This window comes from Pangasianodon hypophthalmus, chromosome 5 (genome assembly GCF_027358585.1).
Source record: "Pangasianodon hypophthalmus isolate fPanHyp1 chromosome 5, fPanHyp1.pri, whole genome shotgun sequence".
NCBI classification, from domain to species: domain Eukaryota; kingdom Metazoa; phylum Chordata; class Actinopteri; order Siluriformes; family Pangasiidae; genus Pangasianodon; species Pangasianodon hypophthalmus.
Genome location: NC_069714.1, coordinates 7950101 through 8021999, shown reverse-complemented (window position 1 = coordinate 8021999; position 71899 = coordinate 7950101). Strand labels below are relative to the sequence as shown.

Genomic DNA, 71899 nt, shown 5'->3' with positions numbered 1-71899 from the left:
CCAATGTGGTCCCTTTGCCAACCTCCCGTCCACTAGTTCGTCCCAAGGCCCTGCCTCTATTCACCCAGCACTGTGCTGATGTGCTGAAAGTAGGCCTCTTGTACCAACTCAGTGACCTCAACAACTGGAGCGCCTTCACCTTTGTGCTCAGCCGCACCCAACTGCAGGCCTTCCAAACCGAGGGCCGAGGGCCGGTGTGCGAGCCCGTGCTGCGGTACTCTCTTGCCTCCTGCTTGGCTGTGCAGCGGGATGAGGCTGACGGAGGAGTCTGCGCCCACTTCCAGGCCATCTTCTCGGATGAAGTGTTGCGTCTGCGTGCTGAGAGTGAACCCCAGGCCCAGGACTGGGTGGAGGCCCTGCGCACAGCTGTGGCTGCCCAGAGACCTCAAGGGGAGAGCAGCCGTATAGCGCCATCTGGAGTGCTAATGAGGAGCAGACCAGCACGGGAACGTCGCCAAAGGGAGGCCCAGAGAGCCAAGCGCCAATCTGTTACAACAAGCTTTCTGAGCATTCTCACTTGTTTGGCTGTAGAAAAAGGCCTGACTGCTCAAAGCTTCAGATGTGCAGGTAAGTACCATATTTTCACACCGTTAAAAAAATTCTCTCTGCTCTTATATATTTTTTTAAAATCCCAAATACCCCTGAATGAATATATTTGTCTTGCTTGTCAACCAGTTCTAAATGAATAGTATAAGTTATGTTTGCATATTATTGTCTCTTTGAGTCCTCATGTTGACCACCATAGTTCTATGGTGAGTTTACACCATAGAAATGTCACATAGAAACCATAGATTGGTGTCTGTGTGACATTTCTATGACCATGACCTGGGCATTTGTAATTTTCCTAACTAAAAAAATGCAGTTTGGTGTCAGCTATTCATTTGCCCCATTAAGTGTTATAGCGACTTGTTGTGATTTTACTTCTACTTCTAAGTGGTAATGTGCTCCAGAGATTTTCCATTGTTTCACCCAATGAGATCACCAAGCATCCTGCTCCTCAACTTTGGTTAACCAAGACCACACAAAATCATTTTCTGTTACTCAAACAAACAAGCATCCGTCTCACAAAAAGCCAGTGGTGAATCCTCAGCACTGGTCTGTAATTTGGAAATGGGCACTATCCCCTGACTCCATGTGCTCTTTGTTTTTGTTTATGTTTTGCTTCATGACAACATGGTATTATTCATAGTCATATGCAGTATGTCTGTGGTGGTGGTGGTTTGCTTTGTTGTGGCAGCTTCAGAAGTTTAGGTAGACAACATGGTTTACAGGCAGGTTTTTTTGAACTTGGTATTTTTGTTTCAAAGTAGTAATTTATAGATATTGAGATTGAAATGTTGAGTAGTGAGACTTTTTCAGTATCAGTCATTTTCAATGTATGGTTTGTGTAAGTTAGTATCTTGAACTGTATCTTGAGCTAAAATTCCACCTTGAGAAAAAACTGTGAATGAGTTTCCTTCCTCCTTGATTGGTACAACCAGTGGATCTGAAAGCATTATTATTATGGGGCCAAGCACTGAAGGTTATTCAAGGTGTTATTCTACCTTTTCTTCTTCTTCTTCTTATTATTTTTTTCCACTTCTTCTAACTTCTTCTGGCTAGGGTGTCTATGGCAGCCCTTAGAACGGCCTGGTACAAAGTTGTGTAATTTGGCACACTGGTTGGGGAGGGTCTAAGTAACATTCTGACCAAATATGACCAAGTGCTGCCAGCTCTCTAGCACCATCATTGGGTCAAATTTTGGCCTAATTTGGAAGTACGTTTATGGTCATAACTTATGAACTGTGAGTTCAAAATTTTTAAAGCCAGGCATCCCTTGGTTTCATGGGTCGAGACGAGTTCAACACACCCTATGACGTCAATTTCCGCCTTATTTTTCCACCATCTTGGATATTGTCAAAAACTGTTTTTTTTTTTTTTTTTTTTTTTTTTTTTTTTGGCTACTCCTCCTACAACTGTTGTCCAATCATCACCAAATTTGGAATACGTCATCTTCAGAGTAAGCCTCTCAAAAGTTACCAGAAGAATTTTGATTATTCCAAACGGTTTGCCTGTAATGGGCCAACGAATGTGATGGCGACGCTGCCAAACAACAAGTGAGGCTGTATCTCAGCAATGAATTTGCACACTGACACAAACCTTGGTAGGCATCTTCAGGACCATGACCTGAGGTTATGCAACACATTTCGTAATAGTGCCACCTACTGGTCAAAAGTTACAATAACATGCTAAAAAATGCTTACATCTAACTACCATTTTTGATACTCCTCCTCCAAAATTTGTCCAATCTTCACCAAATTTGGCTCACATTATATTGAGACCTGTATAAACTTGCACAAAGTGGGGGCCCAGACTGATGAGAACAAACATCAATACCATTTGTGCAACTAGACCTTTACTCCTACAGTCAGAGAATTCCACCACTGTCTGTGGTCAAAACATACATATCATGAGTGAAACTACACATCACTCTTGAATCCCTTTGCCTAAATTTATGGCTCTGCTTTCCTGTAATTGCTTAGGCAACAATTGTAGTGTGTCTGTGAATGTGTGGCTCACCGAGTCTGGGTACTTGGCCCCCGAAAATGCTGCTTGCAGCTTTTATTTTTATTATTATTTTTATTATTATTATTATTATTATTACACATGGGAAGCAGACACTTAAAAGTAACTGGATAAAATCAGTTAACAATTGAGTTGTTTCATTCAGACCAAGCAAACTGATTTTTACAGTTAGAGGTGTTTATTCCGGATCAGAGGAACTGGATAAAATTCTATTCTTTCACTGATATTCCCTCTTATGAATGTTTTCTCCTCAAAGGTCCTTTGCTTCTCCTTTGCCTTGTACCTTTCGTTGTTTCATCATCATTCATTCATTTTCAGTAACTTCTTTATCCTACTCAGGGTCATGGTGAGTCCAGAGCTTATCCCGGGAACACTGGGCACAAAGGTGGGAACAAACCCAGGGTTGCATGCCAGTCCATCGCTTGGCATGATGCACACACATTCACATGCTCATTCACAACTTGGGGCAATTTAGTTTAGCCAACATGCAAGCAGGGTCATTTTTAGATCTTGTGTTTTCTCTTTTCTGTTTTGGAATGTGTGATAACTATTATCATTCTTTCACTTTGAAAAAGGTTTTGCAGATGAAGGTGCCAGCTTTGCTTACAAAATCTATTTTCTTACTTCTCCCTCTCACCAAACCTTCACTGCCCATTTTCCACCACTGCATACAATTTTCATTTTTCTTTTTCCACCTCCACCCATTGTCTTTCTTTGACTGTCTCCATCTCGCCTGCTTTCTTTCTTTCAAATGGGAACCAGTTTCCTTTGACTTTTTTTTTCAGTCACTCTGGAAGGGCAGTCAGGGGACCTGCAGTTGTTTTACACTTTAATCACTTTTCCCTAAACAAATATCCCCAGCCTCCCAGGACATGTCAGAAGGATTAGCTGGGGAGTTGCCTTTGGAGGGTTGAGAGGAAGGAGGCTGCAGTGGGAGAGCATGGGGAAGCTGCTGTTTCAGCTTGGGCATGCAGGACAATGGACCCAGTGAGGGGTTGGGGGAGGGAATAAAAGGTAGTGATGGTGTTTCTCTAATAGGAGGAGGGTCTTGAGTTTCGTCTTATTACTGTTGCATTCTATGTGCTGTCTTTGGCTTTGATTGAGCACCATTTTCCCCCTTTGGCCTCTCTTTCCCTGGCTAACCCTCCCTGCCCCCAATTTGTTAGCACCCACAAAAGGTTGCTCTCACTGTCTCTGTTGCCACAGACTGGGGGTTCTTTATTTGCTTCAGTGGGACTTAAGGGTTTGAAAATACAATGGCAAAAATGCAACAAAACAAAACCTTCTCTGCCAAAGTGCTAGCAGGTCCTGTTGATAGAAAATAATGAGGCAAGGTGGTGCTTTTTATTCTACTCCCTGTCATATTTATTTCTGTGAAGATTAAAACATATTTAAAACTACACAAATCCTGTATTAGTAAATCACAGTAATTCACAGACATCAGCCAAGCTCGAATTGGTGGGAGTTTTTAAAATGCATGCCTCATACACCAAGTACATTCTGTTATCCCGCCTGAAAGAAGTACAGCCAAAGACTCATCCCCAAATTTACATTGCAGCCACAGGTATCAAGAAGAAACCTTCTCTCTTGTCTTGGAGTTAGATATCAACATGACTCCACAAGCCTGCGCAAGCAGCACATTGACCAATCATAACACAGAGAAGGTTTTCCCATTCACCAATGCTTTGTGTTTTAGTTGGATGTCCAGTGTTGGCCCACTAGCTCACTACAAGCTCTTGTTTTGCTCTTTCACCCAGTACACTCAGTAACCTTAAACAGTCACATTGATGTGCACAGTGGTTTTTATTCTCGTAACGCTTTGTAATGCTGAAGAGATGATGATAACATTGGCAGATAATTGCATCCTCAGGTTTGGGCTGTGTCCTAAACCATATACTACTGTCAGTACACCAGTGGTGTCATTGTTATATAGGCATCATATTTAGTGCATAGAATGTGGTCTAGAGTGCAGAGTAAAAAATAAATATGTATTCCTTGCCTCTTTTAGCCATCATACTAATCTGTATGGTTGAGAACAGCGCAACACAACACACACAACACACTCAACCCACTTTTTCTACCAGAGAGGCTGAATTTTTCCAGCAGCTTTAAGATGCATGTCTTTGTCCACATTATCACTATACTCAACTATTTACTTGGCATCTTAAAATGTAGTCTATCCATCCATCCATCAGACAAAATGGCTTGAATTCTGGAAGTCTCTTTAGTGTAGTGTAATCAAGGCACGTGTGTGGATTTGGCGCATTAGGATCTTCAAAAAAAAAAAAAAAAAGACAGCACCTTTCAAGTTCACTTTAAATGCATTAGCATAACACAGTGGTCACGGTTCTAACACATTAGGCTTGATACTCCAAGATGTTTCTAAATATGTTATGCTGGTATGAATTCCGACTCAAACAGGCTGACCATTAGGTGATGTCATGATTCTTTATTTATAGTAAATATTGGTGGTGTCTACAGTGTATTAGGGTGTTTACAGCCGCGAAGCCTGTCTTGGGTCGCCAAACAGACCAGTTCAATCCCACATCTAGTAACAAGCTGTGTATGTGTTGGACGATCTATATTCAATCTATATTCAAATCTTTATGAAAGAATAGTAACAGAACTTTGAAGCACACTCTCACCTCCACACATTTCCCTTCCTCCAGTTTGCTTGAACCCTATCTTTCTGTTCGAGCTTTTCACACAACCCCGAAGAAGGACCCTGTAGAGGGATACAAGGCCGGCAGATCAAATGGGAAGGTTACAGCTGTTGATGGGACAATAGAAGCGAGCCTCGGAGCTGGAGTGAGGCGCAGGGTCAGGTGGGGGCTTAGCGACTACTGTTTACATCAAAAAGATGGTCAGCGCATCTCTCTTAGCCACACACACACTCGCAGAGATGCAAACACACCACACACGCACAACCTCATGCTCACCCCATCATGCACATCTTTTTTTGGAGTGGGTGTCAGCTTGAATAAAGGACATCAAAGCAGCAGCTCGGGTGTCTTTACTCTTGTGTTGCGGCAAAGCACCACCCCCACCTGACTGCTTCTTCGGCATGCTCCCATAGAGCTTGCTTAAAAGCGTCAAAAGCGGGAAACTTGGTGGAAAAGGGGAACAGAGTGACCCTCTCTCCACCAAGCACTGTGCACCTCCTGTAGAACAGACATGCCTATTCCACCAGAAACTTCACAAGCCATTGTGAAGGAGGCACCTAGAAGTGCCCTTGATTTTTTTTTTTTTTTTTCCCTGCCCAAACAGCCGCCATTTCAGGGTTGTGCTGTATAGTCGTGAAGTAAGCACATCAAACACATCACTTTCCCACACTCCTAGATTTGCCCTAGCTATTTTGCATGTGTCTTTTCTCTGTTTGTCTGAGGAACATTTTTGAAGGTGGCATCAGGGCTGTTTGATGATTTTGCTCATAATTCCACTTAAAAAAAGATGTGCTGTGCTGTACATACAAAGTTGTATTTTGTTGGTTATGCATTTATATGATTTATATGCAAGCTCATGAAGGACTGTACTTTGTATACGTTGCGCTTACGCTAGGATGCTGAGGTTGTGGTACCTCCGTGGCCAGTTTCTTCCCAGAAGTGACACAGATTCTGGGCACCAAATCTCCCTTCTTGGACTCATGTCCATAATGGACATTGGGGAAGCTGAAAAACATTTGAGAACACAATCTGCAGCACTGTGTCTGTTCTGGGATACGGGCGAAAACACTGGCTTAATAAACTGTACTCACTGACAGTTGGGATTGAGGATGTTTAATTAAAGAAGCCAAACTCATGTGATTTGTAGCCTGTGAAGCTTCCTGAAGCCCCATGATTTGCTTTTATGGCTGTCCATTTGAGTTTGGAAGAGCAGTCCTGTCATTACTGTTTTACTCTCCTCTGTGACACACTGTCAGTTTTGGATTTGTTTTTGCCTGTTGCATAAAAGCACAACTGAACATTCTTAAAGCGTATGCCTTACGCAAAAGCTTTCTTAATAATAGTTTTCCCAACAAGTGAATGTGAAGTGAGTGGTACAGTGATTTGCTATTTTCAGAGTAGGGTGGTATTTGCGGGTTCATGCTGCACATGTACACTGATTACAGGGCAGCCATGACACACGACACCCTGCTGCGTGGTCTGTGGCTCAGTGCTACGATCAGGCTCCCATCAGCGGTGAAGCAAAAGGAGGGGGACACCAGCTCGGCCTTTTTATAGTCTGGGGTCCCTGCCCCTGAAAACCTCAGGTTTACATTGGCAGCAAAGGTCCGTACATGATGCCTGATTTCAAGCCCAGCTAGAACAACCCATTACATATTGGTTTAGGGACGGGTAGGAATGGAAGATCTTTCAGCGGGGAACAGTAGAGGAAAGTACATTTTCAAGTGAGCTGTTTGAGCTCAGGCTATTTTTGATGGAATGTGTATGTTTAAAATAACAGTCTACTTACTGGAAATGGTTTGTAGTTATAGAGTGTTATGTGTGTTTATGTATAAGTTTGTGTGTGTGTGTGTGTGTGTGTGTATAATGAAGAAACAAATTGTGTGGGCTGAACTTGCACCAAAATATGACAACATGAACAATTGCTGAACTGTTGTCCAGTCAGTGTTAATACTTTAGGACTGATTTTAGTAGAGATTTAAAACAGAATATATGCATAATATTATCTGTAGAGTGTAGTGGAATTTCAACATTTGTAAGGAAATTAGGTAAAGCATGACAGGGTTGGAGTTATAGGGAAATAATTTAATAATTAACAGCAGGGTGGTGCCGTTACTACCCAGAATATTTTCCAATAACAGCGAGTGTTTTATTTTTTATACCACAACAATTTGTTGAGATTATATTTTCTTGTTAATTATAGAACAAAATGTTCTTTTTATCTATTTATATTTACATTTGTGGGACGTCTACAAAACAAGTGCATTCTTGTCATCACTTACATTCTAACACCTACAAACAGTAGTTCCCTCAGCAGTCATGTTTTTTTTTCCCTCTTGAAGTTAATAAGACAAAAAATTAAGCTTGTCCTCTTCCTGAGAAACAGCCAAGCCCTCCTTCCTCAAAACTACCTCTGACTGCTACAAAGACTCTTTCCAAAACTGCTAATTGAATGTCTCCTAACAGAAAGCTCCACCATTTCAATGATTTTTTACATATGTTTTTATGTTCATCTAAACCTGTAAATTGCCTTGAAGATGGAATTACTGTCTGAGCCTTGCTGTTGAAAAAAAAAAAAATAAATTAACACCTGACCACTCAGAACTGAGACTTCAGTAGTGCCCTTGTATGATGCAAAAATATTTCGAGATATGTTAAACGAACAAGGTTCCCGTCTTGCAGTAAAGTGTGTCTTACTGCTGCATCATACCCCTTTTTCTTACACAACAACCTACATGTGACGATCATAACAATAACACACTAATCAGTGAATTGTTTTCTCTTTGTTCACTGGCTCCTCCTTGGGAAGATTCAGGAGTCCTTCCCTTTTCGGAGACTGTTTTCCACCTTGTTTTTGTTCCTCCATATCTTATCTACCATCTCTCTCTCTTTCCCTGTCTGTGAAGTAGGCTAACGACACCATGCTTCATTGAGAATAGTGCTCTTCCATGTTCGTCTGCATACCCTGACTGTCCATTCTTTTCATTCTCTCTTCCTTTCTTCTTCCACGCTGTCCCAAAGTCGTATCTCCCAGATGGATTGGATAAGGGACACCTGCCAAGCTTACAATGACCTATTTTGGTTTTTCATGATAAATCTCTTACTTGAAGGTCCCAAATGTTTGAAAAAAACATGGGCAAGAAAGAAGTGTGAAAGACAAAGCATCACATACTTTGGCTGATATCAGTTTTATTGAATAGGACTTCAGTCTTCATGGTGGTTGTATTTGACACTGTTTGGCATTCAGTTAGCTTTTATTGTGGCTATACAATTTGTGGGTTTTGCTTTTTATCAGTGATGAAGTGATTTTGAAAGACTCAAAGCTCGTTTTATCTTTGGTTTTTCGGAAACACAGTACAATTGCTAACCTCTGTCTGACCAAGGTACACACTATAAACTTGGACATATTAACAGAAAAACTCCTAATCTGTCTAATATTAACCATGGTCAACCATGGTCAATGATTATCAGGAGGAGACATGCTCATTAGTGGTCTTTATCTCGTTTGACAACTTTGGCCTCTGTGCAATGTTGCAATAGCTAATAAGCTAGTTAATCTCTTGTATTTGTGTATCTGTATATCTCTGTGTTGTGGGTTACCCTCAGTGCTGTTTTTTCCCCCTACAGGATGTCAGAGACCAGTGGGTTTGTCACGAGGCAAGGCCAAGGTTTGCTGCTACAGTGGATGGTACTATTGCCAGAGCTGCCACCAGGACAACCTCTTCCTTATTCCTGCTCGACTGCTGCATAACTGGGACACAAGCAAACACAAGGTGCCTGCAGTTCTGAAATTACACACTCGGGTAAATTATAATGCAGTGACGCATTATATGCCGAGAGGATTTCAGTCCATTCTTTGCAGAATACTACAGTTAGTATCCCTGTGTGGTTTTGTTTTCACCAAGTGCTGCACAGAGGAAGGTTCAGAGAGATTAACTTGACAAGGTCTGCATAACTTCTGAAGAAGCATGTGCAGACTTTCTTGTCCCAGACTGTTGTCAGAGCTGTATAATATGGTTACAAGCCTTGGAGACAACTGAATTGGTTGAAAAAAATCAAATAAATTCATTAAAACAAAAAAAGTAGGTGTACACAAGGGATACATCTATACCATTCTTTTCAGACAGAGTACATGTATGACTGAGTACATGTTTTTGGTACTTTGATACAGATGCTGATTGAGTAACCTAATTAGTATTAATCAGAGACATCACATTTTATTTAGTTCTGTTTATGTTTCCCTGGTTGACATAGTGTTCATGAGAAGTGCACATGCATGTTCATGCATTTAGAGTACTATGTGAAAAGCACTTGTGTTTGTTTTCACTGCATCCGAAATGCTTTTTCTGTGTTTTCTGCAGCAGTAATTGTTGCCCTGTGCTGCAAGCAATGAATTCGTCATGCTGAGTTTTATGTTTAAGATCTTTTATTAGGTTCCTTTATATTGTAGGAAGATGCTGTATTTCCTCCTCTTTGATTGCTATCATTAATCGTGAAGTGCATCAAGATTGCTATAATTTTGTGTCCTCTGTTCATTAGCGTGACAGTGTATGCTAGGCTTACGTCTCACACACACCGCATTATTTACAAATACGAGTAAATGAACACGGTATCAGACTGGTCCCTGACACCAGTATAGGTATTGATGCAGGTAAAGTGTAAACTCAAACCAGTATCTTCACAGTACTTATTGTATATTATGTCATTTTGCAGTCGTTTTAGTAAACATAGATCAAATATTTCCTCTTTTCGATCAGGTATCCAAACAAGCTAAGGAGTTCTTGGAGTTTATATATGAGGAGCCCTTGCTGGATGTGCAGCAGTTGAACCCAGGCCTCTACGAACACTCTGAACCTCTAGCTGTTGTGCTAAAGTTGCGGCAGCAGCTCAAGTCTCTCAGGGCTTACTTATTCAGCTGCCGTGCCACAGTAGCCGAGGACCTACGCCGCAGGTGAGTGCACAGCAGAAAGTGTGTATTTCAGAAGGGCAGGGGAATGAGGTAGAATTTCCTTAGTGAAAGGATAAAATGTAGTGCCAGTGGGATACCAACATCACCACAGCTTGTCTCTACAGACACAAAACAATATGAGACATCATTCAAATTAGCATGCATGCACAAGTACGGACCATTAGTATCAGCACGGCGTGAAACACAGAAGGTACATGTGAGGAAGAGAGAGCTGGAATTATTGAGCCTAAGTGGATTCCTAAGGTTGAGTGGAAATATAAAGGGACTATGTTTATGTGAAGGGCTCCTCACTAAAAGGCTTGTCTCTATGACAAATACGCTTTGCCCTCTTCAAGGTCATCCTCATGTATAGAGTACATGTGGTTGCACTTATCCATACACATATTCATGCTATGAAAGGCAAAACCTTGCACAACTCTATGATAAAATGTTACACAAGGCAGTGCTGCTGCTTCAGATTTAAATAATGAATGCAAGCAGCTCTTACTTAAAGAAGAAGGAATAGAAAGAACGGTGCTTGAAGCATTTAAAGCAAGGTTGTGGAAAAGAAGACTCGATGATGGTTGAATGTTTACCACTTTCAAAGACTTTTCAAAGAAAATTGTCCATTTTAGAGTCGGGACTTCCAAACCGGAGTCACAGCTTCTCTCTCTTCTTGTTGAGCAAATATGTCGGCTTGAATCATTGAATTATTGAACGAGCCTGTCCGCTTTTCGCATTCGGTCTTTTGAACTCCATGGTGGTGACCTAGGCTGTGGGCGCCTGTTTGAAGTACAGACGAGGTGCTCAACAAAGGGGGAGCTTGGTTTGGTCAAGCTAAGCATCTGTTGGAGGTCCACCTCTGCATCATCCCTCAGTTCTGGAGCTATCCCAGCTGTACCAGCAGGAGGTGACTTTATCTGGCCGGGGTGTTTACAGGCCACACTGGTGATGACCAAGGCTAGAGGCAGCGTTGAGGTCCAGTGTTTATGGCCAGGCTGTGCGCCGGCAACGGCTAATGCTCTGCATTTCTAAACAGTGTAGGATTGATGAAGGCAGTGGCACTAAAATATTACCCCCGCCATCCATCGCCTAGCCCAGACTCCCATCATGGCTCTGAAGAGGATGGAGAGTGTTTACACTGAGTAGTAGAGAGAGCGGAGAGAGCCGTCAGAGCGCACACCACAGAGTCTGATATAATGCACCTCCATGAGCATACGGGCACCCACACACAGGCATGTAGCATACTCTATACTATAAGAACACCAATTCCAGCTCACATATTAACTCTGATGCTTTTTATACATTTAGTTTATTTTATAAAATGAATGTAAATGCATACAAATGTTATTCATTTATCCTCTCATCTGTATACAGGGGTTGACAAATCCTAAATTCATTAGCTAGCCCACAAGTCAAAGCTACAATGTGCTTGCGTAGTCCTAGCCTAGCTAGCTAACTGTGGAACATACTATGGAAAATAGGGGAGTACTTGAATCACTGGGAGAAGCAGCTTTATGAAGCCATAGTCTCTTTATCCAGTTTTTCTCTATGAAATGTTTCACTGATAGAGATACAGTTTGTGTGCTGCACTGTATTGTACTGTATTTTGCTCAGTTTAGCTTTCATATTCCTTCATATTACTTATTCTGGTAGCATTGACTAGCATTATTTGTGTAATATGCCTAGTAAAAATTGTTCCTACCAACAGCTAAACTGCGTCCTCATGTTGCATGTGTAGTGCTGCTGGTTACAGGATTCAGAAAATAACATGTACACAGCATTGACATACTGAGAAATACATAAACCAGTGGTGGCATGTTACATTTAAACAAATATATAAAATGAAATGTTTTATTTGGACAAAATCAGTAGGAAGTAGAGTTTTTAGTTCTCATGGTTGTTGGATGAATGAGGTCTACTTACTACACACAACTGTGAATGAAAAACTGATACACACTTGGGCTAGTGATTTTTCCACCACTGATGGGCGCATGTTTTTAAGAGTGTGATCTTTTTCAGTATAGAGTCATTACGCTGGTCAAACACTGAGCATGTAGCAAATACCTTACCCAGAATCCCTCAGGCTTAGTGCTTTCTGACTAATAGTGATAGCAGCTCCTGCATTTGGACTCCTTCTGATCGCCAACAAGCCCTGTATCACCTGGATACCAATCACCAACAAACACTATAGCCCAGAGAATATATTTACTCTGTGGGTGAGAGAAAGAGAGATTGACTGGTGCCATGAGAGCACATATTTACACCCAAATAGAGATAGAGAGAATGAGAGACCCATTGGTGCTATGACTGACTGGTACGATTGTGGAGAACTATAAAGAACAAGAATAGCCTGTAATGATCCGAGTTTTTTGCATGCCTCATACTTTGTTTAAATAAAGTGATCCAGCCTAATCAGGGAAACAGTACTTGTCTGGGGATTAAGTTAGGATTTCATGTCTCATGTTGGATAATGGGACAGCTCATGCATTCTGTCAGTGTAGTATATTTCCTTTTTTTTAGTCTAGCTAGAAGAAGAATGAAGAATGTAATATCGTTCACCGTATCTCTTTTTTTTTTTTTTTTAATGTATCTTAGGCTTCCACTGATACCATCCTCATTGCTTGCTCATTATGCTACTGAATTAAGAGTATGTGTACAATCCATCATTCCTCAGCAAAGTAAAGTGCTAATATTCCATACTCACACATTCACACTCCCCATCCAAGAACCCTCCCCCCCTCCACCCCCCAGTGTGTGTCTTTTTGTGACTCCAGGTTAATTTCATGAACTTTATATCAAGTGTCTTTACTTCAGATATGCCTTCACTGCATATTATCTCACAGTAACAAACCGGCTTTCAGCCTCTCCATTTATCTTAGTAGTATTGCTCAGACTGCTGCCTTTCTCTCTTATGACCATTACACCTCCCCAAAACATAAAAGAGAAAATTCATCCTCATCTAAACAAACACTCCTTTCCTCCCTGTCTCAGTTTAGGCTGAGATTAGTTCAGTAATAGCAGCTGAGTCTAATGAGAACCGGACCAGAGCTCTGAATAAAGGCAAATGGACTGCTGCTTTGCTCCATTCCCATTAGCCATTAATTTACTGCTGCTTTTGTTACTAATGTCAGTCAGACATTATAGTCATAATAACCAGAACTTAAATGTGGACGTCCTCTCTTTATGGTGTATAATATACTCAGAGAGCAGTGATGGCATCCCACTGTAAGAAATGTGTGTAATTACCTAATGATTTATGGTCGGTTATATGATACCAAAGTTCAGTGTTATGTTGCAAAAACCCAGCAAAAGATATGTTACAATACCACTTAAACTCCAGCTGAATTGTCTGATTAGACTGATCTGAGAACTTTCCAGATGTTGTCATAATATTTGAATAGTAAGCTTTATTGCTCTACTACTTAAGCAGAACAATGCATAATATCACAAACCTGTGAAATCAGGATTGTTGAGTCCTGTATTTACCAACCTGCTGTTACTGGACTACCAACTTTACATTAAGAGGAGAGAAAATCTGGTGAAGTATGTGTAAACATGGGAAAATCATCTATTAATCAACTATTTATACTTTGTATTAGATATTATACCCATAAGTTCAGCATTAACCTAATGAGTAAGCAGTAACAAATTAAGGTTAATTGCTTAAAAAAAAAAAGTGTATAGAAGCCCATCAAATCTCTCTGTCTCTGAACACTCTCATACCTTTAACCACATGTATGCGCTCACTCTTGTTTCTGTATATGCATCCTCAGCTATTCCAACTTCCTCTCCCCACCATTTACACTAAATTACTCCCTTGCTGCTCGCATTTTGTCAGCCAGTCCCCTCTCTCATCCCATCCGTGTCATTAGGAGCCCTTTCGCGCGCGGCCAGCCAGCCCCTCCTCCACACACACACACACACACACAGTTTCTGCCATGAGTCCTCTCTTTTCCCCAACATCTGTACAGCAGCTTTGCTAATGACAGAGCTCAGCCGCAGAGTGGAAGCGGGGAGCTATTTACTGAGAGAAGCTTGAGATGCACCGAAAGGGCCTTACCGTCTCCCAGAGGACCCATGCTTAATCAGTCCAGTTACCCCGCCTCTTGAAGCAGAGAAGACCAGTATGCTCTGTTCTAGTAGACAGCTCTATAGCAGGAATACGCGTCTCCAAGGTGGGGGTGTGCTGCTAGATTACAGTCCTGAGTTCCCATCAGTGGCCAGTGCCACTTCATACAGGTGTGAGGGGATTGTCTGCACTGTTGGATGGATTCAGCTGAAAAAAGTCTTTTTTTTTTTTTTTTAAATTAAAAAAAAGAATAAATTGTCATCGTAGTGGGACCAAGAGTATAGTCATTGGTTAGCATGGATTTCCTTAACCTTATTTATTTAGTAGCCTACAGGATAAAAAAAAAGAATGGTCTACAGTGACATAGCTATATTACACCATAATTTTAAAAATTAAATATCAGAAGTTATCTTTGCAAGCATAGGGAGAGAATTTTAACAAGATTAGACAGTGAAAACCTTTTTAAAGAAATCCTATTTACAAAAATCCTTTATTTTGTGCTTCCCATAAAATGCACTCTGGTCTTTGTGTTCATAAATTCATTTCAAATATTACAAATGTTTTTCTTTTTCCAGCTGAGTGGTTAGCAGTGCGTAGCAGTGACAAGGTGCCAGGTTTTTCTGCTCATGCTTAATAGCTGTGTTCCTGATTAATACAGTCGAATACATGACAAAAAAGGATGCATGCAAGTTGGATCAAAATGCATTATAAGGGATGTGAGACGTTTGTGACTCACTGTAAATCATGATATGAACGCTTTAGTTGGTTGGCTGCCATTGAGCAATTTTTTTTTTTTGTTTGTTTGTTTGTTTTTTCCTCACACAGTGCCCATCCGCTTTCTCTCTTCCACCCAGTTGAACCTGCTCACTCACTTTACATGGCCCTGTCATTCACTCCCATCTCTCCATCCATCCATGTCTGTCTCATTTCATTTCTCCCTCTCATTCACCCATCATCTCTATTGACTGCCTTTATTCATCTCTCCCTCTCCTCCTCGCCCTCTCCCATCCCCTCTTTTTCCGGATGCCACTGTGGGCTCTTGATTTGTAATGTGAGCAGGCGTAGGCGAGTGATGGAGAGAGCGAACGAGGAGAGCAGAGTACGCTCAAGGGAGGAGAGGGGTGAAGAGGGCCATAACAGCCAACCAGACGGAGAAAGAGATAGAGGCTGACATTGAGAGAGAGAAAGAGAGAGAGGAGTGAGCTGCCCCACTTCACCTGTAATAAGAGAGAGTGCTTTTAAATGGCTATTCCACAGGCTTTTTCCAATTCAATTAAATTAACCCCTATTTCCCCAGTAATTTGGACTCATGTCGTCATGGATACAGGAGCATAATGATGGGATAGAGTTTGTTCTGGGATGGGGAAGGGTGTATGTGTCCATCTTGGTGCAGTGTGATGTGACAGTGTAAGTGCAGTATAATAGTACAATATAATACTGCGCTTATAATACACTTTGGTGTTAGTGATGTACTGTGTGAAAATTTGTCTGATTCATTTCGGTTGCTGTTTCTGCAGGATTTTTCCAAGGGAATACCTGTTACAGCACATCCACCTGTACTCTCTGGCTGACCTCCAGCAGGTGAGAATGTATTACACACACACACACACACACACAAACACACACACACACACACACACACACACACACACACACGGTATCTGTTAATTGCCATAAGCTCTCTGTTTATATTGTCAGCTCGCCTGTCCTTATAGTGCTTATAGTGCAGAAAGGTGCGCTCACGCCTCCAAGGCTACAAATCTGTAGTAAACCACCGTGTCAGTGTTTCAGGGGTTTAAAAGCTACCTCAACCCAAAATTTTTTTGACCTGTAAACACATTCATGCAAAAACATTAGTTTGACAAAAATGTATTTTTAAAGGTCAAATCAGTTTGTCTGAATTACCACTCTGCCTCAATTTGTGATAAAATGGCGGCCTTTCAACTGTCGATGCCCCCAAAGGCAGAAGCAGCTGCCTGCCTCAGCTCTGAGCTACAAATACAGCAATGGCTCTGTGCTCTGAGTGTAAAAACACATCTAAAACTTTACAAAGCGGCTAACGAATATTGCCTCTTTTTTTTTGGCTAGATTTAGTATTAGGTAGCTAGTTAGTGTTAGCCATCTAGTATAATATTTGTGCTCTATTTGCACCCTTTCGTTTTATAAGATTAGTTTAGATCATAATTACAGCACTATGGTTAAATCTTGTGCTGTTTGGGGATGTGATCGCTCTCTGTGACCCTGACTAGCAGAAATCGAAGGTGGGTATACTTTTTATACATTTTAAGCTGGCCAAGTAGAATGATGAGATGGAGAGTTAGCTAGCTAGCTAGCTAGCTGCAGAACAACAGGGATAAACTCCTCTGGCCATTGGTGATTCTTGAAGGCAGGACTTTGTGGAAACGGAAATGGAAATGGATGGGAGATGGGGTCAAGCAGTAAACAAACAATTCCAGTGTTCTTATTGTTCACCTTGTAACTGCTAGAGGCCAAATTCTCCCGAGTGCACCATTATGCATTATAACCACAGAACTCTTCGCTGTCAAATACAAACATGACTGTTAGAAGAACTCATCCTTGCACATGCACTGAATTTGTGTTATATGATTAACATACACTCTATGGCCAAAAGTTTGTGGATACCTGACCATCACACCCATATGTGGTTCTTCCCCGAACTGTTGCCACAATGTTGGACGCACACAATTGTCTAGAATGTCTGTATGCTGTAGCATAAGGGGCTCAAACCTGTTCCAGCATGGCAATGCCCCTGTGCGCAAAGCGAGATATGCTTTGCCAAGTGTGGAGTAGAAGAACTCGAGTGCCCTGCACAGAGCCCTGATCTCAACCCCACTGAACACCTTTGGGATGAACTGGAACACCGACTGAACCCCAGACCTCCTCACCAACATCAGTGCCTGACCTCATTAATGCTCTTGTGGCTGAATGAACACAAATCCCCACAGCCACGCTCCAAAATCTAGTGGAAAGCCTTCCCAGAAGAGTGGAGATTATAATAATAGCAAAGGGAGACTCTGGAATGGGATGTTCAACAAGCACATATGGGTGTGTTGGTCAGGTGTCCACATACTTTTTGCCATATTTGAAGTGTATGCATCCATACAATTTGTATGTGAAGGTGGCAGACTGGGCGTGGGAGAGGTGGGGGGGTTGCTTGGGGGTTGGGCTGGTTGTTACTGTTTGTGTTGTGGACTGTTTTGAGGGCCTACATCTTTACTCCCTCCAGGTGCACTATCCTCTACCTGTGTCAAGTCTTCACTTTCAAACCTTCCAGACCTTATCTTAGTAACATGAGTTGTGAGCAAGCTTGAACACAGTCTAAAGCCTGATCTTACGTCGGGAGTTGTTACCGTTAAGACTTGGTGATTTTATTTCTGTATAGATTACCAGTGTTTTTCTCCATCTTCTCCTGAGAAAATTCCTGATTTTGCAGGTAGATATTCCCTTTTGTTTTGGAAAAAAATGTAACATCACTGCTTCTAGCTGTGTTGAAAATTAATGGTGTGTCTTGAACCCAACCCCCCCCCCCAATATGATGATGATGGTGAATCAGTGATGATGCATTGTGCTGATTACAATAGATCCACATCACGACAATGGAGTGATTCTGGTATTACAGTCATCTTATAGAATTCCCTTGAACAGGACATCACTGAACATAACCAGTGTGTATTACCGTGCTCACACCGGGAGCTGGCACACAACTTGGAAACAGCACCTGCGTTAAATTCTCTATGAAGGAAATCCATTGTATAACACTTCGCATGTTATAACATACATTGTCTGTCTAAAAAAAAAAAATGAATTGATGAGCTGCTCCTCTTTCTGTATCACTCTCTATCCACTATGTTTCAAAAGTTTGGAATCAGATTCAGACTCCATTTTGTTTGAGATGTACCTAAAAAAAAAAGATTGTAATATGAGTTATGGGCTTAGGTCCAGAATGATGACTATGTTAATTTGAAAATATGCAATTATCAAATCTTAAAGGAGGAATTACTATACATAAATAATTCCAGTGAATTGTTTCTCATTTAATTAATTTCAGTGTTTTTCAAATAACTTATTTTTTCCCTCAAAATACTTCAGATACCAAACAAATCCTCTAAAAAATATATATATTTTGCTGTCAGTACCATATTGAACGTATTAGATCTACTACATTATATAGGAGTTTAGTGACTGTTCGTAAAATTTTACAGGTGATTCCAAATTTGTGAGCGGTAGCATAGATACTGGAATTGCATATGAATTTTTGTCACACTCTTAACTGTTACTTTGACTGTGTTCATTCCCTCTTTTTCTTTTCTCACTCCCTCCTAGCAGGAGGGTAGAGTCCCTTTGCCTGCTCCTTCTTCACCCTGTCTTCCCTCCCACCCAGCTAACTAATTAGTGGCATTCAGAAGCAACAGGCAGAAAAACAAAGTGTGACAGGCCTTCATTCTTCCCAAATATCCCGCTCCCTGACACTACCACACTCAGTATTTTTTTTCTCCCCTACATCTCTTTCACCCTCTGTTTCTCCCCCGTTGAATTTGTCTTTCATTCCCGTTCATCTTGAACATGTGAAGAAGAGACAAATTTAACAAATAGTACACTTTTAAATGGTCTAATAGCAGATTTGTAACATTCTTTCACTGAAGAACGTAAGAGGAAGTAGTAGTTGTAAAGCAAGTGGTGTTTTTCTTAATGATTGTTGTAAAGTATAGTGGAAAAAAGGGAAAGAACAAAAGTTGTTTTACTACTTTACAACAACGTTTTGCCAGTATAAATTTTTTTTATTCCAAGAGTTTTTTGGAAGTTGTTATTTTCTGTCCTCACTGACTTCATCAGACTTCGAGGACATTTCTCATTCTTGTCACATCGCTCTCTCTTTCAGCATGCTAATTGGCTTACCTTATTAAGGAGCCATTTTCTTTTAGCATGGCTGCCTAATGCCAGGTCCTTCGTGGCCCGGGAATGTTCTCCCTGCGTGTCGAGGTCACTGAATGCTGAATAAGTAGACACCAGAAACTCTATAGGCCTAAAGCACATGCACTTGCCTATTCAGTTCCCGCAAACAACTACCAGTTTAGTGCTGTCTTTATTTTAAAAAATCAAGTCCATTGGCCATACGTGTTTGCCTAAGGCTTGCCCAGATACAGGTCTTGTTTAGGCACTGGCTTTTGTTGAGCTTTACAACTAAAAGAGTTTAAAGAGTGGCCAAAGATGGCCCACATGAAGAGTGCCATATAAATGCTAATTGTTTTGTATGCATTATACTAGCTGTAACAGTGTTAGCCGTGCCAATGACCTATAAACAACTGGAGAGGCACAAAGGGGCATTCAGTGGTTTTGGGGCGTCATTGACAGAGTTGCAGAATCTCTCATGGACTTCTGGGTGTGCCTCCTGGCATACTTTTCATTCTCTCAGCACTCAGCATTTTCCCTGATTTGAATTTACTTGTGACTATCCATTGAGATGACACTTTATCTCCTGCACCTACATTCATTCATTCATTCATTCATTTACTATATAAAGGCACTGAGTAGGTATACAGTTACTGAACATAGCCCATTTGTCGCTATGCACAACGAGCCAGCCCTTCTCTATAGCAGTGCTGGTGTGACTGATGTACTGTGTAATGCTGCAGTGCATCCAAATGGGCAACCACTAAAAAATTTCTGCTCAGTGGTGGTCCTTTTCCATTATTAGATGGAGGACATTGTGGGCTGAAATAGATGAGCTGCAGTCGGTAATTGTATACCTACAAAGTGATCTATATTGTAGGTGTACCTGGCACTATGGCCAATGAGTTCAGGTACAAAGTAGATATACTTAATAAACCGGCACTATATTGTATCAGAAACCTGGTGGTCCCATGGCAGCTCTAGCATGAAGGCCAAATTGTGCTGTTTTTGACAAGGCTCATTAGCAGTAGGGTCTTGGATCTCTTCTATTGTGATATATTGTGACACATGCCTTGCGTGGTTGACTGTGATCAAATGTTTCGCATATAGTAGGTGCAGTCATCCATCCATGCTTTCATTCATTTTTTTTTTCCCCCAGTTACATGAACTTTCAAGTTTGTCTTGTGTACCCACATGTACACTTCCTCCTTTCCCCCCTTCCTTTCTCTCTTCTTCCCTCCTTGCCCAGACTTACTAACATGCTGGCTCGCTGGTGATAATCCTGTTTTGCCAGGGCCTGGCAGGGAGGGTGTTATCCAAACAGAACTCACCCTCTTTTTATCTGTCTAATCCTGGCCCTTTCTCTGCCGGTTAATGGAGCAGGCGAGGACATTAGGGCCCAGGATGAGGAGGGGATAAAGTAGAGCGCGTTAAACAGCAGTTTTTAAGGGATTAGGCACTGGACAAAAAAGCACACGTGGGACAGAGCTGAAGGGTGGGGGGTCGCAAGACTGGAACAGCAGCCAGCACCTGTGCTGGCAGTTAATTTTCATTGCATTAATGTGACAAACCTGAAATATTTGGCCATGTTTGGAAGTATAAATCATTGAGTTACATATTTTTTTGCAGTCTCTTGATATTCAGGAACACTTTGGGGACATTTTCTTGGCCTCAGGACTCTATCAGTAAGTTATATTGAGAGTATTAACAGCTCCCTTGTTTCTCTTCACTAGTGCTGGCCCAGGTGCAGAGCTCCCTGAGAGGACTCGCCCCGCTCCTCAGCCCTCGCTAAATTATTGAGATGTTTAATTACTTCTTCTGTCAGCACTGATTAGGGGCCATATATATCATTGTTACTTGGGTGACTGTGAGTGTGCTAGTCTTCGCCTCTTTGATTACTGGGCCGCAGCAGTCCCCTGACACATGGCAGTGTAATTCTCTGCTCGTGTCCAATAGAGAAAGACTGTCTTGGGAGTACAGTGACATTGCTACCTCTGGGCAATGGAGAGAACTGGGTATGGAATGAAAGCTGCTTGATTAATAGATGGTTAGGCACACTCCTGTTGCTCGTAAGAATGTGGCTTGCTAGTGGTATTTCCCCTCTATACTGTTTGACTTTTTATGTATTAATAATTCCAGATAATGCCTTTCAGCTACCAAGATGCAGCAGTTCATCTGAAAATAGATTAATTGTATAATGGATTGAAGAAATGATTGACGGTTACATTTGTGGTGCTTTTTTCCCTTATTTTTGTTTAAATTAACAATACACTTTTTAAATTACAGTTCAGCTATCTAGTTTCTTTCTTTCATTTTTTCCCTCTTTTTTACACCATTGGTGGCCAGAAGAGTCAAATGACACATACAGCATTTAATTAGTCCCACTGGATAGGAACAAGGCACTAACACAGTGAATCACTTTGTTCAGTAAAGAACTGCCCGAGCACTTGCTGTGCTTTCCCTTGGTTCCTGTCTCATACCCACAACTGCAATGCCCAACCTCCCCCTCGCCCACACAAACCCTTTTTAACATCGCTCACCTCACTTAGGGTGTGTGTATGAGTGTGTGTGCATGTGTGCGCGCATGCTCGTGCTTCGTGGGAGACTGCGGTGGTCCCTCCTTTTATTCTCTTTCCTTCCTCTCTCCCCACCTCCCCAACTTTCTAGCCCCTCATCCCCCCTCCCCCCTCCCCCCCTCCGTTCTCATCTCTGTCCCGCCATTCTTTGGCCGGCTTCTTGTGTAAGGGCCGAAGAATGCTGGCAGGCCCTTTAATTGGTGTGCCACAGCGCTGCCAGGTGTAGCCACTTGTCTCTTCCCCCTTGGTGAATATGCACTGGAGGTCCGGGCCCCTTCCCCTGGCCCATTCAACAGCCTACAATACACCTTCTTCAGACCTACGCTTTCAAAGCCCAATGCCGATTTTTAACTACTCCGGCCGGTAAATGGCATTCACATATTATTTTTTGCAAACGGTCTTCCAAAAGGAATTACCCCACTCTCCCACCCACCCTCGAGCCCTGGTTAACCCCCTCGTCCACCCCTCCAGCCTCACAAGCATTCATTAGTTTTGATCTGGATTCCTGATGTGAACTCTGGCTGCTTTGTCTTGATTCCCATTGGGCTCTGTTTTTAAGAAGTGTTTGTCTTTCCACTAATATCCATATAATCACACATGACTGGTATTTCCAGTAAATTGGTCTTCTGTTTCTGGTGGATATATCATCATTGTAGTTTTGTACATACTGTGACAGAATTCTGGTCCCATTTCTGGTTTGTTTCTTTCTGTCGCATGTTCCCTTGGTCTATTCCATGCTCCTTCACTCAGTTTTTGTCTTTTTCTCCATCCATATAGGTAATAGATGGGAAACTGGCTCCCTTCCTCTCCAAAGTAATTAAGTTCGCCAGTTCCCACGTGTACAGCTGCAGTCTGTGTCGAGAGAAGGGCTTCATCTGTGAGCTCTGCCACAACGGCCAGATCCTCTACCCTTTCCAGGAGAATGCCACCAAGAGGTCAGTTCTTCCTCTTTTCCTCTCATGACAAATGTTTCCAGCAACATAAATAGTAATAAATGGATTTGTGGATGCCATCTAGATAATACAGGAATGTTATAGTAACTATAAGAATTTTGATAAATGTCAAATGCAGAATCCCTGCTCAGGAGTTAATATCATATAATCTCATTATTGGCAGTTTATTAGTGGCAATAAATTTGTAACATCTACCACAACACTGGAGTGGAATGTTCCTCATATGCTCTTCTGAGAGCTCCTAACAGCCAAGCTGCTTCTGTCATGTGTTAGTCACACCCAGGGGACAGTGGTATGAAGGTGTGATCAGTCTCCAGAGCAATGATGGGACACCCAATGCTAAGGCACAGTTAATCCCCACAGCGCCTATACCCTCAGCCCACTTAATGGCTAACTACTGATAAGATACATGCTGCACTTCACACCATTGGTGTGACATTCTTCACTCATTTGGCACGACTGTAGTTTCTTGTCTTGTGAATGTAAATGTGCTGTGAAGTTTGATAAGTTATTTGTTAATTGTGCACTGATATAAAAAATAGTCATAGAAATTGCTAGTTTATTTGGTACATCAGCATTGTATCTACACTTACTGTCCATTTTTTCCCCAGGTGTATCTACTATAGTATATAGGTGCACTTTATAGGTATGCACAATTACTGAATGGAGACACATCTAGTGTCATGCACACCCATTTACTCCATCCATCAAGGAAAAGGACCATTATGGACTCAGAGATATTATTTGAGTGGTGAAAATTTAGTGTATTATGCTTTACTTGGGTCAACATCATTTTCAACAGTGACTGAGCTCATGGTCCTAGACCCACACCATGAACAAATCTGCATCACTCACTGTAGTAAAGCTTAAATGTCAGCTACATGTCATGACCAACTATAACTGATAGCACCACTACTATCTCCAAGTGTATGCGTTGTCTGCTTACAGACCTGTTTGGTTCTGTTTGTGTGTGCAATAAGTTTGACGTTAACTGTGGCTTTATGGGTGTGTTTATAACAGGTAGATGCTCGATAGCAGGCTGTCATGATACGAAGATGGTGTTAAGGCACTATTGCATGATTGCAGCAGAAGGTGTCTGCACACCCTGTTGTAAACCCATAAACACCTGCTTCTCCTGTACACCATGTTGATGAACCACACATCCACCTGCTATTTGAATACTTTATGGCCTCTGGTCAAGGGGCTTTACAGTAAACTGTGGTGTATTATCACACTGATCAGATTTTTAATAGACTTTGACCTGTTTGGGCTGTATAACAACCCTGAGAAGCATTTTTTAAATTCCTTATTACCAGAAAACACACCTGAATGTGTCTCTTGAGCACTGGGATGGTCTTTGTGGTTGCTGAAATGGACAGTTATATTAATATCCCTTATACCTGCCATGACAGCAGTGTTTAATTACTATACAGTAGTATTGTGGCCAGTCAGGTGTTCATGGCTCTCTGTGTGTATGTCTCGTCAGGTGCGAGGGATGTGGAGCGGTGTTCCACACTGAGTGCCGGATGCGTGCCCAGCCTTGTCCTCGCTGCGTTCGTCGAGAGCTGCACAAGAAACCATCTTCATTCTGGAAGAAGCACAACCACAGCGAGAGCCCCGACGACGACTGCTGCTTCGAGCTGGACACCTGAGCCAAAGCACTGAGAGCAAGGGAGCCTCCCTCCCAGCTAGGCTGCTCCAGCAAGCTTGTTTTACTGACCACCAGCCAACTGCTGCTGAGTCTCTGCATGTGTGCATCCACGAGTGACCACACTCTGTGGGCCCTGTGGAAGAGCTCTGTGTTTGTCGACAAGGAACAGAAGGGTCTTATTGTTTTGGTTTTTCAATCGACTCTCTCTCTCTCTCTCTCTCTCTCTCTCTCTTTACTTCTCTCCTCCTCTCACCTGAGATAGGATACACGCAGACAATACTTCAGTCCCTGAAGAGGAGAGGTTTCATAATGATACCAATTTGCCCTCTCCTTTCATCTACCAAATGACAGCCGGGCCAACCGGCAAATGCGGAACCGAGTGGAGTACTCTCTCATACTAGCGTGTAAACACACTCTAGCAGTCTGATACAAAATAATGCAGTCTCTGGAAATCCAAGGCCAAATCATTGTCTCTGCACAACAGAGCATCTAATCCATTAATGGCCACGCTACAATCGGATGTTGAAAATCACATGTAGGAGAAAAGTCTTAGAAGTTATTATTCAACCTATAGACTCAACATGAACATCCACATTACACTTGACTGTCTTCCTCACTGCATTCCTGCACAACCTCTGTGAGCAGTCTATTTAGTAAAGGCAAAGAATTTAACGTGTTTTTTGCACTGTTTAGCTGACTACAGTGGGGAAAGCTTGGTGCCATAATTACCACTGGACAAAGGACTAAGCCTTGGGGAAGCCCCTGTTTTTTTTAGAGCAGTTTAAGGAAAATAATCTCACGCACCCAAAACATGCACAATGGTTTGGACTCCTGTGAAGTTCTTGGATTATTCTAGTCAAAATCAATGCTCAGAGAGGTTGGCATCTCATCCTGTACAGCTGGAACTGAAGTTTATCACTGCTCAATGCCACTGCCTATATGCAGCTGAGCCACGGTCCCTTTGCCAACCGCTGGCTTTTTGATTACAAACTACCCTCGGCCACAAGGTCCCAAATTATAGTCCAGAGCGCTGGGGCTTTGTTTAGCACTGGTAGACCCAGTTCAACAAGCATCGCAGAGAAAACCCGCCCGCTGACGGGCTCGTTACTCACGTTGTCCACCCCTACCGCAGGTTTGGATCCATATCAGTCGCTCAACTCACTGGGTGTGCGTTCACACTCCATTTTCCGGCTACTTGAACTAAGCACTGGCAATAATATCACTCATTTTGCTTTTTGCTGCCTTATTTGACCTCTTGGTTCTCATCGTCTTTTCCAAAGGGACAATGCTTTGACAATGCACAATGACACATGCTTTTGCCTGAATTTCATTTTTCCCCCTATGCAAATTAGATAGGCTAAGTGACCTTTTTCTTGTGCTAAAAAAAATTACCCAAACTTCTTATTCTCACTATTTACCACATTTGTTTCCTTCTGCAAACATGGAGGCGAGGTCAGGATCAGCTTTCAGCTCCTCTCCAGACACCGTACCAGCAACACAGAAGCTCTCAGTGTAATTTTTTTTTCAGATTCTGTAAATGTTGAAGGATAAAATTATTTATTGTTCTGGCTTGTGCGCAGTGATAATGGATAGATGAAGTCTAGAGGAATTAGGGAATTAGGAAGCAGCTAGGTCAACCTGGAAGTACACATTTGTTTTTTTTTTAATCGTATTATGTTTATTTGTTTACTATTTTGTAAGAAGGTTTACATCATGTATTTCACAGAGAGCAGCTTCTTCTCTTTTGTCTTTACTTTTTAATTTTTTTTCTTTTTTTTTAATTTTATTTATTTATTTTTTTTTATTTTGACATTTGCACCAAGAGTACATTGTGTTTACTTTTAATAGAGGTGAAGGAATGGGGTGGATGTATGTGTGGTTACTAGATGTACACTGAAAACTGAAGAATTACCGTGCCACTTGTTAATAATTGCTATAAATTTGACTGTATTAATTAAACCTCTTTTCTTGTACACACTTTGCCTGCCTTAAACTAAAAGCCAGTACATCTGCCTGTTGATAATTGTCTCTTATTGTACATTAGTAATACAGTAATGCAGTTTGTTTGAGACTAATGGGTTCTCATTGTCTATTCGGTAGTTCAGACAAAAACTTACTTAACTGTTGATTGTACAGTGCTTTCGATTATTAGACCCATGTCTTTTGCTGAAATAGGTGAGTTTCTCAGCAAGTTTGCACAAAACACTGGCAGTTTGAATATCTGCTGTACCACAAAACCTGTCCCGGTACTTTTACAGCATCCCAATTAATGTGCTTAGATTGAAAGATTGTTGTGAATATATTGATTAGCAGAGTTGCACTAGTTGGTCAAAGTGAAGCTTCCTTAATTATCTTGATGGGTGACACATTGCACGAAAAACCAATATGAAGTGTTTTGGTAAGCTGTTAGAGCCAGCAGAACAGCTTCATTGCACCTTGGCACCTTGGTGATTAGCGCCATTTAAAACAAAAGATATTCCCTCAGCTGATTTTTTAATGATGATGATGATGATGATGATGATGTCGTCGCGTCTAACACGCCACTCCAAAATCTCTCATAGGTGTTCAATTGGGTTGGTGATCTGGTGAGTGTGAGGGACGTAGCATATGATTTACATCATTTACATCCTCAGTAAACCATTCAGTGAGTCCTCGTGACCTGTACATGAAGGCAGAGACATCCTGGAAGAGACCACTCCCATCAGGATGGAAGTGTTCATGATAGGAAAAAGATGATCAGCCAGAAGAACTTTGCCACTGGTTTTTCCTTTGTCACCCATCTGTATGTTAGCTCCTGAATTCCATTTGAAGTATTTTGTTTGTTTTTTGTTTCATTTCTAATCATAAATGCTTGATCTTAGCCTGACTTGAAGATGTTCCACAAATAGTTTCCTAGACTGACCCGAGATATCTGGTTGAACCGTACACGTACAACCTGTAGTATTATTGGTTAGTCTGGAATTGAACTTATTAGCACTGTTGTAAAGTTATCTTCAGGGATTTTAAACACACTGAAAAACAAGGGAACTGAGATTAGTAGATGTGCTTTCCTTCCTTTTTGTACAACAAAACATTTTTTACACCATTATTACAGGTGAAACATGATCTCCTAATGGTTTAACCCACCCTGCTGTGCTCTGTTGTATATAATTCAATGATCCATATCAGTATTTATTGTATTTATGTTCTATTTATGTTCAGCTGGGTCTGGGACTGATTCTGCTTTTTCTTCCTGTTCTGTCATCCAAAAATTCTACACCACAGACAACCTCTTATGCAAATATAAGATGTAGTGTTTCTGTATTGATGCCTTTTGTTTTCTTTTGTCACTGATACCAATAAAGTAAGTTACCTAACACGTCACATATTGTTTTTATGTGAAGAGTTTTAAGTGTAACCTGGCTCAAATCTAGGTTCAATCGAATAACTACAACTGGGTCTGATTTTAGCTCCTTTCTTGATCTGGGTCCAAGGTGAGTTTAGTATCTGGATGGAACAAATGCATCACTGCCTATGTCCGGGGTTTATAAACTAGTCCAAATACTGACTCATTCACTAATCCCAAATTAAAAACCACAAGCTTGTATTGGGCTTTTGACTTGTCAGAGACCACAGCATGAGGCTTGTAATTTTTTTTTGTAAGCCGATGCATTGTGGGACAGATGCAGTTCCACCGTGTAGTTTTTTTTTTTTTTTTTTTTAAATTCATGGATATATTCGTCCTGAGAAATAAGCATGCCTTCCAAATCCTGTTTTCTTCACATATTTATGTTGGATATTTCCTAACAATTGAGAATGTTCTTTTAGTTTTTGAAATCTTGCTAGAAAGTGACAAGAGGAACTACTGTTACACATCCTGAAGTGTTTTATTTCACTTATACCACAGCAATATGCCTTGGTCAATGGAGGTCTGTGGAGAATGGCCAGACTGGTTCGAGCTGACAGAAAGGCTACAGTAACTCAGAAAACCACCCTGTACAATTTTGGTGAGCAGAAAAGCATCTCAGAATGCACAACACATCGAACCTTGAGGTGGATGAGCTACAACAGCATGTCGAGTTCCACTACTCTCAGCCAAGAACAGAAAGCTGAGGCTGCAATGGGCACAGGCTCACCAAACCTGGACAGCTGAAGACTGGAAAAACGTAGCCTGTTCTGATGAATCTCAATTTCCACTGAGGCTCACAGATGGTAGGGTCAGAATTTAGCGCCAACAGCATGAATCCATGGACCACGCACCCTGCACATGAGTTCAGTGTTCTTCAGTGGCCTTCCAAGTCAACGTGATACAATCGTCAACGTGGACCAGAATCTCAAAGGAATGTTTCTAACATCTTGTGGAATCCATGCCACAAAGAATTGAGGCTGTTTTGAGAGCAAAGGGAGGCCCTACCCATTATTAGTAAAGTGTTCCTAATAAAGTGCTCCATGAGTGTATATAGCAGTTATAAACAGCAGTCATTCCTTCACCAGCCTTTCTTTTTTCCTTTTGTTCATGTTACAGAGAAACCACAAACCACAAAGGTCTTTGCCTTGAAATATCACATTTTTTTCTCTTTCTTTCTTTCTTTTAAAAAAAAATTAAAAAGAAAACCTTGCTTATTATTAGTTTTCGGTTTATGTGCTCAGTCATTCAAGTCCCTGTAAATGAGTTGTTACTATAGAAACTATAACGTATTAGAACATGTACATTAATATAAACCTGTAATTTGAATTACAACTGGAACTGGAACTTCTATAACTGTACTGCTGTTATAGAAAAGAAATCACAATTTTTGACCAATCAGATTTAAGAATTTAACAATGCTGAGATGGAAGCCAAATTATTGGCTTGTATTATGAATTTACAGTAACACTGAGGTACAGCACAAACTCCGCTCCATATATCCATGCCTTGTTTGTTAACAGAAAACCAGTGTTTGACCACCCAGGCGCTTCTCCTCTCAGGTTTATTTTAACTTTGCCCCCACCACCTTCTCCCTTTTTCTTCCCCTCAAGCAGCAATTTGTCCCAGCCTTAGAGAGCTCTAAAGCCCTGACTCTGACACACAATAATCCACCAGGATCTAGCCTCCGCCGATGGGCCGGAACATGCCTAGCCCTCCACCTGTGTGTGTGTGTGTGTGTGTGTGTGTGTGTGTAGTCTCCATAAGGCAAAGCTGTTGGCTGTTTTCGGTGTCTCCTTAGAAAGGAGGCACGCTGCTGATCCCAGACTCCATTAAGTTCTTAATGTTTGACAGGCTGAGGTTGAAGATACACCAGCTCATCTCCTCTTAAATGCTTCCCTTCACACATATCTGTACCTGCTGTTTGTTTTTGGCTGTTGTGGTGAGGCGTCTTCATGCCAAGAGGTTGACACAGTTGCCTTTTGTCTAAGTACAATAGGTTCCTTCTTATGTGGATTTGTTTTTGCTCCAGATTTACATTAAAAAAATTTGTTGAGGGGGTTTTTTGGTAATCAGTGACTTCAAATGGACATGATAATTGAAAAGTGAGCTTAGATACATTCTGCTGTTTCCAGTGAAGCTTCTATAATGTCTTTCTTCACCTCAAAAAATACACAAAGGTGAGGAATGACGTGTATCCAAGTTGCAGTATTCATATGAGAGTGTCTTTTATTTTAGTGTGAAGGATGTGTGTGTGTGTGTGTGTGTGTGTGTGTTGGGCCTGACTCATTTAGCTGTGATTTGTATTGAAGAGAGGCTAAATTGAACCTGAGTGTCGGCCTCGCTTAATTGTCGTCACCAATTAGTGCATTGTCGGCGACCACAATGGCTCCAGTGTAGCGAGGGAAACATTGTGCTTTGTGCTTCTCCAGTGGCCCACAGGCCAGTCAAGACTCATTTAGGGCCCTGACAACATGGGGCCCGAAATGCCAGAGCGGGGTGAGACACACAACAAAAGAGCGGTTTGAGGAGGAAAAGATGACGCAGGGGTGGAGGGGAAACAATGAGGACGTGAGACAGAACGCGAAGGTCGAGCTCCAGGGAAACAAGCAGCTGAACATAGGCTAAAACCCCCACCTCATACTCACGGACATAGACAGTGTCCCCTCTGACGTCCACCTGCTAGTAACACTGACCTACATCAACACCGAGTAACACGGCAGCAGCAGCCATCCGTATGAGAGCAGATGTCATGCACTGTGAATTCCCTCCGGTTTGTGCTTTCTGCTTGTTTAGGATTTGGTCACATATCACCAAATTTCATTTTTACTTTCAGACATTCAGTATTCGAGAGTTTATTGTCGTAGTCTTGGACAACAAAATTACAGTACTGTGCCACCTTAACATATAAATGTAGAATATATACATATTCGTATATAAAGAAAAGAAAAGACACGTAATTATCTTCTTAACAGCCAGACTGGAATGGTCATGCTGATTAGTCTACACATTAACATTAGCTGTCTAATCTGTTTCACTTTGTCAGCAGATGTTATCTTGATGACTGTCTGTCTTTAAACAACATTAAGACATAATAGCCTGCCTTAAAACCTTCACACATGCCAGCTCAAACATTAAGAATGTAAAGTAAAGAAAAACAGAGGCAGAAAGCTCTTAAGTACTTGCACTTCATTACTATACTTAAGCATAATTTTTAAGGGATTTGTACTTTACTTGAGTATATTTGATAATTGATACTCATTACATGGCAGGAAAAAATGGCAGATCTTTATCCAGATCTTCCAACTACTCACAATACTTCATCGCTTAAATATATTTCCCTTTTGCCCTGATACAAATTGCATTTCAGCTTTTTTTTAAAAACTTTATTATCTTTAATTAAAACCTCCTAAACAAATCCAAAGCAATTTGTATGAATGCCACAACCAGTCATCTTTTTCGGAAGACTGCATATTAGTCTCTCTTGTTATCTTTTTTACATTGTAGGTATTTTTTTTAAATGAACTTATTAAATATTTTAATGTAATTTCATGAAAGATGTTTTACAAATTCAAACAAACAGTGCTTGAGTTTCAGTAAACGAGGTGGTAAGAAAAGGTACAAACACAAATCCCACCCTTTCCTTACCTAAAAGAACAAAACATGCTTTTGTCTTTTTTTCTTTTAAATGCTTGAATATCTTCAGGTGTTAACACTTTGTTAACTTTCATTAACGGTTAAAATAACTGCTACTCTCATTTTTAATTGAGAGAGTTTTTCACACAGTACTGATACTTTCATTTCAATATAATTATTTTGTTTTTTTTCCCACACCTTTGGATAATTTCACACAGGAATTTTTAGCACAAAAAGTCATGTGACCAGTGACAATATTAGCAATACAATATTACTTAGTCTTGCTATAAAATGACCAAATTCCAGTCCAGTAATGCTGTGCAATTACACCATCTGCGTCTTCCACATTTGTAACATTAATAAGCATTAATTGGGCAAATATAAATAATGAATGAACGTAGGATGTGGAAGTCAACAAACAGCTGAGTATGTATGTGTATAACATCCGGACCTTCTGCACTCTCACTCTGCTGTTTCTGAAAAAACAAAGTTGAACAGAGCACAACAAGGTGATACATGAAAAATAGGAAATGGTTAAATCTGCTAAATTAAATTACATCATTTCTCTTTGTGTGCATGCATCTCTGTGTGTGTGCGTGTGTGTGTCCTGTGTGTGTTCTCCTCACACAGGACAAGAGGGTGGGTACGGATAAAGCCTATTGTGCAGACACCTGTACAGACATGCAGAGCGTCCAGAGAGAAAGACAGAGCTGGAAATGGGTCAGCATGTCTGCATACCCATCACACAACACAAATCATGTGCACCACACCTTAGCAAGCATCTGACTCACAGCACCATCGCATTAACACACACACACACACACAAGTGAAATGCTCCACTGGTGCTGAACAGTGTGAGTTCTCTTCAATGGAGAATAAATAGCTACAAACTAAAAGCCCAAACATGTTCAACAGACAAACTACATTCAATCCCATCCTCTGGGAGATCCTCCTGTCACTCAGAAGTGATCTTACTCACTCCAAGTTCAATTTTTTTTTTTGAAATGGTATAATTTATGATTGCGACAGAACTGCCAGGTCGGACAGCTAGGTTACCATAGGCTTGACCTGACATCCCAAACTGTAACAGCAGAAATTTCCTGTGAAAAATTAGTTCTGTGTGGGTGTGAGTATACACGCTGATGAGTGAGTCCTAGCAGGCCTATGGAATGTAGTTGTCTCTATTTGCTCTCATCTGTCAGTGTGGAGTTGTTGTTTAATCAGAGTAATCTGAGTGTTAACAGGCAATAGAGATGCCAGACTGAGCGGTTAGGTCACACAGCGCCACTCACACACACACACACACACACACACAATGACACACACCCTGTGAGACCTTTGGACCTGAAGAGAGCTGTTAGCATAGTGAATCAACAAAGAGAGAGAGAGAGAGAGAGAGAGAGAGACAACGAGAGAGAGAATAATTCCAAAACATTTCTCAGTCTCTGAGTGACTGTAAGCAACGACGTTGTGTATCACTGAGAGCTGCTCATTGTGGTTATGGCAAATACAGTCATATAAGCACTATTTTAGGAGTCAGAAACAACATGCTGTGCTCAATACCCAATGTAAGATATGTGTGTATTTAGCTAAGCTACGAGTTACTCTGCAAAATGTAGCTGACATTAAAGATAAGCTTCAGAGAAAGGTAGCTGTTACACTTGGGTGGAAAAAAAAGTACAGAAAATCTATTTTTAAACAGTGGAAGTAGCAGGTCAGGATTACCCCTGAATGAATGTTAAAAAAGTGTCCGCATTCAAACATACCCAAATATTTAAAAGTAAAAAGTCAGGGTTTTTTTTCCAACATGAAACTCACTCTTGGCAATTCATAACTATTCACACAAATAAAAAGTAACAAAGATTAAGAATAAATGGACTTAAATTAATCATTTTTAATAAACATATGTGATACACAAATACACAAAGATGATGGAAACCCTGAATAATATAATGTAAACAGTAAAGCTGAAATCCAGCTGTGTGTGTGTGTGTGTGTGTGATTGGGGGGTACTTGTGGGGGTTGGGGATGGTAGTGTTGCCCTGTCACAGCTCCAGTATCCCCGGCTTCATCCTGACCTTGGGATACTGTCTGTGTGGAGTTTCATATGTTCTCCCTGTGGCTGTGTGGGTTTCCTCTGGGTTCTCTGGTTTTCTCCCTCATCCCAAAAACATGCTCCAATGTATGAATAAGAGTGTGTGAATGTGTGTATGCATGGTGCTCTGCAATGGACTGGTGTCCCATCCAGGGTGAATTCTCTCACCTTGTTCCCAGTGTTATCAGGATAGATTTGGGATCCACTGCTACCCTGATCAGGATCACTGAAGATACTTTGCATAGCTTAACTACACTGAAGCTTCATTCATAACAGTTGTTTCTCTTCTATTATTTACACTTATACCACTTATAAAATTCTCAAATCTGATTAGTCAGAAGGTGTTGATTAATTTTCTATAACAGCAGCTCTGAAGATAGTGCCAGCCTCAAGACAAAGAGCAGGTTTATATTAATTTGTTCATTCTGGAAGGAGTCTCCAGTGTCAGCGCTTTGTAACAGGCGGAAGTAAAGCTGTTCCATGCTGTTCAATGGTCAGTTTCTCTGTAACAAGCTGCATTTTTTGTCTTATTAATTTCAAGGGAGAAAAAACAAGAGGCTGGTGAGAGAACGACTGTTTCTAGCTGCAGTAACATAAGTGATAACGTTTCATGGACATTCCACAAAATTAAACATAACAATAAATGGATGAAACATGTGTAGTACTTTAATTTAAAAATTGTTAGTGTTGGCAAATTGCTGTGGTCTAAGAGGAATAAACCAGGTTGGGACGTGCTGTTATAGGAAAATATAAGTAAAGTGGTGTATATGTGTGTGTGTGTGTGTGTGTAAAGAAAACCTGGATGCTTTTCTGTATATACTATATATGGTGTTATAATTACAGTGGAAGTAATTAAAAACAGTTCCTTCTCTCTCTTATGTTTGTGTACATAAGCGACCTCTGAACTTCAGGGCTTTGACCAACGGAGCATCAAAGTGGACGCTAGCCGGTCACCAGGGTGACACTATCTCCAGGGTAACAGTGTAGAGGGCTGCTCCTCCCTCTCTCTTTTTCTCCAAGGTGTGTGTAATTAAGCTTACATTAGACATCATTATGTGAGTGTTTGCACACGTCCATCTTAACCAGGCCTTGAAGGTAAATACAGAAGAACGGCGTGACACGCTGCAAGCAGCAGAAGCCCTCTTCAGTTTTTTATCACACATCACGACCTGCATCCACAAACCCACACAGCTGTGTATGCACAAGCTTAGGCTTCAAAACTCTTTATCCAGAAACAGCAGCTACAGCTGAGATGGATCTTCTGAATTTAGCGCATCAGAAGATACATGCAGTACATAAGACATGGCATAATTGTGTGTTTAAAAACATAATGTGATCCTTCTTTGGTTTATGATGAATTATACACGGAAATATATTATTATTATTATTTATTATTATTATTATTAGTAGTAGTAGTAGTAGTGGTATCCTTATTGTTTTTATTGTGGTTGTTATTTGTTTACTATTATTATTATTATTATTATTATTAGTAGTAGTAGTAGTAGTAGTAGTAGTAGTAGTAGTAGTGGTATCCTTATTGTTTTTATTGTGGTTGTTATTTGTTTACTATTATTACTATTATTATTATTATTAGTAGTAGTAGTAGTAGTAGTAGTAGTAGTAGTAGTAGTAGTAGTGGTATCCTTATTGTTTTTATTGTGGTTGTTATTTGTTTACTATTATTACTATTATTATTATTAGTAGTAGTAGTAGTAGTAGTAGTGGTATCCTTATTGTTTTTATTGTGGTTGTTATTTGTTTACTATTATTATTATTATTATTATTATTATTATTAGTAGTAGTAGTAGTAGTAGTAGTAGTAGTAGTAGTGGTATCCTTATTGTTTTTATTGTGGTTGTTATTTGTTTACTATTATTATTATTATTATTATTATTAGTAGTAGTAGTAGTAGTAGTAGTAGTAGTAGTAGTAGTAGTGGTATCCTTATTGTTTTTATTGTGGTTGTTATTTGTTTACTATTATTACTATTATTATTATTAGTAGTAGTAGTAGTAGTAGTAGTGGTATCCTTATTGTTTTTATTGTGGTTGTTATTTGTTTACTATTATTATTATTATTATTATTAGTAGTAGTAGTAGTAGTAGTAGTAGTAGTAGTAGTAGTAGTAGTGGTATCCTTATTGTTTTTATTGTGGTTGTTATTTGTTTACTATTATTATTATTATTATTATTATTATTAGTAGTAGTAGTAGTAGTAGTAGTAGTAGTAGTAGTAGTGGTATCCTTATTGTTTTTATTGTGGTTGTTATTTGTTTACTATTATTACTATTATTATTATTATTATTAGTAGTAGTAGTAGTAGTGGTATCCTTATTGTTTTTATTGTGGTTGTTATTTGTTTACTATTATTATTATTATTATTATTATTATTATTATTATTATTATTAGTAGTAGTAGTAGTAGTAGTAGTAGTAGTATCCTTATTGTTGTTGTTATGGATGTTATTGGGTTTATTATTATTATTGTTATTATTATTAGTCATCGTCGTAGTAGTAGCAGTATCCTTATTGTTTTTGCTGTGGTTGTTATTTGCTTATTTATCATTATTATTATTATTTATTTGTTTATCTATATTTGCTTGTCCATACAGACACCTGAGTTAACTCTGCACAATGCAATGGCACCTGTTGCACAAGAAAACCACATTTCTGATCCCTCATTCTGATTGGCTGCGTTTGAGTGAGAGGGCGGAGCCAAGAAAAAAAAGGGCAACTTCTTTCCACACAGCCGACTGAGGAGTGTAGTTAGGAGGCGTGGTTTGTGAGTGTTGTGGGCGTGGTGTACGTTTGTGATGGGCGTGGTTTTGTCGAGTAGTCTAATCACAGAGAGACTCGGACGCAGAGACGTGCGCGCAGGGGAGTACACAGGAGAGTGAGTTCAGACTGAGACCGAGTCTGGCGTGGAAACGTTGAGAAACTAAAGTGGGTTTTTGATAACGTGTGGAGAGAGAGAGAGAGAGAGACAGAGAGAGAGAGAGAGAGAGAGAGAGAAGCAGCAGCAGCACCTGAAACCTGTTGCGGTGAAGCGGAGCGTCAGTGAGGAACAAGCCGCGCTCTGAAGAGCTTCAGCGGCTTTAAACTCAACTCTTTGTGCACATACTGGATTATTTCACCTGTCATGACGAACCTGCAGGAAAGCCTGAAGGAAATAGTCACCTAAAATTCCACTTAGATAACGCTATTAAAGGAAAATGAACTTTAAACTGAATGATTTACTCTGAGGAGGGAGTGTGTGGAAGTGCTGCTCTTCCGGTACGTTAAAAACCTCCACAAACACTCTTTCTTTCTTTTTTTAATTATACCTGTTTTTCTTTAACAAAAAAATCTAATCTAAAACTGTTAACGTGTTGTTTTTTCCATAATTAAATGATGTGTTGTTGTTTTTGTCAGGACAGTGGTGTGTGTGTGTGTGTGAAACGTGCTCGCGCGCCTGGACCAAAGTGCACTCTGGCTCTGGAATGAAACTGAGCTGTGATTTACGACGCTGTGGACTGTGGATATGCTGCTGGAGCAATTACGGCTTCCTTCAGGGATTTCTTCTTTCCGAAGGCTAGCAATAAATTAGAAACAGGGTCCCGAGCTGAGAAAACACTCAGAGTAACGTTCTTTTTGTCTCCTAATATTTGTGCCTGAAGTTAGTGGTCCTGGGGACATTTGGCCATGGGGAAGCCTCCTGCCTCTGCTGGGGTGTTTGGGCTGCTTGCTTTGCTTGTCTCACAGCTGCCACATCTGGCCCTTACAGCCTCCAAGGACATAGTGTGTGAGCCCATCACGGTGCCCATGTGCAAAGGCATTGGCTATAATCTCACCTACATGCCCAACCAGTTCAATCATGACACGCAGGAGGAGGTGGGATTAGAGGTGCATCAGTTTTGGCCTCTGGTTCGGATACGTTGCTCTCCGGATTTGCTGTTTTTCCTTTGCAGCATGTACACCCCTATCTGTCTCCCAGACTACAAAAAGCCTCTGCCGCCGTGCCGTTCTGTCTGCGAGAGGGCCAAGAAGGGCTGCTCGCCTCTTATGATCCAGTATGGTTTCGAGTGGCCTGAGCGTATGAGCTGTGAGCAGCTCCCCATGCTGGGTGACCCGGACCGGCTGTGCATGGATCAGAACAATAGTGAGACCACCACTCTGTCGCCCTCGTTCCCCAAACCTACCCCCAAGGGCCCGAACAGGCACCGATCCACAGCCAAATCTGGCACGCCTCAGAAGTGTGACCGTGAATGCCGCTGTCGCGAGCCTTTAGTCCTTATCAAAAAAGAGGCTCATCCATTGTACAACCACGTGCACACAGGCTCACTGCCCAACTGTGCTCTTCCTTGCCACCAGCCCTATTTTTCACAGGATGAACGTGCTTTTACAACCTTCTGGATCGGTTTGTGGTCTGTACTTTGCTTCATCTCCACCCTCACCACTGTGGCCACATTCCTGATCGACATGGAGCGCTTTAAGTACCCTGAGCGGCCCATCATTTTCCTGGCCGCCTGCTACCTCTTTGTGTCACTGGGCTACATTGTGCGCTTGCTGGCGGGCCATGAACGGGTGGCGTGTGGTGGCTCTGGAGACCAGCAGCACATCCTGTATGACACCACAGGCCCGGCCCTATGCACACTGGTCTTCCTGCTCATCTACTTCTTCAGCATGGCTAGCTCCATCTGGTGGGTGGTGCTGTCGTTCACCTGGTTCTTGGCCGCAGGAATGAAGTGGGGAAACGAAGCCATTGCTGGCTACTCACAGTATTTTCATTTGGCAGCGTGGCTGGTGCCCAGCGTCAAGTCTATCGCTGTTCTGGCCCTCAGCTCTGTAGATGGAGACCCTGTTGCTGGTATCTGCTACGTGGGCAACCAGAGTCTGGAGAGCTTGCGGGGCTTCGTGCTAGCACCTCTAGTCGTCTACCTCTTCTCCGGGTCACTCTTCCTGCTGGCTGGTTTCGTGTCGCTCTTTCGGATCCGCAGCGTCATCAAGCAGGGTGGCACCAAGACGGACAAACTGGAGAAGCTGATGATTCGCATCGGCCTGTTCACCGTGCTCTACACTGTGCCAGCCACCATCGTGGTGGCATGCTTAGTCTATGAGCAGCACTACCGGCCCGGCTGGGAGCAGGCGCTGGCCTGCACCTGTCCCTCCGAACGCCAGCAGCTCGGTCTGGGGCCTGAATACGCAGTCTTCATGCTTAAGTACTTCATGTGCTTGGTGGTAGGCATCACCTCTGGCGTGTGGATCTGGTCAGGAAAGACAGTGGAGTCATGGCGGAGGTTTGCGGCACGCTGCTTCCCGTGCAGGGCCAGAAAGCCGCCTGCCTCAGCTTCCTCTATGTACAGTGAAGCTAGCACGGCACTAACTGCTCGAGCCGGATCAGCACCGCCCGCATCCTACCACAAATCAGCTCCACCATCGCATGTCTGAGCAGTGCCCAGCTACCACGCAAACAGGTCCACCTGGATTTAACATGAAGGATCTTAACAAACTGTTGTCTCTTAAGTAGCTAAGTGCTTCTGTTCTACGTACACGGATAAAATATGATCAGTTGGAATCTAGACTTCTGAATGGAAAAGAGGAAGAAAAACAATTAAGGAATTAACTGGAGAATGATCTCCTGGCTCAAGCAATGCTGGAAAAGAAATCACAGGAGCTACAAGACACGCTGTCCTACTTAACGATTCTTGTGGGCATGTTATTTATTTGTGTATGTAAATATTTGTTCCTTTCACATTGTGTTCTACAGGGAATGCCCCAGCTGTGTGTGTTTATGCTTTTATAATGGAAACCAGAGATGGAATATTTTCACCATATCGAGACCTTGTTTAATTTTAAATTCCACGTCCAGTCGTCAAATGTGTTTTGCTGGTAAATGATAAGTGCTGTGGTGAGTTTGTTTGGAAATACACAAATCCTCCTGTATGTAATTGTGAAAAGAATTTAGAAATGATGGGAAAACAATGGAAAATTTTAAGTCTGTCATTTAAGCTCATGCATGGTAAGACGAGCAATTACATTTACTGATTTTGTAGCATGTTGTTTTGTGCATGGTTCATTATCAGTTGGCTCCACGAGATGAATTTGATATCAATTAAAGATAAAATTATACAGACTTTTAGAACTCTGTTATAATGTTTTATCCCAAAAAATTTGTGATTAGATAAAATGTATAAATCCTAAAATAGGAGTTGGACAGAAAACTCTTTTGCCTGGAAATCGAGACCTTTCGCCGATCAAACTGACATCACTAAGCTTGACACCCACCTGGTGGTCATTTGTGTTCAGTCTGTCATGTTGTTAAAATGTATTTGGGTAAGCTGGACTGCACACTTCATCCCTGATTTAAGACTGTAAATCGGATGCATATCAGTTTACATACTTCTAATAGACTTGTCTCAGTAATTAGGGATATCAGACTTCTTGGACAGTTCTCCTGTCTGAGCCTATCCTGTGTGAAGCTAAAATTCTTCAGGACCTGTGTGTGTGTGTGTGTGTGTGTGTGTGTGATGTGTCATGAGGCGGTTGTAGATCCGAATAAACGTTTGTTCTTATAAAGCACTCAAATGAGGTAATATTACAATTTTAGGATTCTTTTACTACGATGCTCTTAATTTAATTGTCCAGACGGTTTAGACAGCATTTTCTTTTCAGTCTTTTGCATTGTGCTGCTTAACTTCATCCCGACCATACCGGTAATCCGAGAGTCTGATCCGACAACATTATCATTTCATGTTTCTATGTGAGTGTACATATTTGTTTTGCCCTGTGTGTGTAAATCATGTAATGGGCATTTCTTTTTAACAGCCTGCACTGCAGCTTTGCGTGTAAATACTTTTTCTTAAACAAAATGTCGATTCATTGCTGAGATTTTTAAAGAAGATTTAGATATTTATGAAAACTGGAGTGTTGTGTTGCATTGGTTTCTCTTATTTGTAGAGAATAAAACTGTGGAGCAATCTGTGAACAGTGGTTTCTGGATTGTTGTCTTCAATCAAACTGTTCCATTTCCTGTTTTAATGTCTACCTTTAATATTTTGGTGGCTTACAATCACTTGATGTTTAGATGGACAAGAGCTTTGACCTGCTTCTGCCACATGATTGCAGTACAGAAGCCACAGCATGTTAAATAATTACAGTAATATTCATCCCTGCAAAGATACTGCAAAAGGTTTGGTCCATTTCTCTCATTCAGAGACTTCCACGTGCAAAAAGCAGTTTTCCATACGTGTTACTCTGCTGCCAAAGTGCTCGATAGCTGCATGCCAATATTGTAGGAATGTTTTGAGAGTTCTGATTAACCACAGGCACTCAGTCAGACGCAAGAACTTACTTTTATCGAAAATCACACAGCCCTTTAACTATGTAAAACATCAGTCTAGTCATATGTTATATTGCAATATATGAAGTAATATTCGATTGTGCAGCTTCAATAACCTGCACAGCAAACGTCAAACAGGAAAACATTTTTACATGATTAGTGTTTATTTAAAATACTCCATCTGCAATTGATTTCAATTAAAAACTGACAAATTTCACAGCTAGTAGCCTACATAGTAAGCAAAAAGCAAAAAAAAAAAAAGAAAAGAAAAGAAAAACAAAACAAAACTCTTGAGTCAGTTTTTGTTTCTATGTAGACAGGTCATTGGTTGTTGCAGGGGACGGCACCGGTGAGAGATCTCTACCGGAGGACAGGAAGAAGACAGTCTGAAGTGGGTTATGATCTTGACTGAGGGAACCGGAGCTGACGTGATCTAGGAGAGCACGGCGTTGGATCTGCGGATGCCCACCAGGTTGTCGGCACTGAAGGATCTCCTCATGGCGGCTCTGCTCAGATCTTTGTACTTATCCTCGCACAGTCTGGAGATCGCCTGCACCAGAAACGAGCAGAAGCACACACATTCCACTTAGTTGTAGCTTAGTCGCTCCATCGTCAAGCTGAGAGTGTAACAGGTGGCTTGAATTGACTGACTGCTCCTTACCTCAAGTTTCTGAGCACGCTCGTTGCTCAGAGGCTCCAGAGGGAAACTCAGGTTGTTGTCGTCTGCCAGCGAGCGCAGATCAAAGTAATACTTGGCATAGACACTAGCCGGAACATTGATGTTGAACTGCAGAAGCTCCAGGAAGTGCCTCTCCATCTCATTCCTGATGAAAGGGTTGGGGAGAGGATGTAAGAGTTAGAAAAATGCTGTTTCGAGTTCAGCAAAAAAAAACTAATTTGCACAATTTCCCACTTACGCACAATGCAGTCAATCAACCAAAACATGCCCGAATCTTTAGCTTTTCACCGGAGCTACAAGGTTAATGTAATTAACAAGCAAGTCTTTGGAAGACTTTTTTCATAAATGCATGCATAAATCTTCATCTGCTTACTTCATACAACATTATAGTGCTGAGTAATCTGACCTTAAAGAAACAATATTGTTCAATTCCAACTTCATGCTTTATGAGGCCGTGTCTAGAGGGCAGAATCGCACCAAAAAAAACAAATTCCAAGTCCAAGATGCCTTCCTTCAAAACGCTACAGCATTCAGCTACACGATGAAGTTCTGTTCGTTTCTATAAGTTGGGATGTGTCCTAAACCATGTTGGCAAGTCTGCTTGACTCCATTAGGCAAATTGATGCAGAACTTTACAGAGAAGGTTTTAGGTAAGAGAGACCTTCATTACTATGTTATTTTTATAGCTCCAGTGAAAATCTAAACGAAGCAACATGTACTAGACACTAAACACAGCTAAATACGCCTTTGTGTGCTAAATGTTATGTGATAGCAGGAAAATACACTTCTCTGAGGGGTGGTGGTTCTATATGACTTCATTCTGACAATGAAAACAGCCAGTCAGGACTTGAGGTACTGTCCAGTTTCCATTACTGGACATTCAGACTGAGCTGGACAACAAATCCTTCACACTCACTTCACTGTCCTTTACAAACTCTACAGATGATAAAGCAAATTTAGCAGCATTTCTCCTTGTTCCTCCTCATCACATGTGCTCTTTCCTCTCGTCATCTCTGCACTTCTGAGAGATAGCGGTGAGCCGGTCGCCGTGGAGACAGCAGCCCGGATGCTTCAGGGAAAAGACACATGGGGCAGTATGGGGAGAAAGCGAGGGCGAGGGGGCTACCGGTCGCCAGGGGCAACAAATGGAGTGGGCGAGAGCCTGGGCCATTATGTAGGGGTGCTGAGAGCACTCGAGTCCGACCGGCACAGAGACTCACAAAGCCAACTTCAATAGACAGGATGAAAATAGAGCCAACGGAGCAGAGGGCTACGGTGGAGAGGAGAACAGGGACATGGTCTTGCGCACACACACCAAACAGAACAAGGTGTGAGAGCTAATACTAAGTATACCTCATATTTATATGCCATATATATAAAAAGAGGAAATGGTCAGAAGCTACAGGACAATTTGTTTGCAAGTATTGTAAGAAAAAAATATTACAGGTGCCAGTTGTTTCATATATTTTTCCACTTAGAAACAGAAATCCTTATGATAATTTGTTAGAGGAAATGTTATACAATATTTTTGGTAAAGAAAGTTTAAAATAATATAATTTTTGTTAAGGGTGCCAATAATTATAGAGTCAGTAATAAGGATTGACTGGTGCATCTGATTTATACTGCATGGCACAAAATGATGGGAGGCTGGTAGGTGTGTGCTGTGTGTCTTAGTACAAGCCCTCAGCTCCCCCCCCTCTTTTTCATATTGTATTTATGCTTACACTCATGGTAAAACACATCAGCGGTTTTTATTGTTTTATCTGAAAATATAAGGAGGGTTACACAGTGCATGTAATCACACACTTCAGTGTGCCTCCTCTTCACCCCTCTCTCTCTCTCTCTCTCTCTCTCTCTCTCTCTCTCTCTCTCTCTCTCTCACACACACACACACACACACACACACACTCACATGTCTTCAACAGTGATGTCTTTGAGGATCTGGCAGTAGTCCACGTTCCACACAGCCTGATCATCCCAGACTTTGGAGGCCAGTAAGATGGCGCCCAGGACAATTCTCTTCCAGTTGCACGGGCAGATGTCCATCTCAGCGTACGTCAGCAGCCGCTCCAAATACACCTGCAACACATAGTGAAGTGTCACATCTCTCGTCCCCTCCCAGATTAATTCTACAACTTGCTATGAGTGTTACTCGAACAGCTACAGGGTGTCCGAAAATTCAGGAATCAATGAGGGTAAAATAAATTTACATGTACTTAATTTTGTATTTATTATTTACAAAATATTCTTTACATGGTCACCCTTACGCTCTATGCATTTTCTCTGCTGCTTCATCATGTTTTTGTGGATTTTGCTCAACATATTCCCGTTGGTTCCTGACTTTCAGACACCCTGTAGATACTTTACTGTGTCAATTTTGTGTCACGTTTCTCATACTGGGACAATCGGGCCTGCTCTGATAATGACAATCTGCTGCCCTCTAGTGGACATCAGAAGCGTCTGTTTTTTAAAAAAGAAAATCCATAATATAGTATCTATTAAAAGACAAAACAAAAGCGAAATGACTTGTTCGTAAAGAAAGCTGACTTGTGGACAGCTTCTCTATAAAGCAATTAGGTGTAAATATTAACCTTTCTCCATATATTAAAAGTTGAAACCACAGGAAAAACGTCAGTGTATAATTAACCAGGTTCATTCTTGGTCTACTTGAAATTCATATTAATCATGCAGCTGTGTGATTTCTGCAGTCTATACCACTACAAACCCATCACACTCAGTATATACATTTTCCTCCAGTAATGTGTACTGAAATAAAGACTTCATCATACATTTTGCATTTACTTATATCGCTTCCAATAATAAATGTCTGATGCCAAGGTGCTAAAAATCCCACAGGGTGTCTTTGTATGATGTGTGCATGAATGTTTCTTTCGAATACTGGCTGTGCTCTCCATGAAAGATCACATGACTACACAACTGCACTGATGCCAAGCGTGTGCAGGCAGTGAAACAATCCATATCCATAATGATGGAACTAACCCAACTAGTGGACTACACTGGATTTTAATTTCCAGTTTTATATTACACACTTTGCAATGTGCATAACTTGCGTAATAAGCCAAATCTCTGCTTATCATCACATACTGTTGTGTTTCTTTTATACTCCCTTGCAGTATGTTTACTCAGTTACTATGTGCTTTTCATCACTTCCTGTTGTTTACACTCACTGCACTGCTAATTTGGTACTTGATGATTTGGTACGTGCATTGTGTGCTGCATCTTGTTACCATTCTTACCAGCGTGACGATGGCACACTCGGCGGTGAGCTGAGCAGCGCTGAACAGCGTCCTGACGAATCGGTAGATGAGTTTGTGTTCAGGGTCTGTGCGCGAGTAGTCATCAGGAACTTGCTCCTTCTGCAATTGTCAAATTTTAAACAGAGATTTTAATGTATAAAGAATTTTATGAACACCTTGTAGTGGACTCTTCAGGTCTGAAGTAATAGAAAGGTGCAACACAGTATGTGAGACACTACAAGGCATCATGAAACTGCATTTTAAAGTGCAAAACCCAGTGTAGCAACCTTAATGAAAGGTCGCTACTAAGTACTTTTCAAAAAATCAGAGTGAACTGGAGAAAATGAGCAGTGAAAACAGTTGGATGTCAGATGATTTCTATCCTGAGCTGAGTGACGGATTATTTCTTGGCCAGCCACGTGTACTGATGTACTGCTTTAAATATAGCATATTGAGATAAAGTGTAATCTCAGGCTGGCTGTCTGTGAGTATAAGCAAACAAACTAAACCATCTGTCAGTCTCCAGTCCACTGGAGCAGCTCAGAGGAGGACCCACTTACAGACAGAGGATGCTTCTTCTCATCAAATATGTCCAGTGATCTGTCAGAGTCCCTGTACACATGCAAGTGAGGAAGATTCCCATATTAATACTGTAATATCCTGTGTACAAGACATCTACATTATAGCATGATTTCATATAAAAGCTGCATAAATAGTGACATACCTGTTTTTAATATGGTAATATATTGCTAAAGTAACACTGGAGAGACAGAAAAGAGAGAAAAAATATTACACAATAAATCAACGTTTACAAAGACATTTTGTTTATTAAAAAAAAAACATTTATAAAGAGTCAGCTGTTAGCTTTGTATCTTGGGGAATTTTGACTATGTGGACTGTACCATGTAGCAAAAAGCAGCAATTTAGCTTCACTGTTTTATCACACACCATACCAAGAATCATACGTAAGTGCCACAACAACAATACCAACAGCTAGCCGTGAGAAAGCCTACACACTGCAGTTATTAAACTCACCATTTTATTGTGCTTTTCAGGTTGGGCTGGCTGACTGTACTATCATCGATGAATATCGTCGAGCAGGAGCTGTACTTTTTGGAGAGGGGACCAGGAGAGATCTGACACAAAATCAATCTTTAAGTACAGGATCTTTCACTGAGTACACTGGAAGTGCAGTACACTGAGCTGACTTACATGGTTTATATGATTGCTTTTCCTCTTGTCCCGAACTGAAAGAAAGAAAAAAAAAAAACAGTTGAGAGTCATTAGTGTTTAGTCCCATGTCACTATATTTTAAAATAAATGCCACAGACCCACTCTGAATGGATTTACTTCATGAACATTATTTAAATGTTTTACTAAATAAATTCTTTTTTGAGCCATAGAGTTTTCTATTCCTGAACTGATTGTGGATGCTATGATATTGGGCAACTATTTAACAAAGTAAAAGAAATACAAAATACAACTTTGTACCATACCCTAGCCCCAAAACAGGTGAGAAAAAATAAATAAATAATTGATAATAGTGGATTGTAATTTCCACCACTGTAATATTTTATTTATTTATTTTTAAATCAAGGACCCCTTGGTCATGGACCCTACTTTGAGAACCACTGCTATAGCGCACCCATTTTGGACGTCACAAAGTCAGTCACCACAGTTTAACGCATGTCTGTTACCTCAATTAGCTGTGAGGAACTGACACAAAAGTACTGAGCTGTGGAGTTCAGACTGGTCTCTGTGACCTCATGCAGATGTTCAACTCAATTCAATCTTATTTGTATAGCACTTTTAACAATGGCCATTGTCACAAAGCAGCTTTACAGAAATATATAAATTTAGGATATAAATTTTAATTTTATAAATTTTGCCCTAATGAGTAAGCCAGAGGTGACGGTGCAAAGGAAAAACTCCCTGAGACGACATGAGGAAGAAACCTTGAGAGGAACCAGACTCAAAGGGAAACCCATCCTCATCTGGGTGACACCTGATAATGCAATTATGAATAAACCCTTCTATAACTGTGTGCTAGATAGTCAACAAGTGCAACTGTGTAAACAGTAAATTCATTAGAGTTTTCACATGAAGATGATGTTCTGTGTAACACTTACATTACCAACATTAACAGCTTAAAATGGAGGTGAGATTTTTAAGCCAAAACTACAAGCCATTGTTATAACAAAGCAAAATCGTGTAAACGTAAACCAAGGTATATATATATATATCTATTATATATCCAAGGTATAAATATATATATATTTGCAAAAATATCTTAAAATGGTCTCTTATCTTGACGACCAGAGCTGGTTGAGAAAGAAAGGATTAGTTTCAGCCAATAAATTTGAAAACACAGATTGTACAGAGAGAGTAAAGTAATAACTGCAGTGAGAGTAAATAAAAAACACATAAAAGTAACAATCAAAAGACTTCTGTTTCATTCTTAATTGCCGAAATAGAATCAAGTGAAATTGTTTGCCGTGTGCTGTTGATAACTCACCATCTGTTTGTGACTTGCTGAGGAAGATGGTGCTAGCACGAGCATGGTCTGAAGGATTGGACTCTAAAGCTAGATCTTAAAAAAAAAAAAAAAAAAAAAAAAAAAAAAAAGAAAAAGTTAAATGAGACACAGAAGTAAAAATTCATTTCATAATAAAATGTGATTAAAGCATTTCTGATATGATAAATATTCAAAATGAAATTTTCAGAAGCACTTCAATGCCAATGTGACAAAGTTGCACACTCTGTGAAATATAATGTAATATACTGGAAAACATTTCATATCACAAATCACAGACTTTTGTAGTCCACTAGCCACATTTAGTCCATGTAGTCCATATTTAATGCAATTAGTGTGACCATGTGGAAAAATGTGTGAACTATTAATATCAGAATATTGCTTTAGAGCAATAACATTAAATAAGTAACATCAGACATTTAAGGCATTTGTGGCATTTTCTACAAAGAAAAAGAGACAAAGCCCTTAGAGGCTGTGGTGGTTTGTAATTTTCTAAATGGCCATCATTCCAAGTGAGAACACTCCTAGACTATACAGACTACAGTATAGCTGAATAAATATTCCAGACTTAAATTGGAGCCTTATAAGTATAAAGTGCGATTTGAGACAGAGCCCGAGTCATGTCATACAGGCGGAAGCAGCTCATAATGCTACTGCTACAGACATAGATGGAGCGAAGTGCTGCTGCCTGCACCAGCCGTGGTACTGAGGGGAGGAGGGCGACACAACGAGTGCTTTGTGGAACCAGAGGGGAACACAGTACCATCACTCTCTACAGTCCTCCTACACCACGCATACCAGGAAATGAGGGAGAAACAGAAGTGTACATCTAATCCATTCTAGACATTTACATTACATTTATGGCATTTGGTAGATGCCCTTATACAGAGCGACTTTCATTTATACAATCAAGCAGTTGAGGGTTAAGGGCCTTGCTCAAGGGCCCAACAGTGGCAGCTTCTGATCAGTAGTCCAACATCTGAGCAACCACTGAGCCCCCACTGCCCACATCACCAGTTTACTTCTCTAGCTTCCACAAGACATCATCAAGCCTGGGACAATAGAACTAAATTACCATTCTACTCTCAATCCCTCTGTCTGAACTTCATATCTGACTTGAAGCAGCATGGTGGGCAGCGGGTAAGCCTTGCACCTCTCAGCTTCAGGGTCCTTGATTCAATCCTGATCTTGGGTTACTGTTGAGTTACGTTTCTGTGCATGTTCTCCCCGTGTCCAAGTAGGTTTCATCTGGGTTTTCTGGGGTCAAGCATGTGGACTGGCTACTCTGGGTGTGAATGAGTGTGTGTGAATGGTATTCTTTGATGGACTGATGTCCCATCCAGGATTCCCGGGATAGGCCCTGAATCCACTAAACCTCTGACCAGGATAAAGCGATTACTGAAGATGAATGAACGAGTGTCTGGCCCCTGGTTTATAGAGATTACAGCTAGGACACGGCACAAGTGTGGTGGTGTGGAGAAAGATGATCACAGCTCAGCTTGCCCTCAAGTTGTAAAATAGTAGCATCTCAATGCAGCTGGTTTTGCTAATTTGAGACATTTGACCACTTTGGGAGTCATTTATGCAAGACTCCACCACCCCACAGGGAGGGACAGGGAGGACCCTGGAGCTGCTGCCTTTACAGTGCATGACCCTGGCTTTAGGACTCTTACTACTTTCTCCATCAGTGCGTTACTAATCCTCTCAGTACTTTTCTATCACAGCTAAACGCTTGCTGATTACGCAGATAAAACCAGACTCATCAAGAAGCCTAAAGAAGATTAAAGTCTGCATAATGGCATATTTGGTCAATCTGTCATGCTAATAGAGAGAGGATTCACTCACTGATGGCTTTCACGCCAGTCAAAGGATAGAGAGGAGATGACATCAGTGGAAGACAGGCACACTTGATAAACACACTTATCGATCTGAGCTAATTGTTGATCAATGGGGTGGAGAGCCACTGCAGGAGTGCAGGACAATGCTGACCTCTGCCCTTCTGGGAGGCACCGCTGGAAAAGTTTGCATCCTAGCTTAGCATGCTTGTTTGGTGTTTGCTTGCTAAATTTCTGATCTCTGAAAAGGCAAACAAGACAAAAAGCTTGGAAAGTTTTCAAATATTTAGTGTGGATTTGTTGAATAAGGAGCGCTCAGTTTAATCTAATGCCCTGTTCAGACTTAATAAGCTGTCTCGGGTGTTTTCGGTGACGACTTTTGATCAAACGGTTGCCAAATCTGCCAGAAGCCACATGAAGCCACTTCAAAACCTATCCCAGTAGCCTATATTTAGCCACTGGATGGCATTTTCTAATTAAATTGCCAGGTGCTTAGATCACTAAATAAAGGGTATACTTATACAGTCTGATTGTGCAGCATTGTGTGCAGCTTCTGCTTCACTTTTCTTTATCTGCTTTCATCAATCACTCAAACAAAAAGAGAGATGAAAACAAAAAGAAAGTAAAAAAAATAATAATAATAAAAATCTAACTTGATTTGCATTTAGTCAGTGTGTAGCAGGAGTGTGGCCACATGCTGTTAGAGTTTGGGGATTCAAAAAGTCCTTTAAACACAGCTCTCACAAATCTCAAATATAAAAAAGTTACTTCCTTTAATGGGGTAACTGCAAACCTAGCAATGCTGGTGACCAGGTGGGTTTTTGATGTTGTCTGGGATGCATTACAGTTCACACAACAAATGTAATGTAGACACACACGCGTCCTGGACGCATCTGCCCCCATGCACGCCTGTATTTAATGGTGTCCACTGTTCAATTGTGAACAGAGCGCAAGGCACAAAGCACAGCGTCTGAAAAGCTAGTCTCTTATGACTGATACTCCAAGGTTCATGGCCTAACAGTGTTGCTAATGAACACATATAGAACTGACAAGGCTCACGTTTTTGGTTCAGATGTCTACAATCTTATGCTAAAGCTGTATTTGGCACAGGCGACTTCATTCAAAGAGGGTCAATCTCCCAACAGCTGAGCGTGCTAAACTGGGAGTGCCATGCTGCCATGCCAAAAATAAACCCAGAGGGTGGAGCAGGACACTCTTACAGAAGAAGAGATGCCCGAGGTCAACATGCAAGGTATGCTGGGTATGGGCACGCTTCTCTTATTAACAGGCATTCTCGATTTCACCAAAGGCAACATTGGACGACCGTATAAATAAACTCTGTGAATTAGTATCCAATATTAGTAGCTGAGTGCGCACCTCTGGTTTTGCGTTCCACGTCCAGTGCCATCTAACGTATCTATTCCAGCCAATTCTCCAGAACAGAGGGAGGGATGGAGTGAGGGTGAGGGTGTAGCCATCACCACTTCACTGGAATGTCAGGAATAGCACAGATATTTGGGAGTCTCGGCTGGCTCACTGCACGTTCTCATCCTTCTCTTGCTATCTCAGGGGAACATGCTGGAATGCCCTTATCACACACAGACCTACAGCAACTGTACTAGCGAATGCCACATGCATGGCAATGTGTGTTTAGACTCGGTGCTAAAACCCAAAAGCCGGAATGTGCATCCCCCTCTGTGGGGCTGTCCAGGATGTCCCCGGAGGGCAAAATAAACAGCCGTAAATTCTGCAAACAGCTCCAGTGGGGAAACTAAAGATGTGTCTTCATATAAGAAGCTCACTCTTATGGGTGATTTTTAACAGCCTACGTCTCGATGTTTCCCAGTAGCTGGGTGTTAGTTTTGTTGAGTAGCAAAACCCACTCAAGCCTCGAGTCACCAGTGAAGAAAAATGTATTAGTGTGTTCCTCACTCATAATCCGAAACATGACCTGAGGCAGTCAGAGAAATCAAGTAAGAGAACCGAACAGATGACAAGACTCCAGAATATATACTAATGCTGTATGGTATCAATGTGTTATTTATATTACTACATGGGTTAAAATGTTGGGCAGGATTATTTAACCAAAATTAATCACAGTTAATTGGAAAAGGGTTAAGTGCAATGCATGCCAGGGTTGAAATCCTGGAAAAGTCCTGGGAAGATTTTCACAGCAATCTACTATAACCAGACCTAGCAAAATTCTTGGGGAAATTACTGGGAGGGCTGACGTGTGAACAGAAGCTGATAAATTACTGGGAAAGAGTATAACATGTCGATTTCGATTTGTGCAGCGATGCAACAACAGTAGAAAAAGGTAAAGTCAGTGAATAAAAAAAAGAAATTAAAATATCTGAGCAATGGAGCGGTTTGGAAATGAAAGGACCACTGGGATTCACTGTGAGTGCAAAAATCTTTGTGAAATGAGTTGTTTACTACGTGTGTCATGTAAAATCCAACAATCACCCGACTCCGAGAACACAGCTTCAGCATGATCACTAACAGTATGCTGTTAATGTCCTGGGTTTGGTGTGTATAACAGCTTTAGTAACTGTGACGAGAACATACTGTATATTTGTGCAATATTGGTATCACAATATCGCTTTAACAATTAATAAACAATATATCGTGCAGTGCCTCATGCTTCACATGGGGACCGTGGGGAAAATCATTACCAGGCCTGTGGGGTAAATCAGTACCACCGATTACTGCGGGGTAAATCAGTAGCGGACATGTGGGGGTAAAATCAGTACAGAGCCTGTGGGGGTAAATCAGTAGTAGACCTGTGGGGGTAAAATCAGTACAGAGCCTGTGGGGTAAATCAGTAGTAGACCTGTGGGGGTAAATCAGTACTGAGACTGTGGGGTAAATCAGTAGTAGACCTGTGGGGGTAAATCAGTAGTAGACCTGTGGGGGTAAAATCAGTACAGAGCCTGTGGGGTAAATCAGTAGTAGACCTGTGGGGGTAAATCAGTACAGAGACTGTGGGGGTAAATCAGTACAGAGACTGTGGGGGTAAATCAGTAGTAGACCTGTGGGGGTAAATCAGTACAGAGACTGTGGGGCTAAATCAGTAGTAGACCTGTGGGGGTAAATCAGTACAGACCTGTGGGGGTAAATCAGTACAGAGACTGTGGGGCTAAATCAGTAGTAGACCTGTGGGGGTAAATCAGTACAGAGACTGTGGGGGTAAATCAGTACAGAGACTGTGGGGGTAAATCAGTACAGACCTGTGGGGGTAAATCAGTAGTAGACCTGTGGGGGTAAATCAGTAGTAGACCTGTGGGGGTAAATCAGTAGTAGACCTGTGGGGGTAAATCAGTACAGACCTGTGGGGGTAAATCAGTAGTAGATCTGTGGGGGTAAATCAGTACAGAGCCTGTGGGGGTAAATCAGTACAGACCTGTGGGGGTAAATCAGTAGTAGACCTGTGGGGGTAAATCAGTACAGACCTGTGGGGGTAAATCAGTAGTAGACCTGTGGGGGTAAATCAGTACAGACCTGTGGGGGTAAATCAGTAGTAGACCTGTGGGGGTAAATCAGTACAGACCTGTGGGGGTAAATCAGTACAGAGACTGTGGGGCTAAATCAGTAGTAGACCTGTGGGGGTAAATCAGTACAGAGACTGTGGGGCTAAATCAGTACAGAGACTGTGGGGGTAAATCAGTACAGAGACTGTGGGGGTAAATCAGTACAGACCTGTGGGGGTAAATCAGTAGTAGACCTGTGGGGGTAAATCAGTACAGAGACTGTGGGGGTAAATCAGTACAGAGACTGTGGGGGTAAATCAGTACAGAGACTGTGGGGGTAAATCAGTAGCAGACCTGTGGGGTAAATCATTACCAGGCCTGTGGGGTAAATCATTACCAGGCCTGTGGGGGTAAATCAGTACAGAGACTGTGGGGTAAATCAGTACAGAGACTGTGGGGGTAAATCAGTACAGAGACTGTGGGGGTAAATCAGTACAGACCTGTGGGGGTAAATCAGTACAGAGACTGTGGGGTAAATCAGTACAGACCTGTGGGGTAAATCAGTACAGACCTGTGGGGGTAAATCAGTAGTAGACCTGTGGGGGTAAATCAGTACAGAGACTGTGGGGGTAAATCAGTAGTAGACCTGTGGGGGTAAATCAGTAGTAGACCTGTGGGGTAAATCAGTACAGAGACTGTGGGGGTAAATCAGTAGTAGACCTGTGGGGGTAAATCAGTAGTAGACCTGTGGGGGTAAATCAGTAGTAGACCTGTGGGGTAAATCAGTACAGAGACTGTGGGGGTAAATCAGTAGTAGACCTGTGGGGGTAAATCAGTAGTAGACCTGTGGGGGTAAATCAGTAGTAGACCTGTGGGGTAAATCAGTACAGAGACTGTGGGGGTAAATCAGTACAGAGCCTGTGGGGGTAAATCAGTACAGAGCCTGTGGGGGTAAATCAGTAGTAGACCTGTGGGGTAAATCAGTAGTAGACCTGTGGGGGTAAATCAGTAGTAGACCTGTGGGGTAAATCAGTACAGAGACTGTGGGGGTAAATCAGTAGTAGACCTGTGGGGGTAAATCAGTAGTAGACCTGTGGGGGTAAATCAGTAGTAGACCTGTGGGGTAAATCAGTACAGAGACTGTGGGGGTAAATCAGTACAGAGCCTGTGGGGGTAAATCAGTACAGAGCCTGTGGGGGTAAATCAGTAGTAGACCTGTGGGGGTAAATCAGTACAGAGACTGTGGGGGTAAATCAGTAGTAGACCTGTGGGGTAAATCAGTAGTAGACCTGTGGGGGTAAATCAGTACAGAGACTGTGGGGGTAAATCAGTAGTAGACCTGTGGGGGTAAATCAGTACAGAGACTGTGGGGGTAAATCAGTAGTAGACCTGTGGGGGTAAATCAGTACAGAGACTGTGGGGGTAAATCAGTACCTACCATCGGGCAGTTCCCGGTCGCTGATGTGCTGCAGGTACGGCCCGGTGTCTTCACTCAGGTCCGCGTTTATCTGGTAGTCCTCGAGGCGCTCGGTGGGCCGCGGGAGTTTCGGACTTCCGCTGGGAGACACGCAGCAAGACACCGTATTCCCCATGATGCACCGCGCTCAGTGCCGAGCTCCAAAACCCAGTTCCTGTGAATTCACACCGCGCTCAGTCCGCACATCAGCAGCGACTCGGGGCTCAGAGACCGGATAACTGCGGCTCGGTGCTCGCTGAACAGACAGTCAGTGTTTATTGAGCAAACCGGCCAGCATGAGGAACGGGGCTCCGGCGTGTGTATGCGACTGCGCGCGCTCTCATTCGGGAGCACGGTACGGGAGCGCGCGCGCGGCACTCAGGATAAACACAGCGGGCTAAATGAATCCAGCTAACTACCTCCCTACCACACAGCTACCGCAGAGTTACCTACCGCTTCCGTCTGATCCGAGGATCCATAAACACCGGCGGCTACATATCAGTCTCACACACAGCTCTCTGAACCGTCACGAGCCGATCTGCTCATTGTTATCCGTTTAGCCCGACGCGCTAATTCAGCTAGCTAACTTCTCATTATTTCTGAATGGGGGTCAGTTAGCCTTCACGCTAGCGGGCTAGTCTCTGTCCCTTTAACTCACTCCGACAGTGAAGTTCTGAGCTTCGCAGCGCTTTGGATAAGTAAATTAGCCAAGAGCAGATATGTAGCTATATGCTCCTAAGGCAGGCGGTTTGGACCGGTAAAACCCGGTACAGATTCAGGGCTCGGTACCGGATTCCTCCGAGTGTCGGCGCCGAGGCCTGAGCCTCACACCGCCCGCGGGCTGCTCCTCCGCTCCGCTCCGCACCTAATGAATGGACAAACTCCCGGGGTTGCTGCGACGACAAGACCTTTTCTTCTCTTTTCTTTTTTCCTTTCGAAGTTCAACTTCTCGCACCGGGGTCTTTTTGTTTTCTTTTTCTTTCCCCAGGCTCCCTCCGGCTATCCGCTCCTCCTCTCCACCGGCCAGTATCGCAATCCGCTGCCCGTCGCCGCCATCTGTTCTGCCACCGAAGCCACCAGGACCCGCCCCTTTTAAAATTCCATCAATTACTATTGGCCGCCTAATCATAACAAAACCAGGATGCTGTCTGTCATTGGCTGAAATCTCTGCCACTCAAAAAAAGTTCTGGCCATTGGCTTGAAACCCACGCTTTTGCCCATAAACTCTAGTTTGAGGGATCTTTTCAGCTGACCCTGTCTGATGTGTAGTAGTGATGAGGATCCCGTTTCTTTTCAGTGAGTCACATCATTTGACTCGGCTCACTAATAAGCTATTTTTTCTAAACCAGACAAAAGTTTGCGATATTTAGACCAGGGATTGTTCTCCTTTGCCTAACTATGAGTCATATTGCTTCCTGATCTACTGAACAAAACAACACTAATGTGCACTGCGTCTCTTAAAATCCTTTTAAATAATTGATAAATTAGTATAACGAGTGTGCATACAGTGAGCACCCATTCATCCCTGTTATTGTGTCTGGGCTTCATTAAGAAGATTCATTTTCAGTGGCATTGTAAACATTGCTCACACACAAACTCAGATACTGAAAACAGGTTTCCGTGACAGCACTGCGATTAAATAACACTGCAATAGTAACGGTGTTCATTTGTAGGGAAAAAACCTATAATTGACTGAGAGTCGACTCTTAAAGTTCACCTAAATGAGCCGATTCAAGGAGCCGACTCGATCTCGAATGACACACTGACTAGTTGATCCATCTTCAGAGTAAAGCTGTAACCAATTACACGACTATAAGGTTGAGTTAGTCTTAGAAATAGAATAGAAATTACACTGTTGCTGTTACTCTCAATTGATTTAACAGATTTGCAAAATGATGACTGTTCTCTGTAAGGCTAATATTTTATCTTATAGCTTATTTCATCATTATATTAGAGGTGTACATGGTGTAGAGCCTCCCATACCATCTCTTGTCAGTTACAATAAGCCCTTTTGGAAAGCTATCCATTCATTAGATGTGCAGTACTGAATTAATCTTCCATTATGTGTCCTATATTCATGGGAATGGTGTGAAATATTGTATTATCTGGTATCAACCTCATTGATTCTGGTTTTGGTCCATGTGCTGCCCCCTCATCAGGTCTGTCTGTGCTGATTAATGACACCTAGTGCTGCTTTGGAGCACATCTAAATCTACAGACCTGATGATGAATGATTAGGATAGAAATGTGACTGGATTTAAAAATGCCAGTGCCATGACTTTCTGGGAAATATGCTGGACCATCACTATCTGTGACGTGTCCAGTGTTATTTTGTTCAAGGGACACAATTGTGAAGTCATAATGTGCATGACATTAGCAGTGAGTAAAACTGTATTTGATTAAACCCAAAAAATGGCACACATTAAAAAAAAATCACAAGATGGTCACAATTCCAGTCTAACTTAAGACAGATTTGTTTTAAACTCTTCTTGATATTACTAGATTTAAATGAGTCCTACTGATAATAGCTATACAAGCGATAAAAAAAAGTTTAACACTTCTTCCACAAAAGCTAAAAGACAAGAAGGCTTTAAAAAGGACAGGTAGGAAAATTGTGAAGGGAGCATGCTTGGATTAAAAAAGAAAACACAATCCATCCATTTTCCGTACCGCTTATCCTACACAGGGTCGCACGGAGCCCAGAGCCTATCCCAGGGGACTCAGGGCAGAAGGCAGGGGACACCCTGGACGGGGTGCCAACCCATCACAGGGCACAATCACACTCATTCACTCACTAATGCCAATCGGCCTACAACACATGTGTTTGGACTGGGGGAGGAAACCCCCAAAGCACAGGGAGAACATGCAAACTCCATGCACACAGGGCAGAGGTGGGAATCAAACCCCCAACCCTGGAGGTGCGAGGCAAATGTGCCACTACGCGCCACTGTGTGAGGCAAATAAGCCACTGTACCACCCCAGAAAATACAATCAAAACCTAAAATTAGTTCTGGTTATAATCGAATACTAATAATCAACTTCCTGTTGTATTATCAATTCAGGGAATTGAAAAAATGCTTTCAGTGAAATGTATAAGATGTAACATCGTCCTACAATAAGTTCAGTTATTTAATCTTTATCCGCAGGGACTGAACAGTTTCTCCGGCAGAGTGGTGAAACCCTAGCTGCAGGCTTCAGGGACCTTCAGAGTGTTCACCTGTCAGAAAATAATTGGTTTTGTGGATGAGACCAGGTTCAAGGTGTTCTGTGTCAAATTGCATATGCTTTTTTTGGCGAGCGCTCAAATCTGTATGGAGAAAGCCTGCTGGTGAGAGATTACTTCAACAATTTGTCGTGCTTGAGTCCGGTAGTACAAATGACACTGTGGGCAGAAAGAGTAAACTGTGGCAGCTTTGGGCAGTGAGGTATAATGGCTTTGTACCTCCTTGATGAAACACGAACTTTAGCATCCCATCAGATTATGCTTCTTGGGTAAGACAGCAATGTTTAATTACAATATAATTGTTCTGGTTTTCTTCTGTCTTTTTTTTTTATAGTCAATAAATCATTGTACAAACATAAAGCCCAAAAAAGCATGTCACATGGATAAAACTCTCACTGTCGGTTTTTCTGTGATGGATTTCAACTTCAAATAAAATTGCTGTTGCAGTAAATGGCAATGCTGGGCACAAAGCACAGAGAAGTGCCAGATGAAACCAGCTTTGATATATTCTATTATAGCACAGCACTGTTGAATTCGGGGGGTGTTGATTTATTCTATATTAGAGCAGCACTGACAGTAAGCAAATCAAAGGTTTATATTAATGCACTTATTTTCTTTTTTGTAGTATCTAACATGAGGACTTGTACGGCCAATGCTCCACATAAACGGATAAAAAAAACACGTATAACCACTGATGTGTTGAACTTTTCTTTGAGGAGATACTTATTTAGAGTCAGTTAGAGGAAAAGCTGTATGGGTTCTGACATGGGAAAGGCTTCAAAATGAAGGACATTTCTCAGGAACACGACAAGCTGCATGTTTTTTTTTTTTTGTCTTAGTAACTACAAGAGAGAAAAAGAGAGGCTGGTGAGGGAATTACTGTTTATAGCTGTTATAATGTAAGTGATAACAGGACCTAACTTGTACGGCTGATGATAAATGTAAATATTATATTATATTATATTATAATACTTGATAAAAATATGTAGTGCTGTGGCATAAGAGGAATAAAACACTTTGGGATATAATTGGAAAATAATCAACATCAGGATGGTAACAGTAACTCGGAGCAGGCCGTATCAGGTCGCTGATTACTTTCTTAAAACAGCATGCCCCGTCATGTTTTATTCCTCGACTTAATATTTTGAACTTTTCAGGAAACAAACAAGAACGACAACTAAGAGAGAAATGGTTTCCACACACTTGTTTTATATGAAATAGCTGCCGAAAATGCAACAGTCATGGTAGACTAACAACATATATTTGTACCCTCTATTTATGTGTTGATGCATCAAATACAAAGACGTCAAATCCATATCCATTGTGACGTAATGCAAAAATAACCATAGCGATATCAAAGTTAAAAAATGATATACAAAACAAGTTTAAACATGCTGTAATGACAGATAATAATACTTGTTATACAGTATACTATTCATTAGTTCAACTGTTTAAGACAAAGCAAAAGTTAACATATCTGTGTATATAAAAAGATGGCAGAAGTATGCAAGTCCATGACAGTTAAAAATCTTTATAATATTTAATCGTATCTATTCACTCTTTATGCAATCCAAATGCCCGAATTAAGCCCACTGTAACACTTTGTGCTTGAGTGGAACAGAAGCAGCCCAGATCAGTACATCAACATCCCATTAGCCTTGATTTCAGCCAAGTTCAGCAAACACACCTGGATCCTCTACAATCTCACAACACACACTGAGAAACCTAGCTATTTCCAAACCAAACTGCACATATTAAACACATCAACATTCTCCCCATGTGTCGCCTCTTCACAGTCTGCCCTCAGATGCACCAGCACTTGCAGCAATATTGGCAAATATGGTTTGACTCAGAGGCGCAAAGTTGCTCAAATTCTAGAAAATTTGACACTGAGGAATGTGTTTGTCTATTCTGAAGGGTACATGGAATGCAAAATAACTTGATTTAGAACAAGTTTAATATCCAAAAGACTGGGAGAACCCAGATCCATGGTAGTGGATCGCTATTGGCTAGAAGCAAGGCTTCTTTCTTAACAAAATGCAGTTACCAACTAAACTCAGCTTGTACAGTACTGTGCAAAAGTCTTAGGCACCCTATTTTTTTTTTAGTACAAACTTTGTTATGGATTTTTATTTTGACTTCTACATTATTGAGTCAGTACAAAAACATTTTAGATTTCCAAACATAAGTCAGCACAAAATTAAATGTTTGTATGTCAGTAAAGAAAGCAGCATATTACGTAAGAGTCTACTTTTCAGGCAAAAAACATAACAAAAACATAATGCTGGGTTTTGCATAAAAAAAATTAGAAGCAAGTGTGACAGTTAAAGTCTCCAGAAGAACTGTGGCTGGTTCTGCCAGATGCTCAGTAACACTTACAGCTCATTTCCTTATAAAAACTGCACACATTGTACCTGAGACTACTATTTATTTTTTTTTTAAAGCAAAGGGTCGTCACACCAAATATCAACTTTGTTTCATTTATTACTGTTTACTGCTCTTTATAGTATTTTTCTTTAATGTAGAGACATTTAATTTCATTATTTTTGAAGGCATCTTTGCTCTACAGCATTTCTTTGCACATGCCTAAGACTTTTTTTAAGACACAGTACTGTACATGACTAGAATAGTTTCCTATAGACAATACAAATATTTTCATTTATAAATGCCTTAAATTCTCTTGATTTGTTTTCGTAGTTATTTTATAAGGCATCAAAATTAAATTTAACAATATTTTACAGTAGAAATGTGTGTAAGTAGGCAAAAAACACTAACTCAAACATTTGACACCAAATATTAGTAACAGTCAGACAAATATAGCTCAAAATCTGATGCTTGAGGAAAAATGTTTCTCATTCCAGCTGACCCTCAACGTCCACAGATGTGTAGATATATTTAAATAGCATAACTGAGTTGCTTGCACCTCTTACAATATATTCAGATTTGTTAAAAACTTTTCTATCTCAGTATCAGTTAGGTGTTTCTAAATCAACACATTAACATTAATGAGAATGTTTTTTCCAACACACCTGGGGAGCTTAACAGGAGAAACGAGTCAGGGGATTATTAATTCGTAGAACACCTTCACGTGATTTATTTGTAAAGACGTGATCCGTTGGTGTGGAGATTTTGGCCATGGGGTTCATGCCCCAGTGTGTTCATGGGAATTTCCAGGCAGTCTGAAGCGTTTTTTTTTCCTTTCTTTTTTTTTTTTTAAAAAGTATATTTAGAAAACATGCGTTCCTTCCAGGGAGAACTCACACACAGTCTCTGTACATGTACACTGAAGTCCACCAAGGACAAACACGGATGAGGGTGTTACTCAGATTTATGGCAGTACAGGTCTTTGAGAGCTTTCAGTTCCTCAATGAGAGTTTTGTTCTGGTTCTCCAAAACAGCCACACGGTTCTCCAGACACTTCACGTACTCCTTCTTCTTCCGGCGGCACTCTCGGGCTGCCTCCCTGGAGAGACAGATGGAGCTCTAATCAGTGTGTATTAATGACATCTCTCCATCTAACGCTGTTTAGTGGAATTGATATCCTTTACTGTAAGCATGATTTGAAGCCAAAGCACATTACACATAAACATTATGATCAATTAAAAAGTGACATATGCAAAGTGTAATCTGCTGATATTGGACACAAAAGCAATGTTATATATCATACTCAAAGCCGATTTATACTTCTGTTTTAACACGTATTTGTGCTCTGATGCGGAGAAGGGGATCATGGGTAAGTGTGACACACAGAGAGACGTGCTGTTGCTCGGTCCTCCCACAAATTAACTACAGGTTGTGCGTATCTTTGGTGCTATGTTTCGGGCAAGCACTGATTGGTTGGCATTCCCAAATGTTTTCAGTGAGAATTTACTTGTTTTATAATTAATCATGCGATTGTTTCAAAACGAAATTATGCCCGAGTTATCTTTTATTTATTATACTTCAGTGAAATATGAAACTCACATTGTTTTTTGGCCCTTCTTTGTTGTGTAATTCAGTAAATTCTGGTGTTGTTCATGTGACAGCGCCTCCTATAGGACCCGCTCAAGTTATGTGCAAGTATGAATACTTCAGCCTGTGCGCGAGGTATAAATCAGCCCTGAAGTTCATTAATAAATGCCTGTACCTGTTCTTCATGAGGCGCACTTCTCGTTTGCGCGTGGCCTCCTCAGCACCTCCTTGGCTGGGCAGAGCAGGCGATGAGGCCATGACCACTCCAGGGCCGATGGTACTCGCTGCTGCTGTGCGGATCTGATACGCCTGAACATCTCCTGAAGCAGCTGTAAAATGAAGCGCAAAGGTAGATTCAGTGATTTTAGCAGATGCTAACTTTAAGCTGAGAGTATTCCTTGCAAAGCCATGCCCTCTAAACACATGCTGCCTAGTCTAGGACTCCTGAATGTTTGGCTAGTGTGTTAGGCCACCTTATAAGTGTGTGTTCCAGCTCACCTTGCACCACCACTTGGTTGCTGGGCACCAGGATCTGCTGCCCGTCGCTCGTCTGGGCGTACTGCAAGATAGTGGTGCCTGGCTGTGCAGCTGCCGCGTTTGTCATGGTCAGAGTCTGCAGACCTTGCACACCGTCTGTGCCGTTATTGGCCAGCTGGATGGCTCCGCCCTGTGTGATGGCAACTAAAAGATACAGAGAGGTAAGCGTGAACGGGTTTCTCCGAGTCCTCATCGTGAAAGTATACAACAGCAGGTGTACAGTCACTAATGAGACCGAAACATACTGTACTGGCCACTGCTGGTCTGATAAATGGGGGTTGGCACGGTAACTGTAGTGATGGCAGGTGCAGCGTCTTCCTCAGATTTCTCTTCCTCAATTCTTGGTACTCCTGGGGCATCTGACGACAAGTCGTTCAGAATCTTCCTGTGGGCCAAGGGAGCAAACGCAACATTAGCCTTCCAGCACACAATACTGTGATGTGCAGATAACAGTAATACTGCGGTACTCACACATACCTGTAAGAAGGGCGTCTGGAGAGGATCTCTCTGCGTTTCTGAGAGTCAGTCACGCTGTCCACGGACTCCTGCGAGTCCTCGCTCTCCGCCACTGTAGAGATCTGACCAAAATATAGAGACTTTGTGACCTCTCCATATTTTAGTCACAATAAGTGTGCATACAAATACACTAATAATTCAACCATTAGCTGATTTTGGTAGTTACAATGTTATATAAGTGGTCATGTAAACAGCAAACTACAATGCCCTATATCAGTTTAAAACTGATCATATTTCAAGAAGGTACTACAAACATAATCAGATAAAAAAAAAAAAAGATGGATTACAAAGAAAATTAAATGATGTTACCCTTATCAATGATAGCTAGTCAATAAAATACTTGCTACTTGAATTAAAATGAAACTTGCAAACATTTTCCACTTCACTTCTGGAAAATATAATTAGCTTCACTACCTGTAGCGATGACACTAAAGGTACATGTGCAGCATCCCACTTGAGTCCTTCTAGCATTAGACTTAGTGAATACTTCATCCAAAAATGCTAATGTAACTCATCCTCTCTCACTGTGCAAATACATCATGGTAACACTCTAGCCAAAAAGCTTTTGTCTTTCTTTCTAATGTGCCTTAGGAATTAAAATCATTTGCAGAAGACACTGACCTGGACTGCCTGCACCTGTGGAGACTGGATGACGGAGGGCTGCGCTGCCTGGATCACTCCGTGGACCTGCACTGTCTGCCCGTTAGGCAGCTGCACCAGGGTGACTGTGGGGGCGGCGGCGGTGGTGTGTCCTGCACCCACAGTCACCTATACACAGAAATAAAAACAAACATTCATTCAGGACACACACTGCTTATTAAAACTGCCATGAATACAAGTGTTATAAGTCCTGGCTTCAATTTAAGCTTAAGCTGGACTTTGTAAGACTTTTGACATCTGAGGAAATTTACGTCCACTGCCATTAACGTGATGAGTCGTTGCCCTGAGCTTGACCCAACTACTCTGTTCCACATCCAGATACCGCTTTGTAACCAAGTGAACACGATCACATGGATTGGTGAGCAGGCTTCCGGTGCTCATGGTTACCTGAGTGAGCGTGGCGATCTGGGCCTGGGTAATCTGCTGGGCCTCAGTCTCAGCCACAGCCGTGTCTGCACCCTGCTGGGCCTCCGCTCCCACCTCCATGGTCATTGAGTTATCTGCAGACATGACACATCACATTATGTACCAGAGCTCATTGTTACACTGTTGAAGGATCATGCTTACACTGATTTTAACATGCTCAATGATACTGCTGCATGTCGCCACTAATCTATCACCTCTGCCATGTGTAACGTCTCTAATGCGTTTCTGTTCTCAATATTACTACAGTAGGGTTCAGTCCTGCCCCTTTTATACAGTGTCTCCATTGTTCTGTCTGCCCTTTGTATACTTGTTTATGCTTTGCTGTGTAACCCCGAAGATTGAACCATGGCTTAGTAAGCTTCTTGTTAAGCCATAGCAGTATAGTGAAAAGCTTAAGCTGAATACCTACCAAATTAGGGGGGAAAAAAAAGTAACTCACTGACACCTTACTGAGCACATTTATTTTTACAATTTATTTAGTAATACTCCATACCAATATTATTCATATCCATTAAAATTTCCATAATTTGTTACAAAAGTGCTGCGTGCCACTCATTTTACGTATCATAACAATACATACCAATTTTTATAATAACAGGCTTTATTTTCCAACAACATTTATCCAAAACACATATTTACAAATGCACATTTCACCAAAGAGCTTATTTTTACACAGTGGAGACTTCAATGCCAATCAACAGTAAAGGGAACAAATTTGTATTTGACAGCAACTGGCGAATTCTTCCTGATAAAATACACTATATGGCCAAATGTTTGTGGACATGTGACCATCACGCCTGTATGTGGTATTTCCCCAAACTGTTACCACACAGTTGGAAGCACACAATTGTATAGAATGTCTCTGTATGCTGTAGCATTAAGATTTCTGTTCACTGGAACTAAGGGGCTCAAACCTGTTCCAGCATGACAATGCCCCTGTGCATAAAGCGAGCTCCATGAGCACATGGTTTACCAATGTTGGAGTGGAAGAACTCGAGTGTCCTGCACAGAGCCCTGACCTCAACCCCACTGAACACCTTTGGGATGAACTGGAACACCGACTGCACCCCAGACCTCCTCATCCAACATCACTGTCTGATCTCACTAATGCTCTTGTGGCTGAATGAACAGCCACACTCCAAAATCTAGTGGAAAGCCTTCCCAGAAGAGTGGAGGTTATTATAACAGCAAAGGGGGAATAAATCTGGACTGGGATGTTCAACAAGCACATACGAGTGTGATGGTCAGGTATCCACACACTTTTGGCCATATAGTGTGCTTTACTCTAGGAAGTTCGCCAGGTTATGTTTCTGAATTCATTTTTATTGGAATAAAAAAATATCTGGTAGAAACAAAACCAATGCACACTTATAGTTTACTCATGGGTGTATGTTCTCATTTCCTTTCCTTGAGTCTTATCTCTTGAGGACATGTGGAAGGTTTCCTGACCCCTGACATAACTCTTTCTTCCCACTGGTAGGCTGAAGAGTTTCTTTTCCCCCTAATGCTTCTATGTACTATAAAAGGTACTTCTGATGAGACTGACAATCAAGTTCAATGGCCATTTAATTATTTATAAAATGTATGTATCTGATAAGATTCAGCTTATATATTCTGCATTCTGTGAGAAACTGATTAAGGATTAGACACACTCTAGATTTTAACTTGTTCAGCCTGTTTTCCCTCACAGAGGCTGAAGTGTTGTTTTATATGAACGCCTTCAGTCATATGACAGTTATGCAAAATATTCCCACCTGGGAAGTCGTCCAGGAAATTGGTCTACATAAACTGTTCTCTGGAGTTTTCCTGCTTTGTTCGACAATTCAGAGCCACAGGGACTGTATGTTTGTACATGTTTAAATCCTGTCAGGTAAATTAATACATACTGAACATAAAGCCACTTATGATCATGTTCTAAAAAGCAGACAAGACAAGTTATAAATCATTGCTAACTTCCAAAATGTCCACCTTTCTAAAGCTCCACCTTTATTTATAGCTGCAATCTGTTCATCCTACATCGAGGCACAAGCCTGCTGACGGCGTCTTCCGTCCGCTGGGGAAAAAGCACAGCAGCGAATCAATGCTTTCAACCTCAGTGAACTTTAAAGCAGCTCCTGTGTGCTGAGACAGGAAGACTGCGCTGCCGTCACAGGCTTGTGTTAGTGGTGCGTACATTTAGCTAAACCAACTGCATAGCAGATATTTTCTTTTGTCTCTTTTGTGAGCAGACTTAGGTTAGTATTTAAACTCAAAGAAGGGTGTAGTTTATTTCTGATCAAAGAGAAGGGGTGTAAAATAACCTGAACAGGGATTCCCTGACACTTCACTGCATCTGGTCTTAGACTAATAAAAACTGTTGCTAGCAGTTTATTGTAGCCCATGACCTGGGTGAAGCCTAGACCTGTCAAATAAAAAAAGGTCAAGGTTAGAAAGTGCCTTTACCCGCAGTCCTTTACCATACAGAAATGTGCCCTCCCACTGACTACAGCCCTGTAAGAACTGGATTAATTTAACATGGGAAGGCGGGGTGATAGAAAATAAATGATTTATGTCATTTATTTATTTATTTTTTTACAGACTGCGTGTGCATGCAAAAGGAAAGATTACATTGTATTTTTACCTTCTATGAAATGAACAGTAGAAATAACCCCAGGTGACTGACAAGTTGGTGTATATATAAAGTGGGGTCCAAAAGTCTTAGACCACAAACAGAAAATAAACCGTTTTAGAATTTAAAACATTTTTAATCAAAGAAAAGAAAATGTTCAATATACAAGATTCTGCACTATTTCTAGGTCACTGTTTAAAGTTAAACATATTTTTGATACTGACCATGTTAACTCCTTTGTACAAAGGTCAGATTTTCCACAAGTCTTATCCCTTCCATTTAAGCACATGCTCAGACATCTCTGCAATTAATCTAACATGGACAGTCAAAATTGTTCACAAATATGTGAAATCCATGCCAGCTTGAGTGAATGCTGTCATTAAAGGGCGACAGACAAATTACAAATGGGGGGGAAGAAATTCTGAAATCCATGAAAATATTTCTACGATTTTTACTTTTCACTCAAGTTATTGCTGACAATATATTTTGCAATAAAAATGTTTGTATTAAATTAGAAAAGAATGCGAAATAGAAGGAGTTTCACTCGTGGTCTCAGACTTTTGGACCCCACTGTACTGTATACAGTATATGTATGAAAAAGGGTTTTTGAATGTTTTCTTTAATATAAAGGACATGCTCTTTTCTATTGTCTCCTACTGAAACCAAAGCAAAACCTGTCAGAATTTAAGATGCAGAACAACAAAATTTAGACTTCATATGAAAGGACGTGTCGGAGAAACAATGCTTCAGGGATTTAGTTAAGTTACTGAGTTCCTATTATAGAAGAAAAACCTACATAAATGTTATGGTCATGTGACCTACTAATGTTCAAGCACCCTGCAACAAGTGCTTACAATAAAGGTCCAAACTATCAGTTTGTATTAAAGTGAGGAATTTTTTTTGTACGCATGGAATTTTTAGTGTGACGACCATAAAATTGGTACATTGTGAACATTTGCATTGCAAAAACACTCCCATCTCTGTGATTTATACAGAGGCCACTAATCCTGTGCAAATCCATTATGCTTACTGCAGCCATCCTCCAGCAACATTACTTAACAGCCATATGCCCGGAAATCTTATTCCATCCAAATAGCACTTATGACTACAATCAACTGGGCTGATCATGTATGCTATGGGATATCACATTTTGAGACATTGTGAGTTTCAGGCTGGCTAATCTGATTCCTCTGTAGATTAACGTCAGAGCGCAATGGATATGCAACATGAGTTAAAGAAATCCTTCAACTTGCATGGAGCACAGAATACAAACTAGCTATCAGTGTAGCAAGCCAATAAATTAAACTGAGAAATATTATGTGCTTCTGCCAATTCATGGCCTTGAATGAGCCAGGGGTTTGCTGAGACGTCTATTCAGGGGACAGGAACTTTCTCTTAAAATGACTATATGACTATTTTTAAATTAAATATAATAATATAGTGATATTCAGGTTGTAGTTCAGTGTTAGGCCACATACTTTGTCTCAGCAGCTATTAAATGACATGGTACTGTTCTGAATCATCCCATCAAATATGTGTTATATTTTCATTACATGCTTGGTGACAGAAAGGAAGAACAGAAACTGGAACGTATAAGCGATCTATCTATTCAGTAGATGGAGTGGATATGAAACAGCTACATCAAGCAGGAGTCTGTCGAGACCTGACAACACACTAATCTACCAGAAAACTCTCTGTTTCAGCACAAATCCTTTTACATGATCTCATGATAGGTTGCACGATGCATCTGAACTCTTAGGAAAAACAGTACTTTTCCTTGTCGCTGGGGTGGTGCTCTCAAAGCTACATCTTTAATATCTGTCTTTCACCTGGAAATGTGGATATACACATTCTTGGGCAAAAAAAAAAAAGGGCGAAGCCCAGAAAAAAACTGCAAAATATTAAGCTTTAATGGTGTTAACAAGAAAACACTGTTCAGGAATTTAGCAAGAATTAAACAAAAAAAAACAAAGGAACTGAGTATGGGACAGCTTTTCCCATTGATTTTATTTAAATGTTTAAGCCTTGTGGCTCTTGATGGGCTGCATCAGGTGTGGCTATGCCTAATCTTTTAAGAAAAAAAAATCCCAGAAGATATTTTTGGAAAATTTTGTACACCCAGACATGTGTTCATGTGTTAGTTGGAATTTTACATCAAACATTTGAATCATTATCATGATTTTACCTTTGCATTCAAGAAGACTGAGTGAATTTCCCTGTTTCTAGCTTTTCCCCAAACAAACAGTTCACTGCAGCAAAAGTAAACCAGCCAATAGTTGCACACGAGCTCTCGGGAGTGCATTTGTTTCATTCTTGCTCATTTTCTGAACAATGATTCATTGTTAAGACCATTAAAAACTTAATATTTGTTTTTGGGCTTGGCTTTTTTTTTTTTTTTTTTTTTTTGCGCAGGAGTGTACCTTTAAAACTGATTCAAGGTTCAAAAATGGACCACAATTATTATTATTATTACTATTATTGAGTAAAGCTTTAAATGCTACACTATATACACACCTTTCTAGGTAAAAGATACACAGTAAAGGTACAAATGGTGTACAGATGATGGCATCTGCTTAGACATGAGTACAGCTTTTTCTGAGAGTGTATACTGCTGGGTCTGTTCACACACACACACACACACACACACACACACACACACACACACACACACACAGCCACTCAGATTGCTGCACATGGTGCAATCTTACCAAGTGAAAATATCTCAAATATAGTCAAATTTATTTAATATTTCCTATCATAAGATTACAATAATCCAAATATAAGATTATTAAAGCTATTTTAAGACATTTTTACTCATTTAAAGCTTCACTTTTTTTTCTTATTGTATTGGCAGATAATTTTGTTTCTTTCTAGAAATAAATGCTAAAATGAGCAAAATTATCTTCTAATAGAACAAGACTATTTGAACTTAGTTTAAAAAAGGTCTAGAAATAGGTTTAATAATCTTATATTTGGTTTGTGTTAATCTTATAATAGGAACTACTTGATAAATCTGACTATATTCAAGATATTTTCACTTGCTGTCATTTTTGCAGTGTGAACACACACAATCTCAGAAATGATTTGTACATTAGATGAAATGTTTATTAATAACAATCATTAATAAACATTAAAGTCCACTGATTATTGCACTTGAAGTGCTCATATCTGTGGAAAAAGCAACACTTTATAGAGCACTGCTACTGCTATTTCATTCAGGGTTCATTTATTATCTGTTGAAAAAGCAGTTCAGTTTAATTAATATTACTACAACGCTTTTTTTTTTTTTTTTACACAAATGTAACACTAACACTGGGCCTAGCTGCTCCTATACTTACAGTCTTGCTACTATTTTAACTGTAAGTGCGATTAGAAACTAGCCAGTTAGCCTGCTAGCTATAATCCAGTCAGCACATAAAGAGCAAAAGCAGTGGTCAGCTGTCGACTTGACTAGAATATAATATAAAAGATAAAGAGTCTTGCTTCATGTTTACCAACAAACAAACAAACATTTAACCTATTAAAAGCGACTAGTTTAGCTGCCTAGCGACCTAGTAAGCGTGCTAAAATTATAGCTAGGTAGCTAAAGAAGGGTGGCTAGTCAGGTTAGCCTGACGAAACGCTTACACCCGGAGATGACACAACCATAACACACACACACACACACACACACACACACACACACACACACACACACACGCAGTTGTTTGCTCGTTTCCGCTGCGCCCTAAACTGTGCTACTGACTCGACATTTCCCCCTGTGCTCTGTAACACAGCTCGTTCCCCCGTTCCTGGAGTCCACAGGCTCCCCTCCCTCCCTCCGTTGCATGTACAACAACCCCGCCGCCATGATCTCTTTGTTTCCTACGGGCCGAACCCGACCCGAGCTCTGTCTTATCCGGGACATGCCCGCGCGCTCCCTCCCCGCCGGGACACTTTGTCTTCTCTTACCGATACACACTCCTTCCGTCACTCGCGAGCCCTCGGAGCTCCACTTTTATTCGGGCCGACACGTAAGAGACCGCGTCAGGCTACACCTCCGCCGCGTCACCGACAACAACAACGACACACTCGGAACTGGGGAGACGGAAAGCCGATCAGAGCGAGCGCCTCAGCCGAGCATGGCCCGAAGCGCACACGGAACTTACCGAACATCCAACGAAGATTGCCGAAGTGGGCTCGAGTGTAAGCGAAATTGTACGAAGGCTATCGAAGATCGCCGAATTTTAAAGTAGGAGGATTCTCGAGAATTATGGATTTTGCTCCAATAGTTAAAGGAGCATTAGGCAAGATTAACCGAAATTAGTTACGCTTAGGTCTCTAACCATTAAGTAGGTGGGTTCAAGGAGATTTTAATGATTTTTTAAATTCCTTGAACCCGCCCCTCTCCCGTAATTCCCACCCATTTAAGCAAAGCTCCGCCCCCAGAGCCTGGTTTGTAGAATTAAACTACAATTATAACATACATCACGTGCGAAATTCACGAAATTCGGCTCATAATGATTTATGAGAATGGTCAAGAGTGCATTTGTTGTCCTTGTACAAGTAAGAAAAAAAAAAATCAACTATTGCTCCTTTAAAAAAAATAAAAAATTCCCACAAATGCAGCAGGGGAATCAACTCACATGTGGTGTCCAAATGCTGTTTCTACATTCTTGTACCTGAGTTACAGCATAAACATGCAGTGTTAGCTTACCACCATTTAGCAAACTATTTCATTTTGCTTCCATGGTATCAAGCGGATTGATTTAGAACAGTGATTACTATTTTGACCAGATCTACTGTACAGGTGTGCTCATACAGAGAATTGATGCACAGGCCTAGGCATGGAAAATATTTGTTTCTGATTAGCTGGGGTGTGGAGTATGGAATCTAACGAGTCAGAATATAACTAAATACAAAAAAGGATTTAAAAAATGCTTTGATTTTTGCATCCAGACTCAGTAAATAAATAAAATATTACTTTATGTTATTCCTGGAGGTTGAGCAGGTAGCATTGCCAGCTCACAGCTCCACTGTCCCCTGGGGAGGGCCATGAAAATAACGCAACTTTAAATGAACAAAATGTTTTCTTTTCGACTGTGCATGTGACTGTCAGGCACAGCCCCATCCTTTATAACAGACCAAGCAAACCCAGTTCCAACTGCAGAACTTGTTACTGTCCCTGATGACCTGGACCCCAATACAGCTAGTGCAGTGCAACAGCCACATACAGACACAGCCAGCGTGGTGCGTCCAGACACATTCACATCCAGACACTAATAGTGCTATGTCTGGATCAAGAAATCTCTCTACTGGCATTGGGAAACATCTTCCTTCTCCAGACGACATTCAGCCTTTGCCAAAACTAGGCCCAGGAAATTTTTAGGGCTGTCACTAAAAGTAAAGTGAAATCCTCTATCCAAACGGACACACCAGTTGAAAGAGAACTCGAGGAGAGAAAGGACTAAATAAAAAAGATGTTCTTCAGAATGAGTGCGAAGTCACAATCCAAAGCTCCATCCAAAACCCATGAGCCTAAAACGGCTCAGAAAAGGAGAGATCCATCAGATTCTGATGAGCATGAAGATGAGTACTGTCTTACATGTGTAGAGTCACATGAACTGTGCACCCAAGGTCTACCAGTGTACATATGCCCAAACTGTGGCTTGTGACTCTGATTGAGACACACACACACACATACACACAATTATTATTATATTACACAATTAATTATAAATTATGGAGAAAGAAAGAGGGGTTAGAAAGGGTTAAAGGGTTAGATTTACTGGTATATTTGTGGCTGTTCATCAGTTATAATTTTAACAAGACAGTATTTAATTCAGTAAGTAGAATAGAACAGAACAGTTTGTTTATAATGAATTGTGATGTTTTAATATTAGTTAAGGTAAGAGAAAAATGAAAGGGGTATAGTTTTTTTTTATTATTATTGCTCTTCTTGTTGTTCAGTACAAGCCTATGATAAATTAAACATTCT

At 41.1% G+C, this 71899-nt stretch overlaps 4 protein-coding genes across 6 annotated transcripts in view; 2 read left to right on the top strand and 2 right to left on the bottom strand.

The window, feature by feature from the left end:
- plekhm3 (pleckstrin homology domain containing, family M, member 3) overlaps positions 1–27940 on the top strand; it is a 36845-nt gene extending 8905 nt beyond the window's left edge. Inside the window, exons 4-9 of the mRNA XM_026947192.3 lie at positions 1–567; positions 8856–9001; positions 9986–10179; positions 15766–15829; positions 22513–22670; positions 24175–27940. The exon at positions 1–567 is cut by the window's left edge and continues 378 nt beyond it. Coding sequence (XP_026802993.1) covers positions 1–567; positions 8856–9001; positions 9986–10179; positions 15766–15829; positions 22513–22670; positions 24175–24340 — 1295 coding nt within the window. The 3' untranslated portion in view covers positions 24341–27940. The remainder of the gene's footprint in view (positions 568–8855; positions 9002–9985; positions 10180–15765; positions 15830–22512; positions 22671–24174) is intronic.
- Positions 27941–36176: 8236 nt separating this feature from the next.
- On the top strand, positions 36177–40417 carry fzd5 (frizzled class receptor 5). 2 transcript variants are annotated; one of them, XM_026947200.3, is made up of 2 exons: positions 36177–36726; positions 36870–40417. In XM_026947200.3, exon 2 carries the CDS (start codon positions 37135–37137, stop codon positions 38878–38880), a length of 1746 nt encoding a protein of 581 aa, XP_026803001.3. In that variant the 5' UTR covers positions 36177–36726; positions 36870–37134; the 3' UTR covers positions 38881–40417. The 2 variants fall into 2 exon arrangements, with proteins under 2 accessions (XP_026803001.3, XP_026803000.3); XM_026947199.3 differs by having other exon boundaries at positions 36865–40417.
- Positions 40418–40768: 351 nt separating this feature from the next.
- On the bottom strand, positions 40769–55059 carry ccnyl1 (cyclin Y-like 1). The gene is made up of 10 exons (XM_026947219.3): positions 53984–55059; positions 47223–47297; positions 45920–45954; positions 45743–45843; positions 45432–45467; positions 45268–45319; positions 44708–44827; positions 43363–43529; positions 41433–41595; positions 40769–41321 (listed from the first exon to the last, which is right to left on the bottom strand). The coding sequence occupies exons 1-10, from the start codon at positions 54135–54137 to the stop codon at positions 41205–41207; spliced, it is 1020 nt and encodes a 339-aa protein (XP_026803020.2). The 5' UTR covers positions 54138–55059; the 3' UTR covers positions 40769–41204.
- Positions 55060–59318: 4259 nt separating this feature from the next.
- On the bottom strand, positions 59319–70242 carry creb1b (cAMP responsive element binding protein 1b). Of its 2 annotated transcripts, none has more exons than XM_034304505.2 (8): positions 70071–70242; positions 63276–63388; positions 62850–62996; positions 62190–62290; positions 61958–62097; positions 61674–61856; positions 61351–61504; positions 59319–60687 (listed from the first exon to the last, which is right to left on the bottom strand). In XM_034304505.2, exons 1-8 carry the CDS (start codon positions 70075–70077, stop codon positions 60543–60545), a joined length of 990 nt encoding a protein of 329 aa, XP_034160396.1. In that variant the 5' UTR covers positions 70078–70242; the 3' UTR covers positions 59319–60542. The 2 variants fall into 2 exon arrangements, with proteins under 2 accessions (XP_034160396.1, XP_026803021.1); XM_026947220.3 differs by lacking the exon at positions 70071–70242 and adding an exon at positions 69874–70031.
- Between the last annotated feature and the right edge of the window lie 1657 nt (positions 70243–71899).

Coding starts and splice junctions, on each gene's coding strand:
- fzd5 (XM_026947200.3), top strand. CDS start 37,135: ATGGGGAAGCCTCCTGCCTCTGCTGGGGTGTTTGGGCTGCTTGCTTTG.
- ccnyl1 (XM_026947219.3), bottom strand. CDS start 54,137: ATGGGGAATACGGTGTCTTGCTGCGTGTCTCCCAGCGGAAGTCCGAAA. Junction 45,955..47,222: donor CAGCAAGTCACAAACAGATG/GTGAGTTATCAA, acceptor TCTTTCTTTCAG/TTCGGGACAAGAGGAAAAGC. Junction 43,530..44,707: donor AGTGTGCCATCGTCACGCTG/GTAAGAATGGTA, acceptor TATGTGTTGCAG/GTGTATTTGGAGCGGCTGCT.
- creb1b (XM_034304505.2), bottom strand. Junction 61,505..61,673: donor CAACCAAGTGGTGGTGCAAG/GTGAGCTGGAAC, acceptor TTCATTTTACAG/CTGCTTCAGGAGATGTTCAG. Junction 60,688..61,350: donor GTGCGCCTCATGAAGAACAG/GTACAGGCATTT, acceptor CTGTCTCTCCAG/GGAGGCAGCCCGAGAGTGCC.